The sequence below is a fragment of the Muscardinus avellanarius genome (genome assembly GCF_963383645.1).
Source record: "Muscardinus avellanarius genome assembly, chromosome: 13".
Classification (NCBI taxonomy): Eukaryota; Metazoa; Chordata; class Mammalia; order Rodentia; family Gliridae; genus Muscardinus; species Muscardinus avellanarius.
Window position 1 is genome coordinate 39,958,683 of NC_137799.1, and position 70,827 is coordinate 40,029,509.

The following is a 70,827-nucleotide window of genomic DNA, read 5'->3' on the forward strand; positions in this document are numbered from 1 at the left end:
AATCGACAGGGTTCACTTCAGAATTTTGTTGGAATAGGTCAGGATCGGGGGGCAGGGGCCCTAAGAGTTTTCACGTGTTAGAAAGGTGGCTGTGAGGGACTTGGGAGGTCATGGGGGTCCTGAAGCTCTGGTAGGGTTGTTGTTGGGATGGGGCTCTGATGGGGTGACATCTTACCTTCTCATCATACAGCTCACCCCGCAACACTTCTGGAGCCATCCAGTACGGGGACCCCACCACGGCCAACGGCTCCTTCCTCGCCCCCTCCCTGCAGGGCCGGGGCAGGGTGGTCAGTCATGGGCCACTTGAGCATCTTCCCCAGGAGAAAAGGGGAGCAGGAGGCCCCTCCCTACCCCAGGGGAATATCCTTGGGGGTTTCACTTAGCATACCTCCGGGAGGTTTGGGGGGAATAGGGATATTCACTTCACCTATACACAGGAATCTTTTCAGCCAGCCCGAAGTCACCCACCACAGCTGTAAGGCCTCGGTCTTCCCGTCGGACCAGACAGTTCTGACCACACACAGAGAGACATCCTCACACACCCATCGCCTTTTGCTCTCTGGTCTCCCAGTGTACACCCCAAAGCCCACCACTCCAGCAGAACCCCGGCCCTCTCTCCCAGTACTCCACTGCATCCCAGTATTGCAACATTACCCAACACTCTAGTGGGGTGGTTCCTCAGTGCACTCCCTGTACCCAAGCACCTAAATATTCTCCAATGGCTTGCCACGCAATATCCTAACATACCCATCATCCACACTCCAGCATCCATGGGCCAGTTACAACCTAACAGTCTCAAACCCTCTTCCATGCCTCCACCCACCTGGCCAGCCTACCTTGGACGTGAGGTCTCGGTGGAATACACCTTTGGCATGCAGGTACCGCAGGCCTCGGGCAATGTCCAGGGCCAGGCGGAGCCGGACTGGCCAGGACAGGGGTTCTGGGGAGCTGAGTAGCTGTTCCAGGGTCCCTCCATTCATATACTGGATACAGAGGTAGGAAAAGGGAAATGAAAGTCAAGGCTTCAGCCCGTATCCTAGGTCTCCCACTTATAAGTCAGGGGACACTCAGGAGGCTCACAAAGGTCAGAAGGGCACATCTGTGCTCTAAGGTCTCCCATTCATGTTCTAAGACTGCCCTATCCCATAAAGTAGCTGCTGCTGGCCATGTGCAACTATTTAAGTTCTTCAAAATTTCTTCTTGTGCTACTGGAGATCGGACCAGGGGCATTCTACCTCCAAGCTTCACTCCTGGCCCTTTTTATTTTTAATTTTTTGAAACAGAGTTTCTTGTTAGTGCTAAGAGTCTTGCTATGATGCTGAGGCTGTCCTCCAACCTGTGATCCTCCCATGTCAGCCTCCTAAGTACTTGGATTACAGGTGTGTGCCACCACACCCAGCACGTTACTCAATTTAAATACAATTAAACACTCATTTCCTCAGTCATACCTGCCACAGTTCCCATGCTCTAGCCTAGCCTCCTGTGTGGCCACTGTACTGGACAGCACAGATACGAAACATCTCCATCACTGCAAAAAGTTCTATGGGACAGGCGTATTCTAGAGGGTACAGCGAATGAGACCATCTGAGGCCTCTTATATGTGGGCTGCCCAATGGGAAGTTCAGGAAGGCTCTCCTGGGTCCTGAGCCTCTTTCTTCTCTGTACATCCACCAAGCTGGCTGACTTCCTTTCCCCCTGGGTGGAGGTGATGCTGCAGGCGTCCCCCCACCCCCACCCCTTCACCTGTCCTTACCTCTGTAAGAGCATGCAGCTGCCCCTGGTGCACACACACCCCCATGAACCTGGAAGAGGATGGGAAGACAGGAGGCTCGGCTCGGAAGAGCCCCAGCGCTCCTCAGTCCCCACTTTCCCCACAGGATCTTCTCCCCTTTCCTCCTGGGATGGCTCACCTTAGGATGTTAGGGTGCCTGAGCCGGTTCATGAGCTGCACCTCCCGCAGCGTGTTGCCCCGGTTACTGGGGAGCCTGTTCATCTTCAGCACCATGACCTGCCCCGACTGTCGGTGCCGAACCTGCGGGCAGGAGGGGTCGGCGCGGGCCGGGGAGCCGAGCCCGGGCCCCCAAGTTCCAGCCTCCGGTGGAAGCTCGGTCCCGCCCCTCTACCCTCTCCGCGGTCCTACCTTGTAGACCTCAGAGAAGAAGCCGGCCCCGATCTTCTCGGCGCAGTGGAAGTCGTCCACCCGCGCCAGGCTGGACACCGCGCTGCGGAGGGCCCGGTAGGAGGAGGGGCGGCCCCGGCCCGGGCCTGCGCTGGCGCCCCCCGGCCCCGGCGGCCCCTCCCCCGGCGGCTCTCCGCGCCCGGGCCCAGGGCCCCGCCGCGGGGGCCGCTCCCCGGCCATGGCCGGGCCCCCAGCCCGGGCCCGCCTCACATGGCAGGGTCCCCGGGGCCCGGGCAGGCCGCGCTCGCCATGGGCGCCGGGACTCCCGCTCCCGCCGGGAGAACGAAGACCCGCGGGCCCCGGCCCGCCCCGCCGCGCCGCTGGCTGGCCCGGGGGGCGCCGCTCCGCTCTGCGCAGGGCCTGGGCCTGGGCTGCGGCGGCGCTCCCGGGCCCGGCGGCGGCGGGCGGGCGGGCGGAGGCGGCGGGCGCGGCTGCTCGCTCGCTCGCTCGCTCGGCTCGGGCTGCGCGGCCTGCGGGGCGGGGCGGGGCCGGGCCTGCGCTTAACTCCTTCCCGCCCGGGCGGCGGCCACGCCCCCGGCCGCTCACGGGCTCGCGGGCGCGAGGTCCCGGCGCGGAGGGCAGCTCAGGGGGCCGGCCGGCTCCCGGGATCGCAGGAAACTAGACCCCTGAGGCCCAGCCGCAGCCGGAGGCGGCCAGCGACCGTCGACCTCCCCGGCCTGCGCCCGCGGCCGCGCCGCCCATTTCCCCACGCCCCAGACCCCCGGGCTCCCTAGCGCCTTGGGTTTCCGCGGGGGTCGAGGCACCCCGGGTCTGCAGGGAGCCCTTGGCCCGACCCTGCCTGGCGTGGCCCCGGCTCCGCCTCATCCATCCCGCCGCCCCCGAAGAAAGTTCAGATTCCAGCGCCTCCGCCCGAGGCCACCAGCCTGGACCTCCCTCTAACTTCTTTGTCCGAATGGCCGACCCTCTTTTAAGGGAGAAGCTTCCACCTGCAGGAAGCCCCTCCTTCCGTGAGAGCCCACCCCTCGGCGAGATCCCGCCCCCTCAAAGACCGCTTTCCCTCGAGAGCCCTCCCCGGGGGGCCCTCCCTCAGGGTGACAGTGCCGCCGTCGGTGTGCAGAGCCCCTCACGGCTGCACCCCTCCTCTGTGTGGACCTCTCAGAGTAACCCCACTATCACCGTGAGCCCTCCTCGCAAGCTGCCGCCTCCCCTCGGTGAGGCCCAGCCCCTAACAGTGTGACCCTTCTCAGCAGGTTCCCCCTTCCCTCCAGCTGGATGGTGTGCCCCCTCAGGCCAGAGGAGGAGCTGCAGCTGCCTGGTTTCAGGTCGGTGGGTGGTTGGCATCCTGAATGCGCAGGCTCAGTCTCGGGACGCTGCACTTGCTTTACCCGACGCTTCCGGTTCGGCGTCTGGCTCCCGGGCCCCCGTTATCTAAGAGACAGCCAATCAGCGCCGGGGCTGGGTGACGTCACAGGATTACCGGCGATGGTTTCCGGCCTCGGTGCCTCTCCTGCCACCTAGCGGCGGAATGGAGGGATGCTGGCGGGTTCCCGAGCGCAGGGTGGCAAACAGCGAGGGAGTAAGGCTTAGTTAGTTCTCTGCAAGATTTTAAAGCATTGCATTTCGGAATGTACGAATATGTAACAACGAATTATGCATAATTATAATGCACCAACAAAAATTTAAGAGCCACTATATTTCTGTTTCTGTTTTTAGCTAAGAAGAAAATGAAGACACGCAGAGTTTGCATCACGTTATGAGAGTTGGAGCAAGAAGTACTTTTCGGTTGTCAAGGGCTAGGGAAAGGAATAAAGGCGGTCCTAAATGACGCCGTGGTGCACTGGGGTCGAGACCGGCCGCATGCGGTCGTGGTGCGCCGTACAAGGGAAGGTATCGCACAGATTTGGAGAGAGAAGAACCGGAGTCATTTAAGTCCTTCTAGGGCCAGTGGAGTGAAGCCAGAGCCGAGAGCAACGTCTGCCTAGGGCATGTTCATTTTTTCAGAGGCATTTGGTCTCGGCAAAGCACGCTTACATTTACAACTATTTGTGAATTTGCTTTCTATAGTTGTGTAAAACTTATAAGTACTAGGAATTTATGCCTCATTTTAAGTAATGCTATCATAGCCAGCTTAATCGACCCCTGGATTCTGATTCTTTATCCGAGTTTGAGAATCACTGTGGTTGGTGAAAGTAATTCCCCAGAAGTGCTTGACCACTGAGTTACATACCCAGCCCTTTTAAAAAATTAATTTATTAGCCAGACGTGGTGGCGCACGCTTGTAATCCCAGCGCTTGGGAGGCTGAGACAGGATTGCACAGGTTCGAAGCCAGCCTCAGCTACTTAGTGAGGCTCTCAGCAACTTAGTGTGACCCTATTTCCAAATAAGTGTAAAATAGGTCTGGGGGTATAGCCCGGAGGTAGAAAAGCCCCTGGGTTATACCCCTAGTACCACCAAAATAAATAAATAAATAAATAAATAAATAAATTTACTGGTATTGAGGATTGAGCCCAGAGGAATTCTATCCCTGATCTACACCCCCAGTCCGATTTTATTTCTTATTTGGAAACAGGGTCTCACTAGGTTGTTGAGAGACCTGAGATCCTCTTGTCTCAGCCTCCCAGGTATTGGGATAGCAATCGTGCACCACCATACCCAGCTCTTTTTATTTATTTATTTGAGGTAGAGTCTTGCTATGTTGCCCAGGCTGACCTCAAATTTTGGATCCAGCCTTAGTCCCCTGAGTTGCTGGGATCGTAGGCGTGCACGACAGCGCCTGGTACCAGGTTAATTTTTAAGTGTCTGACCTAGATACTGGGTCACATCAGCAGAGATTAAAAAAATTTTTTTTTCAGGAGGAGGAAAGGTGGGATGGGTGGGTGGAGGCAGATGACTGTCATAAAAAGCAAGGGGTGAAGGCCAAGGAAACCATGAGGCTGGTGCGCCTTCCACGGAGGGCTATGCAGGGAGAAGAGCAGTACCTGCCTGCTCACACGGGAAAGTACCTGCTTTCTCCTACCTTCGGTGCTGGAGATTCCCCGCAGCCATTCGCAGCCAGTCTTGGCACATCTGTACCGCAGTCTCTCCCACCAGCGGATTATTTGGTGCATATTTTTGACATTGCATCATTTCATCAGTAAAAATTTTTAGTATATTACTCCAAAAGACAAGGATTCTTCTTTGAAATAAACCAGAATATCACTGCCATACTTGTGTTTTTTTTTTTTTTTTTGGTGGTACTGGAGTTCCTGGAAGCCCTTCTACCTCCGGGCTACACTCCCAGACCTATTTTTTAATATAGTTTTTTATTTGGAAACAGTCTCTTAAGCCAGCGCGGCTGACTTCGAACCTGCGCCATCCTCCTGTCTCCGCCTCCCATGGGCAGGGATTACAAGCGTGGGCCACCACGCCTGGCTTAGATCAGAGGTTTTTTGGGTTTTTTTTTTTTTTTTTTTTTGGTACTGGGATGGAACCAAGGGGCTTTCTACCTCTGGGCTATACTCCCAGACCTTTTTTTAAAAAAAATATTTTATTGGAAACAGGGTCTCAGTTTCTGAAAGCCTCATTAAGTAGCTGAGGCTGGCTTCGAAACTGTGCGATCCTCCTGTCTCAGCCTCCCAAGTGCAGGGATTACAAGTGTGTGCCACCACGCCTGACTAGATCAGATTTTTAAAAAATCTTGACACTACTGATATTTTGGGCCAGACATTGTGTGTGTGTGTGTGTGTGTGTGTGTGTGTGTGTGTGTGTGTGTGTGTACTGGGGATTGAACCCAGGGGTGTTCTACTTTGAAGCCACATGCCTAGCCCTATTTTATTTTTTATTTTGGAACTGGATCTCACTAAGTTGTTGAGGGTCTCCCTTAACTGTGGTGGCTGGCCTCAAACTTTTGATCCTCCTGTCTCAACTTCCCAGGGACTGGGATTACAGGTATGTGCCACCACGCCTGGATACTCTCAGCCCTTTTTATTTTTTATTTTGAGACAGAGTCTCACTATAAAGAGGCTGGCATCAAACCTGTGATCCTTCTGTCTCAGCTTCCCAAATACTGAGTTTAAGGGTGTGTACCATGATGCCTGTCTGGGCCAGATAATTCTTTATTGTAGGGAACTGTCCTGTGTCCTGTATGTAGGAGGTTGAGCTGCATTCCTGACCCCCTACCCAGTAGATGCCAGTATCACTTCTCTCTACTGTGACAACCAAAAATGTCTCTAGATACTTGTCTAGATAATTGTCCCTGATTGAGAACCACACAATCAGGTCTAGGTATATTAATATAGGAGTTAGAAGATATATTTCTATTCTGTCATTCATTTTATTTTATTTTATATTTTATTTTATTGGTACTAGGGATTGAAACCAGAGGCATTCTACCTCTGAGCTACATCCCCAGCCCTATTTTATTTTTAATTTTGAAACCCAGTCCCACTAGGTTGCAGAGGGTCTCACTAAGGTGGTGAAGCTGGCTGCGAACCTGTGATCCTCCTGTCTCAGCTTCCCAAGTACTGGGGGTTACAGATGAGCTACCAGGACTGGCTCTATCATTCTTTCTTTGTCAGAATATTTTTATAAAAGCCGGGCATGGTGGCGCACGCTTGTAATCCCAGACTTTGGGAGGCTGAGACAGGAGGATCACACAGGTTTGAAGCCAGCTACTTAGTGAGGCTCTCAGCAACTTAGTGAGACCCTGTTTCCAAATAAAGTATAAAAAAACAGGTCTGGGAGTATACCCTGGAGGTAGAAGGCCCCTGGGTTCTACTCCCAATACCACCTAAAAAAAAAAAAAAAAAAAAAAAAGAATATTTTTATAAAGAGAACGATTTCCATGTTAACTACTTGTTACACAAATATATAGTTTACAGCTGGTGAATATTCGTTTCTCTGTTATTTGACCAGCTTTCAAAGCGTGAGTTTTTCGGTTCTCCAGCATCCTCCAAGGTTTTTTTTTTTTTGTACCACTATGAATTCACAACTTAGTGCATATGTTATATGCTCAATTGTTGGCAGCCATTATCATTTTCGGTGCTTAAATTTTCCTATTTAGGCCAGTGGAAACTCACTCAAGTTGGCTCCTAAATCTAAATCTTATGTGTGTGTGTTTTACTAGGGATTGAACCCAGGGGCATTTTACTTCCCATCTACACCCCAGCTCTTTTTCTTTTTCTTTTTTCTTTTTTCTTTTTTTTTTTTTTTTTTTTTTGCGGGTGTGGGGATGGAACCCAGGAGCATTTGATCTCCGAGCTACACCCCCTGCCCTGTTTTTTATTCTTTATTTTGAAACAGGGTTTCACTGAGTTGCAGAGGGCCTCACTAAGTAGCTGAGGCTGTCCACGAACCGCGATTCTCCGGTCTCAGCCTCGCGAATGCTGGGATTACAAACCTGCGCCACCACGCCCAGTTTCCCCCAGCTCTTTTTTTTTTTGTTGTTTTGACACGGGGTTTCTCTAGGTTGCTGAGAGTCTATGTTGCTGAAGCTGTCATCAAACCTGAGATCCTTGGCTGGGCGTGGTGGTGCACGCTTGTAATCCCTGCGCTTGGGAGGCGGAGACAGGAGGATGGCACAGGTTTGAAGCCAGCCTCACTGGCTTAAGAGACCCTGTTTCCAAATCTAAAAAAAATATAAAAATAGGTCTGGGAGGGTAGCCCGAAGGTAGAAGGGTTTCCAGGAACCCCAGTACCACCAAAAACAAACAAACAAACAAACAAAAAACAACTGAGATCCTTTTGTTTCGGCACGCCTGGCTTCACAGGTGTTCACTGCCATGCCCAGCTTTCTATCTTTTTGACATAATTCTTGCTATGATCAGGTCCCCTTCAAAACACATGTTGAAAAAAATTTTTTGTGCATGATGCTGGAGACTGAACCCAGGTTGCAGTCTACCTCTAAGCCACACCTCAGCCCTATTTTATTTTTTATTTTGAAGTAAGGTCTTGCTAAATGGCTGAGGTTAGCCTCGGACTTGTGACCCTCCTGTCTCGGCCTCCCAAGTACTGGGATTATGGGCCTGAGCCATCGTGCCCAGCTCCTTGTTGAAATTTGTCATTTTACCAGTGCAAAGAGGTGAAACCTTTAAGAGATGATTAGGTCACAAGGGCTCCGCCTCCACAGTGGACTGTGCTGTTAGTGCAGGAGCGAGTTAGTTATCCTCTAAATAAAAGGATGAGTTCAGCTTCGTTTCCTCCCTGTTCTCTGCTTGCGTGCCTTCCACACGATGAGGTGGCAGGAAGGCTCCGGTCAGATGCGGGCGGCATGTTCTTGGACTTCTTACCCTCCACTACTGGGAGCCAGATAAACTTCTTTACAAATTACCCAGCCTGTGATATTCTGTGACAGCAGAAAATGGATTAGGAAAACCCTCCAAGTTTTTGGCTACTTTCTGTGATAAAATATTCCAGGTTCATTTTGTACATATCTAGTCCAGAGCTGGTATAAGCTATTTTTCCCATGATTCATGATTTTAGTGGGAAATAGAATTTAGACAACAAAATCTGGGTGCTATTGAAACGGGGTTTCTTGAGAAGAAACCCGACATTTCCTTAAGATGAAATGGAGTTTCTTGAGAAGAAACTCGACGTCTCCTTACTGGGTTCTTGTCTACAGTGAGTGAAAAATGACACCCGCAGATCGCAGGAAGGGGAGTAAAAAGGTTTATTGGAAGCAGCAGGGAATAGGGAAAAGTGGCCGAATACCCCTAAGGGCTGTCGGAACTTTTGATGTCCAGCAGCTACCTTCAGGTCACTACCCGAGTGTATCCCAGGCCAAGTGCCTTCAGTTGCAAACTGCTTTCTCCCAAAGTCCACGCGATCTGCCAGAAAGGAAGTGCAGGTCACCCCTAGGGGCCCTGGTTGGCCTTGATGTCCAGCAGAGGCCTTCAGGTCACTATCCAAGTGTAGCCTGGACTAAGTGCCTTCAATTGCACTCCACCTTCTCTCAAAGCTAATGCGACCTGGAAGAGAGAGAGAAGCTCCCCAATGGGGAGGGGTTCCCAGAGTGGGTAACTGCCCTGGTGACTGCGCTAGGGGTTTATATATATCTGCATGTCCTCTGTTGGTTGGAGTTTGGGAAGCAACTCTCAAAATTTACATAGGGTATTTGCATGTCCTTTGAAGGGTCTCCTTTCAGTAGGAGTGTCAGACTTGCTCCAGCGATGTCTCCTGGGTTTGTTGATTAGTAAACAGATGGTTTTGTGAAGCTTTGGTTGTTCTTATCTCTGAACCTTGGAAGAGCTGATATTCGTGGCCCCTCAGGAAATTTTTTTCTTCCCTGTCTATTTCCTTTCTACCTCCTCACTATGGATATACAGTTATTTGGCCTTAGGAAGAACAGTTTAAGTAAATGCAGTCAATTACCCATTCATTCTTCTCAAAAGTCTCCCCCAAGTCTAGTGTGGTGGCACAAGCTTGTAATCTCAGTGCTTGGGAGGCTGAGACAGGAGGATCACACAGGTTCAAAGCTAGCCTCAGCTATTTAGTGAGGCTCTCAACAACTTAGTGAGACCCTGTTTCCAAATAAAGTGTAAAAGGTCTGGGAGTATAGCCCGGAGGTAGAAAAGCCCCTGGGTTCCACCCTCAGTACCACAAGAAAAAGTCTCCCCCAATTTTTTTCTTCCTTTCTTTTCTTTTTCTTCTTCCTCCCTTCTCCTCCTCCCCCTCCCCTTCCTCTTCTCCCCAGTACCACAAAAAAAGAAAGAAAGAAAGAAAGAAAGAAAGAAAGAAAAAAGAAAATAAGTTGCAGGCATTATGATGCTTTATCCCAAAATTGTCAGCATTATCTCCTGAGGTCATTTTCTATGCAACCATAAAGCTATATTCTTTTTTTTTTTTTTTTTTTTTTTTTGTATGTGGTACTAGAGATTGAGCCCAGGGGTGTTATACCTCTGAGCTATACCCAAATCCTATTATATTTTATTTTTGTTGTTGTATAGGGGATTGAACCCAGGGACATTCTACATCCAGGTTACAACCCAGGCCTTTTTACTTTTTGTTTTGAAACAGAATCTCACTAGGTTGCTGAGCACCTTGCTAAATTGCTGAGCCTGTTCTCAAACTTGCAATTGCAATCCTCCTCTTTTAGCCTCTTCAGTACTGGAATTACAGGCATGTGCAACCACACTGGGCTTATTTTTAATTTTTTTGAAACAGGGTCTTGCTAAATTACAGTGCACTGCTGGCCTGGAATCTGTGATCCTCCTGTATCAGCTTCTCAAGTACTGGGATTACTGTACCCTCACTCCCAGCTCAGAGTATTCTTTTTTTTTTTTTTTTTTTTTTTTTTAGTACTGGTGATTGAATCCAGAGGCATTCTATCGCCAAGTTACATCCTCAGCTTATTTTATTTTTTATTTTGAAACAGGGTTTCATTAAGTTGCCAAGTGCCTATGTACTGGTGATTGAATCCAGAGGCATTCTATCGCCAAGTGCCTATGTGTCGGAGGAGGCTGGCCTTGAATGTGTGATCCTCCTATCTACCTCCTAGCCACACCCCTAGCCCAGCCCCCGCCCCCTTTGGTGTGGTACTGGGAGTGGAACCCAGGGGCCTTCTACCTCTGGGCTCTACTCCCAGTCCTATTTTTTTTTTTTTTTTTTTTTAATTTGGAAACAGGGTCTTGCTAAGGTGCTCAGAGCCTCACTAGGTTGCTGAGGCTGAATTTGAACCTGTGATCTTCCTATCTCAGTCTCCCAAGTACTGCAATTATAGGCATCACCACCACACCCAGCTAGCTCCCCTTTTATAAAAAAATTATTTTTGAAACAGGGTCTCATTAGGTTGCTGAATGTCTTGCTAAATTGCTGAGGCTGGTCTTGAACCTGTGATCCTCTTTTCAGCCTCCTAAGTACTGAGATTACAGGTGTGCACCACTATATCTGGCTGGAAGTTAATGTTCTACAACTTTGAGCCAGGCATAGTGGCGCACGCTTGTAATCCCCGTGTTTGGGAGGCGGAGACAGGAGGATCACACAGGTTCGAAGCCATCTGCGGTGGCTTAAGAGACCCTGTTTCCAAATTTAAAAAAGTATAAAATAGGTCTGGGAGTGTAGCCCAGAGGTAAAAGGGCTTCCAGGAACCCCAGTACCACCAAAACAAAACAAAACAAAACAAACCCAAAAATAACAAAAAACCCCACAACAACAAAAACAAAAAACATTATCTTCTGTGAGATGTTTGTGATGACCTACACCTTATATATCTGATTGTTTTATAGAATCCTGTGAACACATATTCTGCCATAATGCAGGATACAGAATGTGTCATCTAACTGGTAATTCTGGCTAATAAAGCTATTTTTAATGTAACTGCCATATATATATATATATATGTGTGTGTGTGTGTGTGTATAAATATGTACATATATATGTGTATATGTATATATATATATATATATATTTTTTTTTCAGTACTGGGGATAGAACCCAGGGACATTCTACCTCTAAGCTACACACCCAGCCCTATGTTTTTTTTTGTGTGTGTGTGGTGGTACTGGGGGTGGAACCCAGGGGCTTTCTACCTCCAGGCTGTACTCCCAGACCTATTTTTTATTTAGAAACAGGGTCTCACTAAGTTGCTGAGAACCTCACTCAGTAGCTGAGACTGGCTTCGAACCTGTGCGATCCTCCTGTCTCAGCCTCCCAAGTGCAGGGATTATAAGCGTGAGCCACCACACCCGGCACCCAGCCCTATTTTTTATTCTTTATTTTGAAACAGGGTCTCACTGAGTTGCAGAGGGCCTCACTAAGTAGCTGAGGCTAGCTGCGAATCTGTGATCCTCCTGTTTCAGCCTCCCAAGCATTGTATAAGTGTGCACCACCTTGCCGGGCTTTGTATATATACATTTAAAAATTTTTTTTCTTTTGGTACTGGAGATTGACTCCAGGGTTATTCTACCTCTGAGGTATACCCCAGGCCTATTTTATTTTTATTTTGAAACAGGGTCTTACTAAGTTGCTGAGACTGGTCCTGTGATCCTCTTCTCAGCCTTCCAAGTACTGGGATTACAGGTATACATTACCATGCTGGGCTTGCCACACATATTTTAATAAATTAGTAGGCTGAACAAATTAATGTTGATCCTTGTAGATGTTAGAAGGTTAAAAAGGGCAGAATATATGGTATCATTTCCTTTCCTTTGCTATGTTGAAATGCCACTGTTTTTTTTTTTTTTCTCTCTTTTCTTTTTTTGCGGGTCTAGGGATGGGACCCAGGGGCATTCTACTTCCAAGAGACACCCCCAGCCCTATTTTTTATTCTTTCTTTCTTTATTTCTTTCTTTATTTATTTTGTGATGCTGGGGGTGGAACCCAGAGGCTTTCTCCTTCCAGGCTATACTCCCAGACCCATTTTATATTTTATTTGGAAACAGGGTCTCACTAAGTTGCTGAGAGCCTCACTAAGTAGCTGAGGCTGGCTTCGAACCTGTGTGATCCTCCTGACTCAGCCTCCCAAGCGCGGGGATTACAAGTGTGCGCCACCACGCCCGGCCTATTATTCTTTATTTTGAAACAGGGCCTCACTGAGTTGCAAAGGGCCTCACTAAGTAGCTGAAGCTGTCCATGAACTGTGATCCTCCTGTCTCAGTCTCCTGCATGCTGGGATTACAAGCCTGTGCCACCATGCCTGGCTTCTACTGCCTCTTTCACTCTCTCTCTTTTTTTTTTTTTTTTTTTTTGGTACTGGGGGTGGAACCCAGAGGACTTCTACTTCTGGGCTATACTCCCAGACCCATTTTATATTTTATTTGGAAACAGGGTTTCACTAAGTTGCTGAGAGCCTCACTAAGTAGCTGAGGCTGGCTTCGAACCTGTGCGATCCTCCTGTCTCAGCCTCCCAAGTGCGGAGATTATAAGCGTGTGCCACCACATCCGGCTCCCCTTTCACCCTTTTTATAGGTTAGAACTAAGACATGTTCTTCACACCCCTGGGAATAATAGTGGCACTACGCTACTCCAAAATTGGAACAGGCTTTTTCATAAACCATAAATCTAAGATGAATCCTAATCTATTTCCTGTATTTTTACTTTAACTTGTTTCTAACTGCCATAGTCTTTTCTGCAGAAAAATCTCGTTCTAGTCTTTACATCCCAATATATCCTACAACTTTATTTATTTATTTATTTATTTATTTATTTATTTATTTTGCAGTACTGGGAATTGAATCCAAGGGCATTCTACCTCCAAGCTACATCCCCAGGTCAATTTTTTTTTTTTTTTTTTTTGGTGGTACTGGGGTTCCTGGAAGCCCTTCTACCTCCGGGCTACATTCCCAGACCTATTTTTACATTTTTATTTGGAAACAGGGTCTCCTAAGCCAGCGTGCGCGGCTGGCTTCGAACCTGTGTGATCCTCCTGTCTCTGCTTCCCAAGCGTGGGGATTATAAGCGTGTGCCACCACGCCCGGCTATTTTATTTTTTATTTAATTTTTTTTGCGGCACTGGGAATTACACCCAGGGACATTCTACCTCTGAGCTACACCCCCCCCCCCGCTTTATTTTTGGGGGTCTGAGGATGGAACCCAGGGGCCTTTAACCTCCGAGCTACATCCCCTGCCCTGTTTTTTATTCTTTCTTTCTTTTATTTATTTATTTATTCTGGTGGTACTGGGGTTCCTGGAAACCCTTCTACCTCCGGGGTACACTCCCAGACCTATTTTTATACTTTTTTTTTTTTTAATTTGGAAACAGGATCTCTTAAGCCAGCGCAGCTGGCTTCGAACCTGTGTGATCCTCCTGTCTCCGCCTCCCGAGCACGGGGATTACAAGCGTGGGCCACCCCACTTGGCTCAACTTCAAATTCTAACCTTTCCATTTTTTAATTTCAGACTCTCTTTCCACCAAACCTCCCACATCTGCACTGTCCTTCACTCTTTTCCTCTCTCCCATTCCCTTCAGATACTATGAATTACTATTTAGTTAGCAGTTACAATGGACTCTCAGATAATTGCTCATGACACCGCATCTCATCCATTTTATCTATGAGACAGTAACAGTAGTTTCCCCTTTACAGATGAGAAAACTGAGACTCAATGAATTTGGCTAAGATACATGGCTAGTGAAGGTAGAATTTCAGCTGGTCTTTTCCTTTTTCTTCTTCTTCTTTGTGGTACTGGGGATGGAACCCAGGGGCATTCTACCTCTGAGCTACAACCCAACCCTATTTTTATTTTTTATTTTGGAACAGGATCTCACTGAGTTGCGGAAGGCCTCACTAAGTAGCTGAGGCTGGCTGCAAACTTGGGATCCTCCTGTCTCAGCCTCCCAAGTACTGGGATTACAAGTGTGTGCCACCACGCCCAGCTCCCAGGGGCATTCTAACTCCAAGTTAACACCTCCAGTCTAATATTTTTTATATCTTATTTGGAAGCAGGGTGTCACTAGGTTGCTGAATGCCTTGCTAAGTTGCCAAGGCTGGCTTTGAACTTGTGATCCTGTCTCAGCCACCTAAGTACTGGAATTAGAAAGTCTTACTAAATCTTGTGATTTTTTTTTTTTTTTTTTTGTGTGTGTGGTATTGAGGATGAAACCCATGAGCCTTCTACCTCTGGGATAAACTCCCAGATCTATTTTATTTTTTATTTGGAAACAGGGTGTCACTAAGTTGCTGAATCTGGCTGTGAACCTGCAATCCTCCTGTCAGCCTCCCAAGTACTGGGATTACAGCTGTGCACCCACCTGGCTCTTAGCTATCTTTGATACAATCAGCCTTTGTCCCCAGGTTAGCTTTCCACAAGGCTTCAAAATGCCTGTAAATTCCATTATTACACCTACACAGAATGTTAAGAGGCAGAAGTAGACATATTTCTTCTTGTTTATCTCTTCATAAGAACAAAGAAACGTTTTCCAGGTGACTCCCCCTCACATCATCCAGAACGCAGGAAGCCCGTGCCCACTAAGTTGTTAGCAAGTGGGAGAGGCCAGTGTGATGGACCTAGACCAAGCCCCAGACCAATTTCCAGGGCTGCCCTCCAGCCTCCCTGAAGTTCCCAAGTGGTTGCAATAACAAAATTAAGAAGGGAGATGGCAGTAGGGAACAGGAGATCCGCAGAAACTGCAACCAACAGTGTCTCTCAGAATCTTAAGTCTCGGTTGTCACCTTTGACACAACTGCTCTCCTGGGCTCTCCCCGCAGCTCTGCCTCACTCTGGGAGCTTTCCTTAACTGTAGCCAAGGCCCCTACACTCCAAGTGACATACCCCAAGGCCACCCTTGGAGGAACATCAAATGTGTTTCTTGGGGCCCAGGGCTCTTGTGCAATTCCCTTGAGATGTCCGTGACTGGGGGGCCCAGGGTGTCACCACCTGGGTAGAAGGACCCGTGGAGGCTGTGCCTCTGAAAGGTGCCAGCCCACTGGGACTCAGCTCCAGAGCCCAGTTTTAATCATGTTCCTTCTGGTCTATAGTTTTTTATTTCTTGGAATCTAGATCTAGTTGGGTGTGGTGGGCATGCCTGTAATCCCAGTAATTGGAAGGTTAAGACAGGAAGACTGCTGGTTCAAGCCCAGCCTCAGCAAGATTCTGTTTCCAAATAAAACATTAAAAAATGGCTAAGGGTAGATGTAGAGATTGAATGCCCCTGGGTTCATTCCCAAGTACCCTCCCCCCCCCCCAAAAAAAAAAAACAGAATCTGGATCACTTTCTTTCTTTCTTTCTTTCTTTCTTTCTTTCTTTCTTTCTTTCTTTCTTTCTTTCTTTCTTTTTCTTTCTTTCTTCTTTTTTTTTTGTGGTACTGTACTGGGGATTTAACTCAGGGTCATTCTAACTCTGATTTTATTTTTTATTTTGAAACAGAAGGATCACACAGGGTCTCACTAGGTTGATGAGTCTCACTACTTGCTGAAGCTGTCCTCAAACCTGTGATCCTTCTGTCTCAGCCTCCCAGATATTGGGATTACAGGTATATGCCACCACGCCCGGCTTTCTTTACAAATTCTAACTTGTCTTTAGAGCTCCTTCCTCTGTTCTCCAATAAAAAGAATACCCATGCTAGCCAGGAATGGTGGTGCATGCATGTAATCTCTTGAGACAGAATGCAGGTGTGAGGCAACTTCAGCCATGTGGCAAGGCTCTCAGCAACCCAGCAAGACAGTTTCAAAATAAAAAAATAAAATAGGGCTGGAGATGGGGGATAACTGGCAGGTGGAAAACCCCTGGGTTCAATCCCTAGTACCACCAAACCAAACAAAACCACACCAAACAACAACAACAACAAAAAAACCCAGGCTCACTGATTTTATAACCATTCATTGATCTCCAAAGTGCATTAAAAGCTGAGAGAAAACATCATTAGACAATAAGGGACAGTAAGGGGGGAAAGTCAGTTTTGTGTGCTCATCTTCATACATACTGGTTTACCCTTAAGAGTGCCTCGCTAGGTTATTTATTTATTCTGTAGTCTTGGGGATTGAATCCAGAGGCATTCTAACTCCGAGCCCTTTTCATTTTTGTTATGAAACAGAATCTTTTCTTTTTTTTTTTTTTTTTGCAGTATTCAGAATGAAACCCAGGGGCATTCTACATCCGAGCTGTACCCCAGCTCTATTTTTTATTCTTTACTTTGAAACCGCGTCTCAGTGAGTTGCAGAGGGCCTCAATAAGTAGCTGAGGCTCGTGCGCCACCACGGCCGGCTTGAAACAGAATTTTGCAAGGTGCTGATAGTCTCGCTAAGTTGCTGTGGCTGGTCTTGAACCTGTGATCTTCCCATCTCAGCTTCCCAAGTACTGGGATTATAAGCATGCACCATCATGCCCTGTTTGTTTTGGTACTAGAAATTGAACCCAGGGGCATTCTACCTCCAAGCCACACCTCCAGCCCTATTTTTATTTATTTTATTTTTTCCTCAACTGGATATTGAATCCAGGGGCATCTTACCTCCGAGCCAGAAACTCAGCCCTATTTTTTATTCTCTATTTTGAAACTTATTCTTTAAGTTGCAGATGGCCTCACTAAGTAGCTGAGGATGGCCTCGAACCCATGTTCTTCCTGTCTCTGCCTCTCAAGTACTGGGATTACAAGCGTGTGCCACCATACCCGGCTCCAAAAAAAAAAAATATATATATATATAATATATTATATAATATATTATATATAATATATAATATATATTATATATAATATATATTATATATTATATATTATATATATGTGTGTATGTGTGTATATATATATTTGTGTGTGTGTGTATATATATATTTGGTGGTACTGGGGTTCCTGGAAGCCCTTCTACCTCCGGGCTACACTCACAGACCTATTTTTTATATTTTTATTTGGAAACAGGGTCTCTTAAGCCAGTGCAGCTGGCTTCGAACCTACACGATCCTCCTGTCTCCGCCTCCCAAGTGCGGGGATTACAAGCGTGCGCCACCACACACGCCTGGCTCCTACTTACATTTTGAAATAAGGTCTCACTAAATTGATGAGGCTGGCCTTGAGCCTGAGCCTGAGATCCTCTTGTCTCAGCCTCCCAAGTACTAGGATTGCAGGCGTGGGGCACCGTGCCTGGCTAGGGTAAGCTATTCTGACCTTTACATTGTAGTTGAGGAGATTCAGGCTGAGGAGTTGAGTCACCTGCTCCAGGCAGCCAGGTCCACAGGTGGCTACAATGTCACGTGTGTGCTCATCCCTCACATCATCTGCCTCTTGGCTTCCAGAGTTAGAAAACACATTTGTATATACTAGCTTGGGCCTCCCAGTGGGAGTCAGGTGAGTAGCATCCTCTGCATCCGGGAGAACGGCAGGGCTCACAGTTGCCCAAAGGCCGTGGAACGTAGCTTTCTACTTCCACCCAGAGCACATTCTGCCACCCTTGGCCTGCCATTAAGTAGATGATTCAGATGATAGCAGGTGTTCAATAAATAATCTTTGTTAAATATCATTACTGATCAGAGGTCTCCAGGTTCCTCTTTCTGCCCCTCTGGGCTCAGGCTCCCTTCAGACTCTCTTTCCCAAGGAACCCCAGCCCCTTCCCGACTCCCAGGCAGGGCAGCCACACCTCTTCCGGCTTGCTTGGATGCCTGGGAAGGCCTAGAAGAGGAGGTCTTGGGATGGGTCTTTGGTGTCCTGGGGCGGGGAGGCTGCACTCTCAGTCTCTTCCTTGCTCCTGGTGGCGGGATGGCATCTGTCCTGGGGCAGACACACCAGCAGGCCTGGGCTCTCAGCTCTGCTGGCCTTGGCCAGCTGTCATCAGTCATCCTCCTCCCCTCTCCTCCCAGTCCCGCCTCCTCCCTCACTGCCCTGGACACAGTACACACAGCTCAGAGGCTCAGCACCAAGAGAAACAAAAGGAACTGCCTGGCTTTCCATGGCTATGGCCAGGACCTCCCACCCGGGACTCAATCCTCGGAATCCTCATTACATCCCAGGGTACGCTTTCTCCCCAGAGCACTTCCCTGCTGGCTGCTGGGGGCAGGGCTTTAGCCGTAAGGGAGTTGGGTCACCTCGGTCTTGGGGTCAAGTGGGCATACCAGTTTGAGGCCCAAGTATAGGGAATCTGTGGGGCTGAACAGAAAGGGAAAAGCCAGGGTTTACAGAGCTGGCTCTGCCACAGAGCTTTGTGTTGTCTTCTCCATGGAAACAGAGAAAGAGCAGAGGAGGCTGAAAGCCCAGGCAGAGGACTTACAAATGCCTGTTCCTAACAGATACGTAGTTGAGTGCAGAAAGAGAGGGCTTCCGAGGGCTGGCTTCTGTCTCTGGGATGGTGGAGCAGTGCCTTCTGGGGGTGAGTGCGTGGGCTCTGTGCTACAGGTACACTGGACACTGCCCACTACTTCGCTTCAGCATGGGCCAGACCTATGGGCAAGGGACTGGTCAGCTACTTCGAGGCCCTCCTGGCCTAGCCTGGCCCCCTGCCCACCGCATGCTTCTGCCCCCCATTCGGCCTCCGAGATCTGCTGAGCTTCCCAGGAGGAGCCTGCCTCCCAGGCGCGGACAGCAGAGGCTCAGCTCCAGCATGATCCCTGGGTATACAGGTGTGTACACACGTGTGAATAGGTGTTCCCATTCCAAAGCACGTGTCCCAAATGATGACATGTCTTCCTTGCCCCCTGCCCAACAGGTTTTGTACCCCAGGCACAGTTCATCTTTGCCAAGAACTGCAGCCGGGTCTGGGCTGAGGCTCTGACTGATTTTAATCAGTGGCGTGGAGGGCGGGGGAGTCAAGAGCTGCCCAAGGAGGCCAATGGAGAAAAAGACCTGGAGAAGGACCAAGAGCCAAAGTCGGAGTTAGAGCTGGAGGCCGAGAAGGAGCCGGAGCCGGAGGAACAAGTGAGAGCAGGCAAGCGGTGGCGTGGTGTGTGCGTGGCTTCCCTGTGTGGGTCCAGCCGTGGGTGCAGGGCAGGCCCGCTCCAACTCCCTGGAAACCCGTGTTTGAGCACGGGGGCCAAACTTGACAGTGTCCTTTTCATCCAACAACTCTCACAAGGCGTCTCCTTACTCCATGGATGATGCGGACCCTCAGAAGTTCTTCATGTCAGGTGAGGGGGTGGGAATTACCCAAGGCAGAGGATGCTCGGGATGACTTGACTCAGCCTCCCGTCCCCGCAGGCTTCACTGGCTACGTGCCCCGCGCCCGGTTCCTCTTCGGCTCCAGCTTCCCTGTGCTCACCAACCGGGCATTGCAGGAATTTGGGCAGAGGTACTCCCTGGGCAGCACCCGGAAGGCTCCTGCGGCCCTGACCCCCCTTCCCAGGACCTACCTCCAGAACCTGGGTCTTCTCCCTCACTATGGGGGCTACGTGCCAGGTGAGAGGGTTGAGGGAGGCGTGGGGGCCGGGGCTTTGGGAGACTAGAGCATATAGCCACGGGGGAGGGAGCTCCACTTACATGGGTTGGCTTTATCATTAGACAGAAAAGGAAACAGGTAGCTGTGGGGAGTTAGGCCCAGCTTTTGGAGGGTCTAGACTGAGAATTAAATGGCTTTTTCATGCCACGGGCTACACATGACCGACACTCTTGGCCACACAGGGTATAAGTTCCAGTTTGGCCACACGTTTGGACACCTCACCCATGACGCCCTGGGTCTCAGCACCTCCCAGAAGCAGCTCCTGGCTTAGGTGCCTGGATTTCAAGCTCTCTCCTGTCCCGTCCTGTCCCATCCCATCCCATCCCATCCCCACCTTCCTTTTGGAAGGAGTGGGGAGGCAGGAGCACAAGGAAAATGGTTGGAGGCTGAGCACCTTTTTTATTAATAGGTGTAATAAATAAATAAATAAATACATAAACAGAAGCTTGGGCTCCTCCTCTGTCTTCTGCTGACCAGGCACTGGTCACAGCCTATTTACAACTTATGGGGGCGCTTAGGGATCTGGCCCCAATACTGTTATCCATCCTTAGTACCACCTAGCCTAGGGACCCCTACAAACAGCCCTCTGGGTCACCTCCCTCCACACGTACTTGCTTGTCTACACCATGGGAGGGTTGGCCTGGATGGGCCATGGAAAGCCTGGGAGCCCAATGCCGTGCCCTGTCCCTCCTTTCGTGGTGGAGGTCTGGACTCGCTCACTGGGACAGTTACGGGGAATAATTAATACTGAGCACAGGGAGCAGGTGCCAGCACAGGAATATGCGGCCCCCAGCTCTTTGTCTACTTTCTGTAGCCAAGCCAAAGGCTTGGGAGGGCTCTCCGGCTCTGAGTTTGGGGGTTCTGCGGGTCCCCGAGGCCACCAGCATGCACAGGGCCTCAGTTTTGGCTGCTTCCCAGGGTTGGACTTGAAGTTGGGGTCAACGTCACATAGGCCAGAGGCACCACGCCTGTGTCGGGGCCACGGCTGCAGTGCAGCCAGTCTCCTCCAGCCGGACCCAGCACCCGCAGGACATCGCCCTTGTGGAAGCTCAGCTGTCCAGGGCCTGTGGCCCGATGGTGGCACAGCGCCTGTACCTCTCTGGAGATGACAAACAAGTCAGAAGCCCCATCACAGGGCAGCCCGGCTGTCCTCCACTCCCCGCGCAGTATGGGCAGCCCGGCCGTCCTCCATTCCCCGCTCACCTTGGAGGCTTGGCGGCCAGGGCCGGAGAGCGCGGCTCTGGCAGGCTTTCCTTGGGCTCTGGCTCGCGGTGGGCACCCACCGTCTGTGCCACTAGCTGGAACATGGACTTGTCCAGGCTCAGCCAGGCTGAGGGCAGCCTAGGGAGGGAGCAGGCCCTGGCTCTGTCCATGCCCTGGCTCAGGCCAGGCTTCCTGTCCCCTCCATCCCTACCACAGGCGGGCTCGCACCTGTTTGTGGGCCGGGCTTCCCGCTGAACTTTTCGGGAACCAAAGAGGTGTCCCCACTTGATTCCCCCAGGAGAAGGCTCTGAGGTCCCTTCCTCGTTTTCTGCTGGCGGGGCGGCAGGTCCCTCCCTGTCTCGGCTGCGCCTCAGCTCAGCCAGCACTGAGTCAGGGGGGCTTCCCATCCAGAAGGGCCAGCTCCTCTCCCGGCCAGGGGCCTCCTCAGGGGCAGGGCAGGCCTCAGCGCCCTCCACCACGCCCTCTCGGGGAGGTGGGGCCTGGGGAAGCCCTCCAGCTCCTGCCCCTTTCTTTCTCTCACTGCTGCTATTGCTGCTACCTCGAGGGAACCTCGAGCCCTCAGTGGAGCCATCGATGTAGACCTGGGAGCTCTGCATGAGCTGGTACCACCAGCCAGCCTGCCCACTGCGGGCCCACCGGCCATGCGCCGGGCCCCCAGCTGCCTCTGCCACCTCTTCTGCCTCTTCCTCCTCGTCTTCACCACCTTCTGGGGCACCCACACCTTTCACCCGCTCCCCAGGGGCAGCCCTGTCCATGTCTCCAGGGCCTTCCTGGCCCCGGGCCCGGGCCAACTGCAGCGTGGAGTGGGCGGACAGCAGCAGGTCCTGGGACACTCGCAGCAGCTCCTTGTGCTGCCGCTGCTGCTGCCCACTCTGTAGCAGCCGGTGCTGGAACAGCAAGTCGAGGCTGAAGGGCAGCAGGGCCAGGGGCTGTAGCAGCAGCAGCAGCTCTTCAAAGAGACCAGGGCACACGGTGTGAGCCGCACTCAGGAAGCCCCAGGGCTGGTAGTGGTTCTGGATGATATCTAGGGGAAAGAGAGGGAGTGAACTACACAGAGAAGCAGAGGCAGCCCGGGAGGTTCTGAGGCACATACTCTGTACTATGCTACGGCGCATGGCATGACCGTGAGGCTGCACAGTGCGTGCACTCCACCGCCTGATGTGAAGGATCTGAGTTTGGAGAAGTGTTGGGACTCTGACCACCCTGACTTCCAAACTGCCAGAATCTCCTGCTACCTGCAAGGTTCTGACTCAAATAGAAACTGGGGAAGGACTTGGGCAGAAGTCTGAAGCTCTATGAAAGAATGGAAGAAAGCCTGTGTGCCTCCCTCCCCACCTCTAGCATCTGCAAAGACAGTGTCTCCTCCCTCTTCTGAGCCTCCGAGGCCCACTTGTAAGCAAGGCAGGTCCTAGGCATTACCTTCATGGTTATAGAGGTGATTAAACCAGAACTCCAGGGACCGGATGCTGTGGGGAGATAGGTGAAAAGAGTTGAGTCTTGGGTGGATACAGCCAGGCAAGGACACAGATAAGGGGGTCGGAAACAGGGCAGAAGTATAGGCGAGCATCTCCTCTCCATGGCAGAGATGCTTCCTGGTTCACATCACATAATATAATTCTGGAAAGTCAGGGGGGATGTGGGGAAAGTATGTGATTCAAAGCCAGTCACTTCCCCTAGAAGAGTCAGCTGGCACAAGACCCAACAAGTGGAGGACAGGTGGGCAGGGCCCAGCGGGTAAAGGGCAGCAGGCTGGCCCCTGGGGCCTGGAGCCTGTGCTTGAGAGAGAATACTACCACCATGTGGCTTCCAAGGTGGGATTAAGGTTCAAGCAGAATTTGGAAGCAGAGCTAAAGTTGAGAGAATCAGAGGCTATAAAATTCAGAGAAAAACACTGATTTCCAAATAAGCCGGTTATGGGTTTGTAAAAGCCACATTGGTGATGAGCATCAGAGGTCCTGGGTGCCATGGGAGCAGCGCCTGCTCGAGGCCGCAGCCAGGTGGGAGGGATCTCGCCCTCCTGCCTCAGTGAGGAGCTGGAGGGAGCTGCCCCTACGCAGAGCAGCCGGGGGCGCTGGATGCCTCACTGTCCCACACACTCACTTGAGCAGGCCGAGGATGAAGGCGTCGAAGCGCATGGTGTGGCTGGTGAGCTCGGGGAACTGGCTGACTTTGTTGTAGAGGCCATGCAGGACCTTGGTGGATGGGCCTGGAGGGAGACAGGGTTGGAGGTCACATGGCTGATTTCTGTAGCTACAAATTCAATTTTGGACCCCATCTCGCCACCCAGCACTTACCTAGCTGTGTGGAAGCCTCAACCACACTCCAGGGCATGTTCTTACGCTGCCCGATGATGACGTCTAGCACAAAGGCCTTGAGTCCGTCCTCCAGGATGGCGCGGACCGCAGGGCACAAGTACTTCAGAACCAGGTGGCCTACATTGGGGCTCACAGAGCTGTTTCCCAGCTTTGCCTGCAGATGCGGTAGGGGAGTTCAGGAAATCACGTGGAACCCGACCCAGCTTCTCTCTCGTAGGCCCTCATGTCCCCCCTTGCCATGCTCCTCCCCGAGCAACAGCTCTGGGCTCTAGACCCAGGAGAGTAGGCGAAGCTGGCGGCAGACAACAGGTGGGGTCTGCAGGGCAGAGCTCGGCTCCACACGTTTCCTTACCTACCTTTACCCCAGGATCCCGGCTTGTGCCAAAATGGGCCACAATGAGGTCCACAGCAGTGTTGACAGCTTTTATCAGCCCTGCAAGGAAGAGTGATGTGCTGGGCCCCCAACCAGCCCTCAGCCAGCCTGCTGAACGGCCCTCGCTGGGCATGGGAGCGCCCCCTCCCTCCCTTGCAGCCTCTCACTGGCCCCTTCCTGTCTGTGCAGTGTCAGGGCCCTCCTGTCTTTACCTCCCTGCCCAACTCTACCTCAGTGCTCAACATCAAGACTCTCCGTTTCCTCACTCCCTAGGCCTCTTATTCCCATTCTGGATCAATCCAACTTCTTCTCCACAATGAGAAAGCAGGCCACTGACTGCGTGAGAGGGAGCCAGGTCCCTCACGCTGGTGCCAGACCAGGGCGATCAGGCCCCCTGCTCAGCCCTCCAGCTGCTGTGCCAAATCTCCCTGCTTTTCTTGAGCTCTTGGTCCTACTTCCCGAGGACACTGGCTACGCTTCCTTCTACTCACCTCTCCCTCCAAACATACAATACACTGCGCCCCGTCCTCTCTCGCCTCTCATCCTGGAGGCAGGGGATGCTGCCTTCTTGCCGGTGTTCTTCCTTTTCCCTGGCTTTGAACCTCACTGACTCCGCAAGGAACTTCAGCTTCAGTGTCTTCCCCTCTCACAGGCTCCTGCCCACTAGCTAGCTGCTACTCCTACTTTCCCCACTGTCTCCCTGACGCTGCTCTTTTCATTCAATGGTCACTTGCCAGGCAGAGTGGTTCTTGGCAGACCTCATGGCAGGACATCACCAGCATGCTGCGAGGCTGCGAGGCCCGGCTTCCTTCGGTCGTCCACTAGAGCAAGCGTTTAGGCTGCTCTAGTTTAGGTCACACGGCGTCTCCCTCACTGAAGGGAGGGCCGAAGCCTGATTCTTAAGCATCTGGTGAATGACACTCACATGGTACACAGAGTTCTACCTCCTTTTGTCCCAGTGCTCGCCAGCGCCTTCCCAGCACGTGGAGCAGTAAGACAGGGGGCACTGTGGGCTAGACAGCAAGGCAACGGCACGACCGGCAGTGACAGTGCAGCCCTGGCCGGAGCAGGGGGTTATATGCACCTTTTTTCTGAAGCAGGTCAATGGAAATGGCCTCTGAGCTTCCATCTGGGGACAGGCAGAACTCAGCTGGGGGCTTTTCCGTCAAAGAAAAGGGGTCTTGGAAGTCAGGGCAGGTCAGTGGCAACGGCTTCACTACTTGACCTGGAAAGAAAAAACAAGTCAATCTCAAAGTATCATTCTCACACACATACACTCTCTCTCTCATTTTCTCTCTCTCTCATTTTCTCTCTCTCTCTCTCTCTCTCTCTCTCTCTCTCTCTCTCTCTCTCTCTCACTCGCAGTACTGGAGATGGAAACCAGGGGCATTCTACCTCTGAGCTATATCCCCAGCCCTACTTTTTTATTCTTTATTTTGAAACAGGGTATCACTGAGTTGCAAAGAGCCTAACTAAGTACTTGAGGCTAGCCAAGAACCCTGATCTTGCTATCTCAGCCTCCCAAATGCTGGGATTACAAGTGTGCACCACCACGCCTGGCTCCAAACTCTCTTTCCAGAGTTCCAGCTTGGTTCAGTGGCTCATACCCAAGACATGTTCCCATGGGATGGACCCCTTTCCAGCCCTTCCCACCTATGGCAGAGCTGCCCTGGGTGTAGCGGGGACCCTGCCACACACCATTTGGCCGGCAGTTCAGATGGCCAGCAGCACTGAAGGAACCAGGGAACTCAAAGATGGGGTTCCTGCGGGCCAGCCGAGCTTCCTGTGGCCTTCGGTCTAGGCTCCCTGACAAACCAGGTGGCCCTAGTGGGTTCTTCCTCCTGTATTCCCGCCACTTGAGGGCTTGAGGGGATAGGTGGTTGGCTAGAAGCAGAACAGATTACAAGAGACAGAGGCAAGAGTTAGAAGGAGATAGCATTTCATGTTCACCTCGTGGGCCCACGCAAAGCACTAGGTCAGCCGGGTGTGGTGGCGCACACCTGTAATCCTAGTACTTGGGAGGCTGAGACAGGAGGATCGCAGGTTCTAGGACAACCTCAGCACGTAGGGAGACTCTGTCAACCTAGTGAGATCCTGTTTCCAAATAAGAAATAAATTTGGGCTAGGATGTACCTCGAAGGTAGAATGCCTCTGTGTTCAATCCCTTATGCCACCAAAAAAAAAAAAAAAAAAAAAAAAAAAAAAAAAAAAAAAGCACTAGGCATAGGATATTATCCACAGATGTTGGGGAAAGAGATGCAATCACTTTAACTTCTGACCTCCAGCTAGAGAATAAGAAACCATTCAAAGGAGAGGTGGAATCGTTTTGAGTTGGGGATGAAGCTCGTACCGTTACTAGGTCTGGAGGCCATGCTGCCCTCACCACCACCTCGGGCCAGGCTCTCTGCCCGGCTAAAGCCAGACCTCCAAGAGCCCAGAGGTGGCAAGCTTCCCATCCCATGGAGTCGGTACTCCCCCAAGGTCAGCATCTTCTGCTCCTCTTTCTGTGGCTGCTGGGAGGGGGCAGGCTGGATGGCAGAACAGGAGTGGCTCCATGGTGGTAGGCTTGCTGCAGCTGTGGCCTGCTCTGGAGGAGGGGAGCAGGAAGCAGAAGCAGAGGAGTCAGTGCTGGGACCAAAGGGGCCGCCACTCCGGATGGGGGAGTAGCTGCCCAGGGGTGACGGTCGTGAGGTCTCTGGCTCAGGCCCAGCTTTCTTGGCACCTCTCCCAGTGGTTCGGGGTGTGGATGCCTGGGGCTCCCCTGAGGGAGCTGGGGCTGGGCCCTGCGCAGCAGGGGCAGCTGGTGGGGCAGGCTGCTGTGCACGGCTGCAGCCTGAGAGGCCGTAGAGCTGGGAAAGGCTGTGGAGGGCCCGGGCCTTGGCCAACTGCTTGGGGAAGTGGTGCTGGAACACGAAGGGCTGGATGGGCAGCGTGGTCGGCCTCTGCTCCTTGCTGTAGCGAAGGACCGGTCGGCTCTCAGCACCACCCCCTGTAGCAACAGGGATGGAGAGGGATTAGATGTACAGACACTGACACTCACATGAAGGAGATACAGAAAGAGACAGAAGATGATACCTACTGGGAAGATGGGCAGCACCTGAGCTGAGTGAACTGATGGGGGCAGGAGTAAGCCAAGTTTATGGGATGAGACACTGCCCCCCCCCCCCCCCCCCCCCCCCCCCCCCGCTCTTCAGCCAGTCCCTCTTCACATTCTGAATTCCAAAGGTGGGTGTATCTTAAGTCTCAATTCTTTTTTTTTTTTGTGTGTGTGTGTGTGTGTGTGTGTGTGTGTGTGTGTGTGTGTGTGATATTAGGGATTGAACCCAGGGGCATCCTGCCTCCCTAGCCCTTTTTATTTTTTTATTTTTTTGCGGGTCTGGGGATGGAACCCAGGGGCATTTGACCTCTGAGCTACACACCCTGCCCTACTTTCTATTCTTTATTTTGAAACCGGGTCTCACTGAGTTGCAGAGGGCCTAAGTAGCTGAGGCTGTCCGCGAACCGCGATCCTCCGGTCTCAGCCACCCGAATGCTGGGATTACAAGCATGCGCCACCACGCCCAGCTTCCTCAGCCCTTTTCAGTCTTTCTTCTGAGAATTACTAAGCACGTGCTGGCCTTGAGCCTGAGATTCCATTCTTCACCTCACTTTACATGTTCACCATCACACAGGGCAGCTTAAGTTCATACTTTCACACGGACTCCCCAAACCACAGCATTAGCCTTGACCTTCCTTTTGATCTCCAGATCATTCTGCTGTGGGATTCTGTTTCACTTAAAATTTGCTATTTTAAAACAGCTCACCCATGACTACCATTTTTGTTAATGGCAGAAACACCATTTCTTTGTTTCCAAGGCCTGGAGTGTTATGAGTGAAGAGCCCCAGATTCTCAGTGTCAAGATGTGACTGCCTTGGAGTTCCTACCTCTGGTCTTCTCACACCAGGAAGTTTCATTCTCAAGCAAATCTAACCATAATAAAAGCTTGTGTGTGTGTGTGTGTGTGTGTGTGTGTGTGTATTACTGGAGATTGAATCCAGGACTTGTCACATGCTAGGCAAATGCTTTACCACTGAGCTACATCTCTAGCCCTTTTTGAAATTTTTACTTTGAGAAAGGGTCTTGCTAAGTTTCCAGGATAGCCTTGAACTTGTGATCCTCCTGCCTCAGCCTCCCGAGTAGCTAGAATTACAGGGCATGCACCACTGTGCTTAGTAAAATACTTTTTCATCTGCAGCCAGAACCGGCCTTCCTGTTACCCCTATCAATCCCTACTCCCACTCTTCCAAGACTCAGGCATTGAAACAGCGTCCACACCTGCCCCCTGCACACAGCTGCATTCTCCAAGGCTGGGCCTCTCTTGTTCTTTCAGCCAGTCTCCAGGTCAGTTTCTCTCAATACACGGGGCACAGAATTAAACACAGAACTCCAGGACATAGCAAGGTACAGTGGTGTTTTGGGTCCAGACTGCCTGCTAATAAAGCACAGCTCCTGCTGTGAGTGAACCTCTGATGAACACAAGGTGGCGCCACAGGCACTTAGAGTGGGTTTAAAGCCCTGGGTGTGGCTCAAGACTCTGCGGCAGAAATTAATTTTCTTGCTTGATAGATCAGGAACTTTTGCTCAAGTTAACACAGTTGGGAAGCGCTGGAGTCTGACTTTGGGGCCAGTGTTCTCTGCGGCCTTACTACACACGAGGGCATGCTTGCCAGGCGTGAGCCCTGAGGGATGGGAACGGCAGCTTGTCATTAGGGGTGTTTCAGAACCATGCCCTCCGGTCACTTTTAAACTGCACCCTCGCGCTGTCATTCCTGCACCTGTCCTTCATCACACCCGTCATTAACATCACTCAGGCGGCAAGGGAACACCGTCCTCCCAGGAAGGCCTCTCTACCCCGGCTTCCTAGCAAGTTGCTCTCTCTCTCTCTCCCTTACTACCAGGTTTCATTTTCACTTTGGCATTTTCCATTATCAGAAATTATTTTTGTTGGGGTGAGCCCTCAGCTCAGGAACTCAGGGACTGCAGGGTCCTTGGCTAACGTGACGGAAAAGAATTTCAGCACGTGCCAGTCAGAGACATGGACAGAGGTTTATTTGGGGAAAGGGGAGGAAGTACACATTCAAGAGAGAATGCGGGCCACCTCAAGATGAGGAAGGCATTTCGGGGAGTTCAGGGTTCTCTTCTCATAGGGGACTTTCATGAGGCATGGGCTAGAGAAGGCATGTGAGGGTGAGCTCAGTCCGGTACTCCCAAGGCTGGTGGGCAGGTGGTCTGGACAGTCTTAGGGTAGATGAGCTCAGGTTGGTTGGGGTCTTCATTAGCTGACTGACGGATAAGCTGTTATCAATGTGTGGGGCAATTATGGTTTCTTTTGGTTAACTCTAGGATCTACAGGTTCCCCAGGAATTTTGGGGAGAAAAAATCTCTAGGAAAATCTTAGAAAATCTTTCCCTAGGAAAGAGATCTGGTTTGTGGACTAGAAGCTGAAGCACTTCAGCTCCAGGTTCTTATATTAAAGTTATATTTTAGCCAGGCGTGGTGGCACACACTGGTAATCCCAGCACTTGGGAGGCTGAAACAGGAGGATGGCACAGGTTCAAAGCCAGCCTCAGCTACTTAGTGAGGCTCTCAGCAACTTAGTGAGACCCTGTTTCCAAATAAAGTATAAAAGAGGCCTGGGAGTATAGCTCGGAGGTAGAAAAGCCCCTGGGTTCCACCTCTGGTACCACCAAAAAAAAAAAAAAAAAGTTATATTTTACTTTTCCTTCTTGTCTGTCTCCTTCCTTCCTTCCTTCCTTCCTTCCTTCCTTCCTTTCTTTTTTTTGCAGTATTGTGGAATACCCAGGGGCATTCTACCTCCGAGCTCCACCCCCATCCCTATTTTTTATTCTTATTTTGAAACAGGGCCTCACTAAGTAGCTGAGGCTGTACGCGAACCTGGGTCCTCCTGTCTCGGCCTCCCAAATGCTGGGATTACAAGCATGCACCACCATACCCAGCTTGTCTGTCTCCATTTTACCTACGTATTTCTTCTATCTTATATCAAGTTTTATGTGTTTATTACTTTCAAAAGCACTCTAGAAAAGTACGAATTTTATACGGTTAATTGCTGTATCCCCAGTGCCTGCCACAGGCATGGTACATAGTAGATACCAGATAGTTAAGTGAATGAATCCCCCACTCTTGAGTCTGGCCAGTTTCACTGCATCCAGAATCGTCCTACGTAAAGCAGCTAGCTTCTTAAGACAGAAATCTATTTCCTATGGTCCCTACTGCCCACAGAATACAGTCTAATGACCATAGGTGAGTAGGTGACTCACCTGCTGCTCTCCCCTCAAATTTCCAAACCTGCTGTCCCACTTAATGCTATACTTAACCACCCCACTCTTGAGGTACTGGAGGTTAAAGTCAGGGCCTCATGTGTGCTAGGCAAGTGTTCTACCACTGAGCTACACCTCTTCCCTTTTTATTTTGAGACCATTTTACTAAATTACTGAGACTGGCCTTGAACTTGAGGTCCTCCTCTCTCAGCCTCCAGACTAGCTGGGATTATGTGTATACCATGGTACCAGGTTCCTTTATTTATTTATTTATCTATTTATTAATTGATTGGTTATTTATTTTGTGGTACTACTAGGAATTGACCCCAGAGCTGTTCTCTGAGCTCTACCCCATCCCCATTTTACTTTTTATTTTTAAACAGGGTATTGCTAAATTGCTGAGGCTGTCCTTGAACCTGTAATTCTATCTTAGCTTCCCAAGTACTAGGATTACACATGTGCACCATTTCTCATTTTAAAGCACAATATTTTTCCTACTGGGAGCATCTTTTTTTCTACTTATTTAATGACATTTCAAGGCTGAGCTAACCTGGCTATAAGATTAGTTCCTTTTAACCCTAATTTACCACCTATACAAACATGTCCAAATTAAATATTTCTATTCTTTAAAAAATCATCCTTGTTAAGTTGCCAGGATAAGATGAATAAGACCAGGCAGAGAGGGAGGCCCACTTCGGGAAATGTGTCTTAGTTCTACCCACACAGAATATGGAGTTTTTTCACTTTTTTTAATGTGACTGCCCTGAAGAAAACTGGAGACAGAGCCCACACTCACCTGAGTGAGTCTGCTCCTCCCTGGGTGAACAAGGCCCTCGCCCCAGTCCCTTTTTAAAACGTGGTGCCAGAACTCCATGCACTACCAGCGAGGATGAGGAGGAGGACTTGCTGGGCCAGAGGGACACTGCCAGCTGGTTACTCCTGGAGTCCATGAAAAAATCTGCCATTTAACCTTTCTGGAAGACCTCCAAACAAACTGCTGACTCATCCTGAGTTTGCAATCAATGAAACATCCCATCAACTCCAGTATGGTTTACACATCAGACTTCACACTGGTCCCTGCTTTATTATCCAGCTGGGTGTGGCGGTGCATGTCTGTAATCCCAAAATGTGGGAGGCTAAGGCAGGAGGATCACGAATTTAAAGCCAGCCTCAGCAACTTAGAGAGAACTTATTTCAAACAAAAGAATTAAAAACAGGGCTTCTCAGCCAGGCGTGGTGGTGCAAGCTTGTAATCCCAGCATTTGGGAGGCTGAGACAGGAGGATTGTGGTTCATGGCCAGCCTCAGCTACTTAGTGAGGCCCTTTGCAACTCAGTGAGACCCTGTTTCAAAATAAAGAAAAAAAAAATAGGGCTGGGGGTGTAGCTCAGAAGTAGAATGCCCCTGGGTTCCATCTCCAGTACTGCAAAATTAAAAAAAAAAAAAAAGAAAAAGAAAAAAAAAGGCTGCTCAGAGGTAGAAGCCCCCCCTTACCACCTATATAAACATGCCCAAATTAATATTTGCGTTCTTCAAAAAAAAAAAAAAAAAAAAAAAACCACCCTAGGAGCCAGGCATGGTGGTGCACGCTTGTAATCCCAGCACTTGGGAGGCTGAGACAGGAGGATTGCACAGGTTGGAAGCCAGCCTCAGCTACGGAGTAAGGCTCTCAGAAACTTAGTGATACTTTGTTTTCAAATAAAGTATAAAATATAAAATAGATCTGGGAGTATAGCCCAGAGATAGAAAAGCCTCTGGGTTCTACCCCCAGTACCACAACCCCCCCCAAAAAAAACCCCCAAACCATCCCTGTTAAATTGCCAGGATAAAATGAATAAGACCAGGTACAGAGGGAGGCTTACTTTGGGAAATGTGTCTTAGTTCTACCCACACAGAATCTGGAGAAATTTTTTCACATTTTTTATGTGGCTGTCCTGAAAAAACCGGAAACAGGGACCTTATCATTGTTTTGGTACTAGAGTCTCTGGTACCAACGATTCATATTTGGCAAGATCCTTTGGTTCTCCATTCCACTGCTTAGGATCTCAGAGCCTTCTTCTCTGCTTCTTCCCAGATGGGAACAGCCTTTTCTTTTTTTTTTGGAGGGGGGTTACTCAGGAGCATTCTACTTTTGAGCTCTATGTACTAGCTCCTTTATTTACATATTTATTTTTGTGGTGAAATAAAGTCTCTCATGTGTAGAGACTCATGGAACAGAACAGCATCTTGAAATAAAAAGTCCTGTTTAATAGAAAATACACTGTTAATGACTCTCCTTTCTCTGACCAAATTCTTGCCCCCCAAATTCCAGCCATAACACCCCACTGGAGATGTCCACTGGACACTGCAGTCTAAGAAGAAAGCGGGGTCCATTTTTTTTTTTTTTTGGTGGTACTGGAGATGGAACCCAGGGGCCTTCCAACCTCCAGGGTACACTCCCAGGCCTATTTTATATTTTTATTTGGAAGCAGGGTCTCTTAAGCCAGCTGAGGCTGACTTCGAACCTCTGTGATCCTCCTGTTTCAGTCTCCCAAGTGCGGGGATTACGAGCGTGCCCAGCCAGAAAGCGGGGTCCAAAGGGCTCTGGCCAGTCCCTAAACCTGCTCTTCCCTCCAGTTCTCGCCAACTGCCCCAGGGACAGCTTCTTGGCGTGTGTTCAAGAGGAGTATGGAGCCTTCTGAGTGGCTGTAATCCCCACAGCACGGACACCATTTATGGTATTTAAATCCCTTTCCTTTTTTTTTTTTTTGCGGGTCTGGGGGTGGAACCCAGGGGCATTCGACCTCCGAGCTACACCCCCTGCCCTATTTTTCATTCTTTATTTTGAAACCGGGTCTGAGTTGCAGAGGGCCTCGCTAAGTAGCTGAGGCTGTCCGCGAAGCGCGATCCTCCGGTCTCAGCCTCCCAAATGCTGGGATTACAAGAGTGCGCCACCACGCCGGATCTAAATCCCTTTCCTTTGAGAAGCCAGCAGACCCTAGCCGAGGCCACAGCACAGCTTGGGGGGCTTGCTGCCCCTGCTCCATCTCTCCTTCCTTCCCAGGCCCCTGAGACCTGGCTTCTACCCTCAGGACCCCCAGATGTTGCCCTCGGGATCTGTCAGCATCATCAGTGGTTGAAGCTTTTTTCTCTCCTCCTCCTTTGGTTCCTGTGATTTCACTCTCTTCTGGGCTCACTTCTGTTTTTCTGGCTAACTCATCTTAGCCCTTTTGCTCCGTCCGTCATCCCTTACATCAGTTCCCCAGAGCTCTGTCCTTGTTGGCTTTGGAACTGCACGTGTGTGTGTGTGTGTGTGTGTGTGTGTGTGTGTGTGTGTGTGTGGTACTGGGGATGGAACCCAGGGGGCATTCTACCTCTGAGCAACACCCCCAGCCCTAGTTTTTATTCTTTATTTTGAAACAGGGTCTCACTGAGTTGTAAAAGGCCTCACTAAGTAGCTGAGGCTGGCTGCGAACCATGATCCTTCCTGTCTCAGCCTCCCAACTGCTGGGATTACAAGTGTGCACTACCACGCCCGGTTTGGAACTGCACATTCTTCCTGCATGCTCTCATCTACTCACATAGCTTCAACTATTGCATTTATCCCATCAACTTTCCAGTCTCAACCCATCTTCCACCCAAACCGTCAGTGATCTTTCTAAAATGCAAGTCAGAATATAGCAATGAGGCGCCGGGCTTGGTGGCGCACGCTTGTAATCCCCACGCGCTTGGGAGGGAGGCGGAGACAGGAGGATTGTGCTAGTTCGGAGCCAGCCTCTCTGGCTTAAGAGACCCTGTTTCCAAATTTTAAAAAATATATAAAGTAGGTCTGGGAGTATAGCCCGGAGGTAGAAGGGCTTCCAGGAACCCCAGTACCACCAAAAAAAAAAAAAAAAAAAAAAAAAAAAAAAAAAAAGAATATAGTAATGAGCAAACAAAAAACCAAACCAAACAGCAGGAACAGCAAAGCTAGCTCCCTGATTAAAACCCTTCAATGGCTCCATCCCCACCCCACAATGGCTACCCCAAAGTACTCTGCTTGCAATCCCAGAAAGCATCAAGCAATTTGTGTCTTTGTAGTTTGGACAGCCTATTCTATGACTCTAGAACATTCTTACAAGCCTCCACAAAGCTTATTCCAAATCATCTTTCTAGACCCTGCTTAAATGTAAACCAAGTTAGCGGTCCTCCTGACATTTCAGCCTAATTTAAATATTCCTCTCATGGGCCAGTGCCATACACTGCCATTTCTGTATTTTAATGACCTGTTCCCTTTACTGTTTTCATCCTTAGTTGGAATTCCTTGAGGGCAGATATCATCCCTCTTATCATCTCTGTGTCTCTAGCACCATGTTAATACAGGGGCTGGTGTAAAATATTTACTTACAACCTAATAGAATTAATAGGGAAAGGGCTGGCCTAGAGAGGCCCGGTCACAGGTGCTTTCTTTTTATATCTGCAGAAACAGGGTCTAGCTATGTTGCCCAGGCTGGCCTTGAACGCCTAGGCTCAAGTGATCCTCCTGCCTCGGCCCCAAGTAGCAGGGACTACAGGCTCTCTGTCCCAGGCTCTTTAGAGTTGCTATAATCCCTGACCAAAGAATGAACTCCACTGAGATTCAGTGTGGGTTTCCTGTTGAACATAGGGCATGGTTGTCCCTTATGCAATATAAATTCCTAAATGTCCAGAACTGAGCACATGCCTGTGTCCTTCTTTTAGTAAATCTACTTTTGTGTTTATAGTTCCTATTCATGGTACCATTATCTTTCCAGTCATCCAGGCCCAGAATCACAAGTCACAATCTTCTGAGTACTTCATTTCCACATCCATTAGTCTCTAAGTTCTGTGGATTTGATCAGTGTGTTTTTTAAGCCTCCCTCCTCTTCCCCCTGCTGCCACCCCAGGACAGTAGGACATGCCCTGCACTGGAAAGATGAGAGCTCCAGGCTAAGGAAGCCCTAGTAGTAGGGAGGGGGTGGTTGTTGGGGACCCAGCAGCAAGAAGGCCCTGCGAAACTCCTGGTCCCCTCCAGCCTCCTAGCTCCTTACCGTCAGCTCTAGCTCTTGCGTCCCTCTGGGAAAGGCTGTTGGCTGGGCTCCCTGGAAGAGCAGGCACTGGATCCATCAGTTGGGCCAGGGGGCCTTGGCCAGCAGCTCTGAGACTAGCAGGTGGCGTCTCACTGGACTGGGGGCCCTGACAGACCTGGGTGGACCAGGGCTCTGGGCCAAGCAGGTCTAGGCCTGGCCCCAAGGGCATGGGCGGCAGGCTATGGCTACAGCGAGTGCCCTCGTCCAGTGGGTCCACCCTGTCTCTCTGGGCTTCTTGGATGGGTGAGAACTCCTGGGAGGAGTCCCCGACGCTCACCCGAAGTGGGGGGGAGCCAGAGCCTGCAGTTTTCTTCCGGCCCTTGGCCAGTTCAGCAAAGGAGGTGACTCTCCTGGGTGGGGAGCTGGGCCCAGGCAGGGCCGCAGGGCCCTCACTCAAGCGTACTGGGCAGCTCAGCATGCGTTCCAGAGAGCCCAAGCGGACGGGAGGGCTGCGCTCCAGGCTGCGGTCGTAGCTGCGAGAGCGCTGGCGTCCGGTGCTGAGGTTGGGAGGTGAAGTATTCGTGTACACTTGCCCTTCGAGTGCAGTGGGGCCCCCGGCAACTGCTGCTTCTCTCGAGGAGCCCACTGTTTCTTGCTCTTCTGGTTGTACTTCTGGCTTCTGGAAGAGGTAATACTCAGAGGGCTGGCTGGGGCCTGGGTCTGGGCCAGGGCCCGGTGGGGAACTTATCTTGGTGTGTTCTTCAGAGCAGCTAGTGATGGAAGAGCCAGCTGGGCTTGGGGATGACTGGGAGGAGAGGTCACAGGTGACAAGCTTATAGTAGTTTTGTGTGGCCACAACAAGACGGGCTTGGCTCTGGAAGCAGGCTGTGAGGTCGGCCACGGCTGGGCAGGGCTCACAGTGTGGGCGGTAGGAGTTGCAGTTGGCGTCCAGCTCGGGGGAGGAAGCATGGGGACAGCCATAGCTCCCCTCCCTTCCTCCACTCTCAGGGTGGTGGGACTCGCAAGACATCTTCGACTCAGCGGGGGAGGGCTGCAGGTCCAGGTAGAAGGCGCCAGGGTCTGAGTGGCTGCAGAAGGAAGAGTCGCTGCAGGACTGTGGGGCGGAGTTGAGGTTGGCCCGAGAGCTGCCGTGCATCTTGTTGTAGAGGGTGCTGAAGGTGACCAGCACGCCATCGGAGCTGTTGCAGGAGGAGTCGCTGACATAGCCCATGGACTGGTCGGCTGCCTCGGACTGGCTGGATGTACTACTGCAGTGGCAGTGCTGAGCGCCCGAGCTGGAGCGCCCGGGGTTCCTGGGGGATTCGTCTGAACTGAGTTTCCATTCCTGGTCAAAGGAGAAGCCTGAGGTGTCGCTGGCTCCCCCTCCACTGCCACTCCCACCGGGTCCCCCGCACTCGTCCAGCTCCATGGTCTCTGCCTCCAGCTCTGGCCGGCAGCAGTGGCTGGTGCCGCACCGCGGGGCACCCAAGGCCGCCATGGGCTCCTGCTCCTGCCCCTCCACCACTCCAGCCCGACTGCGTGAGGCCCCCCACGGCCTGCCTACTCCGGGGCCAGATGGTGGCAACTGGAAAGAAGACAGATGGAAGGTGGGCTGGCCAGTGCTGTGCAGGTGGAAGGACTGCTGGGTGGCATTGTCACCAATGCTATCAGCATACGGGTCAAGTCCTGGCTCAGCCACATTGTCCTGTAGCAGGAAGGGGTTGTGTCGCTTGGGGGCCCCAGCGCCTCTTCCATCCCGTCCCCTGCTCTTTGTGCTCTCTGCTGGCCGCGTAGACACCCCTGGAGCAGAGTTCAGACTGCTGTACAGCAGGGAGTCGGCTTGGCCCAAGTCCTGGTCGGGCGGGGCGGCGCCCAGCTCAGGTGGGCAGAAGGGGTTGGGCCTCGTGCTCCCACCACCAGCACTCGCCGCTCCACAGCACTGCCTGTCGGGGACCTGACAGTGCACCAGGGGGATGTGATGGACGATAAGTGTCTCTCCAGTCAGCTTTGGGGGACTATCCATTCTGGAAAGTTCGAACAAGGGCATCAACAGCACCAGACACTGCCCCTGGAGCCCAGTGGGCCAGAAGACATTTCATCAGGAGAGCTTGGCACCTGGAAAGAGAGGGAAAGAAAGGGAACCTAATGTCACCTCCCTGGAGTCAGGGCCATGCCCTTCCCCACAGTGCTTTCAGATGGAGACGAGTCTAGGAGGAGAAAGGCTCTTGGTCATGATGGAGCCTCACAGCACAGCCCGAGAGGGCAAGTGGCGGCCACCACACGTCCTGCTTTGCACAGGACCGGGTCCTGAGGCACTACTTTTTTTAAATCCCTATGGGACAAGGGATCAAACCCAGGGGCATTTTACCTCCAAGCTACACCCCCAGCATGCCCTATACTTTATTCTTTCTTTCTTTCTTTCTTTCTTCCTTTCTTTGCGGGTCTGGGGATGGAACCCAGGGGCATTTGACCTCCGAGCTACACCTCCTGCCCTATTTTTTATTTTTTATTTTGAAACCAGGTCTCATTGAGTTGCAGAGGGCCTCACTAAGTAGCTGAGGCTGTCCGCGAACCGTGATCCTCTAGTCTCGGCCTCCCAAATGCTGGAATTACAAGCGTGCACCACCACGCCGGCTTTATTCTTTATTTTGAAACAGGGTCTCACTAAGTTGCAGAGGGCCTCACTAAGTAGCTGCGGCTGGCCTCAAGCCCGTGATCCTCCTGTCCTAGCCTCTCAAGTACTGGGATTACAAGCACGCACCCCACACCTGGCACACGTGCTGCCACGCCTGGCACACCTCTTCATCTTAAGTTTACCGTGCATCCATCTGTGATGAGAGGCCAGGTCCCTTTCATGTCATATGTAAAGGCCTGGGGAACTCAGGAACAGCACTTTCCCCTTCTCTTTTAAAGGACCTTGTCCTTAGCAGTAAACAATGACTAATTCTAAGTACAAACCAGTTTAAATAGTGACATAACTAAAAAAAAATTTAGAATATCTGAAAGGGTCCAAGGCATGCCATATATATATATATATATATATATATATATTACTTCAGCACTCAAGTTTACAGACAAAGGGAACAATCATGACTATTATATTATATACTCATAGAAATAAACTATAACTTTGTAAGAAATGTATTTTTGTTTTGTTTTCTTCAGTACTGGGGATTGAACCCACACGAGGGTTTACACATGCTAGGAAAACATGTAGCTACATCCCTAGCCCTTTTTATTTTATTTTGAGACAGTTGCCCAGGCTAGCCTTAAATTTACAATCCTTCTGCCTCAGCCCCCCAGTTTATTTTTAATTTAATTTAATTTTCTGTGGTGCTGATAATCAAACCCAGGGCGCAGTGCGTGCTTGGCAAGGCTCTACCACTGAGCCTCACCCTAGCTCCCAGTGACTGCCACCCCTGACTCCCTTTCTCCTGCTAGTTCAGAATACTCCCTCTCTGATGACTATGGGCTGTCTTCTTACTCTCCCCACGACTGGGCTGGAGCTTCTTGAATGCAGGCTGAGTCGGGCATCAGGGTGACTGCAAGTTTGGCTGGTGTCAAGTCTCCTCTCTCACATCGGGGACAGTTTATGTCTTGCGTCTCTCCCTATTGTACAATTACATAAGGCCCGGGAAACACGAGAGGCTGGGCAGTTTTGGGGATTGAAACCAGGGTGTTCTGCCACTGAGCTACATCCCAATTCTTTTTATTTGTTTTGATACAGGGTCTTGCTAAATTTGCCCAGGTTGGCCTTGAACTTGGAATCTTCCTGCCTTTGCCTCCGGGTAGCTGGACTTATAGGTAGGTATATATTACTAGGTCTGGCCCTATGTGTATGGGAGGATACCAGGGATTGAACCCAGAGGCACTCTACCACTAAGTTACAGCCCCAGCCTTATTTATTTTGAAACAGGGTCTTGCTAGGTTGCAGAGGCTGGTCTGGTTTGGAACTTGCAATCCCCCTGTCTTAGCCTCATAGGTACTGAGCTTACAGGCACAAGGAATGGCACCCAGCTGGCCCTAACACACACACACACACACACACACACACACACACACACTCACACACACATTACACACACATTTGTTTTATGTGTTTGTGGTACTGGAGACTGAACCCAGGGGCATTTTACTTTGAGCTACATACTCAGTCTTATTCCATTTATTTATTTATTTATTTACTTATTTATTTTTGCGGGTCTGGGGATAGAACCCAAGGGCATTCGACCTCCAAGCTATACCCCCTGCCCTATATTTTATTCTTTATTTTCAAACAGGGTCTCACTAAGTTGCAGAGGGCCTCACTAAGTAGCTGAGGCTGTCCCTGAACGGAGATCCTCTGGTCTCAGCCTCCCGAATGCTGGGATTACAACCATGTGCCACCATGCCCAGCTTCTATTTTAATTTTTATTTTGAAACAGGATCTCACTAATTTGTGGAGGGCCTCACTAAATTGCTGAGGCTGACAGGGAACCTGCGATCCTCCCGTCTCAGCTTCCTAGATACGGTGATTACAGAAATGAGCCACTTCACCTGTATTGATACATTTTTACTATTTGTCCAATTCAGGGTACAGATTTCCCGAGGTGCCCAAATTCTGCCCACAGTACTGGGATCCCCTAGATAGTCTTTTCTTTCTGAGTCCTACCTCTGATCGGCTGAAGTTCTCTCTTTTCAAAGGCTGCCCAGCCCTGAGCTTCTTTGGTCTCCGGCCAGCCTCCTCCAGAGTGGCCCCTGTGCTTCCAAGTCAGGTCCCAGCAATCTTCACTCCCATGGGCTCCTCACGTCTAATCTTTAATTCATTCCTCCCCTTTCCCTGTTTATTCCTATCATTTTTCTTTTACCCATTCTGAGTCTAAATCCCCTATTTCCTTTCTCTTATTTACCATTTAACTGCACCTTGGATGTCACCAATTTCTAAAAAATTAATTCATTTAGGCCATAGACTAAAGTTTTTCAAGTTACATATGTTCCAGGACATTAGCAGGTCTCCACTAAAGAAAAAAGTACAAAACAGCTAATAATACATGTGTGAAAGATCATAATATTAAAAATAAATTACGTTAAAATTCAGAAGTATTTAGAGTCTTGCCAGGCATGGCGGCGCACACTTATAATCCCCGTGCTTGGGAGGCGGAGACCGGAGGATCGCGCTGGTTCAAAGCCAGCCTTGCTGGCTTAAGAGACCCTGTTTCCAATTAAAAAATATAAAATGGGTCTGGGAGTATGGTCCAGAGGTAGAAGGGTTTCCAGGAACCCCAGTACCTCCAAAAAAAAAAAAAAAGATAGAGTCTTTCTTCCTCCTCTCTTTCTTTCTTTCTTTCTTTCTATGCTGGGGATTAAACCAGGAGTATTCTACTTCCAAGCTACACCCCCAGCCCTAACTTATTTTTATTTTGAAACAGGGTCTGAGTTTCTGAGGGCCTTGCTAATTTGCTGAGGCTGGTCTCAAACCTGCCATCCTCCTGTCTCAGCCTCCCAAGTACTGGGATTATAAGTGTTCACCACCACACTCGGCTTTTTCCTTATTTTTCTGAGAGGAAGTCTCCTTTGTTTGGACCAGGGTAATGGGTAGACATATAGAAAGGCAGAAACTAGTAAAATTATACTGAGCTGCAAGATTAAGAATCAGATAAGAAAAGAATAAATATTTGTTATCTTGGACTAGGTGATGCTTTCTTAGATAGAATACCAAAAGCACAAGGGACAGAAGAAAAAACAGATAAATTGGACTCCATAAAAATTAAATACTTTTGTGCTTCAAAGGATATCAGAAAGTCAAAAGTCAGTCTGTAGCATGGGAGAAAATATTTGCAAATCACGTATCTAATAAGAAACTTCTAGTCAGTATAGATAAGGAACTCATAGCTCAATGATGAGAAGATAAGTAACTTGGCTGGGCCTGGTGGCACAGGCTTGCAATCCCAGGACTTGGGAGGCTGAGACAGGAGGATTGCAGTTTGAGACCAGCCTCAGCAAATTAGCAAGGCCCTCAGAAACTCAGTGTGACCCTGTTTCAAGATAAAAATAGTTCTGAGGTAGAGCTCAGAGGTGGAATGCCCCTGGGTTCAATCCCGTCTGTCTGTCTGTCTGTCTGTCTGTCTCTCATACACAGAGATAAATAACTCAAATAATAATTGGTCAAAATATGAATAGATACTTTTCTAAAGACTTACAGTGGCTAAAAAGCATTTGAAAAGATGCACAACGTCATCAGTCAATAAAGAAATCAAAACCACAATGAAATACCACATCACTTCTACTAGGAAAAACCCCCCACAGAAAGAGTGTTGATGATGGGGTGGAGACACTGGGACCCTTACACATTGCTGGAGACACTGTAAAATGGTATGGCCAATTTGGAAACATGGTCTGACAGTCCCTCAAAATGTTAAATAAGACCCAACAATTCTACTTCTAGGTATACATCCAAGAAAAATGAAAATATGTTCAAATAAAAGCATGTATACGGACATTCAAAGCAGCATCATTCATAGTAGACAAAAAAGCCAGAAAAGGCCAGACATGGTGGCGCACGCTTGTAATCCCCGCGCTTGGGAGGCTGAGACAGGAGGATCGCACAGGTTTGAAGCCAGCCTCAGCTACTCAGTGAGGCTCTCAGCAACTTAGTGAGACCCTGTTTCCAAATAAAGTATAAAAATAGGTCTGGGAGTACAGCCCAGAGGTAGAAAGTCTCGTGGGTTCCACCCCCAGTACCACCAAAAAAAAAAAAAAAAAAAAAAAAAAGAGAGAGAGAGAGAGAGAGAGAGAGAGAGAGAATGAATAACAGAAAGTCAAATTGGAAATATGACGATCCCAATAATAAGCAATTAAAAAGTACAGAATAGGGTATCATTAAAATAATGTGCTAGCTGGGCAGGGTGGCGCATGCTTGTAATCCCAGCATTCGGGAAGCTGAGACTGGAGGACTGCAGTTCACGGACAGGCTCAGCTACTTAGTGAGGCCCTCTGCAACTCAGTGAGATCCTGTTTCAAAATAAAGAATAAAAAATAGGGCTGGGGTGTAGCTCGGAGGTCAAATTTTTGGTTCCATCCCCAGACCCGCAAAAACAAAGCAAAACATCATAATAATAACGCGCTAATTAGCTGGGCACATATCTATAGTTCTAGCTACTTGGGAAGTGGGGGCAGGAGATTCACTGGAACCAAGAAATTCAAGGTCAGCCTGAGCAACATAGGAAGACCCTATCTCAAATAAGGAACAACCAACCAATCAAACAATAATGTTGTGTTAGTATGATTGACTGGGAAAGATGTTCACAAAATATCGAGTGAAAATAGCAGATTATAAATAGCAAGTATAGCCGGGTGTGGTGGCGCACGCTTGCAATCCCTGCGCTTGGGAGGCTGAGACAGGAGGATCGCACGGGTTTGAAGCCAGCCTTAGCTACTTAGTGAGGCTCTCGGCAACCTAGTGAGACCCTGTTTCCAAATAAAATATAAAAAAGGTCTGGGAGTATAGCCCGGAGGTAGAAAGCCTCTGGGTTTCACCCCCAGTACCATGAAAAAAAAAAAAAAAAAAAAAAAGCAAGTATAGTAATAGCTGGGTGTGGTGGCATATGCTTGTAATCCCAGCATTCAGGAGGCTGAGACAGGAGGATTGCAGTTTGAGACCAGCCTTGAACTACTTAGTGAGGCCCTTTACAACTTAGTGAGACTCTGTTTCAAAATAAAGAATAAAAAATAGTGCTGGGGGTATAGCTCAGAGATAGAATGCCCCTGGGTTCCATCCCCAGTACTGCAAAAAAAAAAAAAAAAAAAAAAGCAAGTATAACATTTTTGAAAATAAGTATATATACATGCATAAAAGAAAATATGAAACAAAGGCACAACAAAATAATAACCATATGATCTCTGTTGAGTGACTTTGGATAATTTTAAATTCTTTTTGGTTCATCTGTATATTCTAATTGGTGTATATTAAGTACTCATTAAGTACATTTTTTTTTTTTTTTTGGTGATACTGGGGCTGGAACCCTTCTACCCCTAGGCTACACTCCCAGACCTAATTTTTTTTTTTTATATTTTATTTGGAAACAGGGTCTTAGCTTCAAACCTGCATGATCCTCCTGTCTCCACCTCCCAAACGCGGGGATTACAAGTGTGTACCACCACGCCCGGCTTTATGTACACAATTTAAACATTTTTTTTTTTGGTGGTACTGGGGTCTCTGGAAGATCTTCTACCTTCAGGCTACACTCCCAGATATATATATATATATATATATATATATATAAATTTTTTTTTTTTTTTAAACAGGGTCTCTTAAGCCAGCAAGGCTGCTTCAAACCTGTGTGATCGCCGGGCGTGGTGGTGCACACTTGTAATCCCCGCACTTGGGAGGCAGAGACAGGAGGATCGTCTCAGTCTTCCAAGTACTGGGATTACAGGCATGCACCACCATGCCAGGCTTCATTTTTTTAAAGAACTGAGTTGTGGGCATGGTGGCATACACTTGTAATCCCAGTACATGGAAGGCTGAGACAGGAAGGATCAAAGGTTTGCAGCCAGTCTCAGCTACAGAGTGAGGCCCTCTGCAACTTAATGAGACCCTGTTTCAAAATAAAAAACAGGGCTGGGGGTGTAGCTCAGAGATGGAATGCCTCTGGGTTCAATCCCTATAACCCCTAAATAAATAAATAAATAAATAAATATTGAGTTGCTTTTTATTATTGAGTTGTAGGAATTTTAATATTTATTCTGGATGCAAGTCCCTTGTAACATTTATGTCTTGTGAATACTTTCTTTCAGCCTGTGGCTTGCCTGTTTGTGTTTCCTCTACCATGCCTATCAGTCTTTTCAGTCTTGGGTTCCACAGCCCACCAACAAAAAGCAGGAAGGCACCTCTGCCTTGTATCTGTAATGAAAGTTTGCTATTAGTGGTATTTTTGATTAACTTAAGTATTTAATTTTATGAATTTCTATTTATCAGGGTTTTTTTTTGTTTAGGGTTAAAATTTTCTATATCCTAAAGAAATCTGTACCTATTCCAATATCAACAAAGAAAATTTCCTTTCTTTACATCTGTATAGTTTTGGTTTTTACATTTAAGTTATGATGAATCTCATTTTAAATATTCAGGCCTTTTACTGACTAGTTTCAGTGTGTGTGTGTGTGTGTGTGTGTGTGTGTGTGTATGTGTGTGTGTGTTTAAATATATATATATTTTTGTGGCACTGGGGTTCCTGGAAGCCCTTCTACCTCCGGGCTACACTCCCAGACCTATTTTTACATTTTTTATTTGGAAACAGGGTTTTCTAAGCCAGCGTGCGCGGCTGGCTTCGAACGTGCGCCATCCTCCTGTCTCCGCCTCCCAAGCGCGGGGATTACAAGCGTGCGCCACCACGCCCGGCTGTGTGTAAATATTTTTAAGAACTGGGGATTACACCCAGGGGACATTCTACCTCTGAGCTATACCCCCAGCCCTGTTCTATTTTTTACTTGGAAACAGGGTCTCTCTAAATTGTGGAGGACTTGCTAAATTGCTGAGGCTGGCTGTGAACCTGTAATACTCCTGTAATACTGCCTCCCAAGTACAGGGATTACAAATGTTCACCATCACACCCAGCTTATCTTATATTTTTGTATGTCAAAGAATGTCTTATTCCTTCCAGATCTCCAGGTCAGGGACAACACCCTCCAATAGTTCCTTCAGGGACAATTCGCACTCAGCCAACTACAGGGAAGTGCTGTAGCAGCTCATGAGATTTTGTATTCACGCCTTGCCCCACCCCTTCACATTTTTTTTACAAAGCACTTTTTACGTCACATCATACCAAAGTGGGCAGGTTTTAAGAAACGAGGAAAGTGACATCCAGGAAAATGGAATGACTTGCGCAGGATCACTCAGTGACTGAGGAGAATTAAGATGGGCTCAGGAACCCCAACTTCCAAATGTTTTTCTTGACCAGTTAAGAACGTAATGAGAGAACACCGTACACTTGACTTGATTTCAAACACTGCAGCATTTACTGAGAGGTCTAAACATGTGCAACTAACGTCTAAGATGTCTCTCCTAGGAGTGACCTGCCCTGTATTAAGGTTGATACTGTGGCTCACGGCTCTGAAAAGGTGAAAGCACTGAGGGGCAAAGCTCACTCCAGACTCTAAACCCTGATTAAATGGGGACACATGGAAGACGAGGCTGGGGAGGAAAGAGAGGTCCCAGAATAAGAAGAAAGTGGAAGGAAGCTCCCTCGGGGAAGATGAGCCCCTCCAGCTAGGCCCCTCGGGCAGGCAGTGCAGAGGTGGGCTCAGCCAGCATGAAGTTGCAAAGTTTAGCTTCCCAGATGCAGGGAAAGCTTTCTCTAAGAGCCCTTTTCCTGGCCCTGTTCTCAAATGGTTGTCTCTTAGTCTATCATAATAATGCTATTGAGAGCTATATCATTTCTTTTTTTTTTTTTTTTTTTGCAGGTCTGGGGCATTTGACCTCTGAGCTACAACCCCTGTCCTATTTTTTATTCTTTATTTTGGAACCAGGTCTCACTGAGTTGCAGAGGGCCTCACTAAGTAGCTGAGGCTGTCCGCAAACTGTGATCCTCAGGTCTCAGCCTCCCGAATGCTGGGATTACAAGCGTGCACCACCACGCCCGGCTTAGAGATATCATTCCTAATGCTAGTATAATACTTCTAAGTAGGTGTAATCATTTTACAGGAGAGAAAAATCAAAGCTGGGAGGGTATAAGTAATAGGCCCCAAATTACACAAGCTGGGATCAGACTGAGCACCCCCTTATTTTGGTAGAACCTAATATTGAACCCAGGATTTTACCTCTGAGCTAACCTCCCATCACAGCTCTTGTTATTTTTTATTTTGAAACAGGGTCAGGGTCTCGCTAAGTTGCTAAGGGTCTAAGTTGCTGAGGCTGTAATGTACCTGTAATCTTCCCGTCTTCACCTCTAAGTACTGGAACTACAGACATGTACCATCACACCTGGCTCAACCATTTCATTATAACTGCCTCTCCTAAAGGTAATGATCAGGGCTACACCCTCTTCCTAAATTGCAATTAAAAGTCTGCTCCTTTTTGAGTAGGCCTACATCACAGCCTGCTTCTGTAAGTTATATCTACCTGCCTCTCTTCTCTGAACACACAGTCCCTTTCATATTATTGTTCCCAAGTCCTCATAATACTTGTCAACCCTGCCTCCTGCCCCTCCTTTCCAAGTTTCCAGCCCTTATCTCCCCACCCCATTCATCATCTCCAAACCCTTTCCCAATCGGAGGTGCACATTCCTAGATACTTCCTGGGAACTAACATACTCCCACAACTTTCCAGTGGCTCCCCCAACCACATATTTGCACCCTGCAACACTTTCTCCTATTATGTTTTTGGATTCTCCATCAAGGTGGCTGATGGAGCTGGGAATTTCAGGGACTCTTTGTACCTGCTCCCCTGTCTTTGGTCATCAACGTCCTTCCGCTAGTCACAGAACCATGCAACCCAGTCCCTGTTCTCTAGCACTCTGACCTTGACTTAAGGTCCTGATGAGGAGCCTGGGGGAGCTGCTAGCCTCTTCCTCACTGGGTCTCCCCTAGTGCAGGGCTGAAGGAGAGGGGATGTGGGAGTGTTAGTTTAGGTATGCTTAGGTCTCTTCCTGTTAGAAAATGAAGGCTGCACAAGGCTGATTTTAACAGGCCAGGTGCGCCCCCTGCCCCCAGTATACAGAGCATCTTGGTCAACATTCATTCTTTCTTCATCCTAACCTGGAGCCTGGTGGCTCCCGCAGCATGGGACACATGGGTGTGTTTATGTGTATGCATGGATCCGTGAACATGGAGGGAAAGACTGCCAAGCCCTCTTAGAAGCAGTGTGGATCCCTGCATGTTCTCCATCATAAACTTACAGTAGCTTTAAGGCTGTCTCCTCCCATTATGCCTTTGTTTCTAGATCTGATCCCCTCTCCCCTGACTACAGCAGCTGCAGCAGCTTCAGAAGCGGTGCCAAGAAAGGAAGCATAGGATCTTCTGCTTCCTGACAAAAACGGCATAGGAGCATCAGTCCAACCCGCTGCATCCTTGCACGGTAGCCAAATGTATGCACGGATGAGCTTGCTCGAGGCTTGGGCATGCTCTCTCCCCTTTTCAGGAAGACAAAGCCAGTCCTCAGAAGCCGGGGCCCAGAAGCTGGTGGGAGATCCCGGCTCCCCCCACCCCCCCAAGCGCGCCTCGGAGCCATACCTCTGCACGGGAGCCTGGAGCCAACCCGAGACTTCAGCTCCTTCGCACTCCCACCAAGTTCTACCTTGGCAGTTACAGCTGGGGTGGGCTCCACAGGACCACACAGGGAACCGGGCCGATTTCCTAAGATCTGATTTCTGCTAATACAATGGCATCCTAGCTAATGCAGGGAGGCTGCGCAGTCCCTGCCGTCTCCTGCCGCGGCCGCGGGTGCTGCGGTGACGTTGCTGCTAAGGGAAGGGGGAAGGGAGAGGACAGGCGTGTCCGCGGAGCAGCCTCGGCTCCTCGCTCGCGGTCCCCACGGCCGCGGCGGAGTCAGCCGCAGAGGGAGGTCGGTGCTGGGAGGTGGAAGCTGTCGCGGAAGCGAAGGAAAAATCGGAAAAACGGGGAGAGCGGAGCTGTTTCTCCTGTCCTTGGTGTCCGGGAAGAAGTCTGGGCAGAGCCGGGCGCTTCCTTCCTTCTTCCCTTAGGCCTCCCCTTTTAAATCTCAGCCAGAAACCTCTCCCTCTTTTTGCCCACTCCAAATGACTCCTTGTTTTCCAGTTTTCTCCGCTCATTAGGGATCCAGACTAGCCTCAGGGTGGAGCCGGCAGCCTGGGAGGCTCAGTCTGCATTCTGCCGGCGGAATGCAAGCTCAGTCCTCCGACATGCCCAGCCAGTCCCAGCGCCAGGTTTCCTAGGGCGCCCCTCGGGGGGGGGGGGGGGAAGGTGGGACTGTCTAGAGAGGAGATGGACGCAGGCGGCTTCTGCAATCCAGGCTCGGGCCCCTCCTAACACACAGGATCCAGTTCCCCCCGGGCTTCAGAGGGTCTGCTAGATGGCTGAGGCAGAACTGGCTCACGGCTTGTGTGGAGGCAGAATCTTTCAGCAGGCTGAGAGGCCAGGAAGCCCATCTTCCCGGGGAAAGGAAGGCCAAGGAAAGGGAGCCGTCTCTCTTAGGATAGCGGAATGTCTCAGTTTTGTCTGAACCCCCCCCCCCCCCCCCCAGTCCTCCATCCCTTTGCTGCTCAGGGTCTGGGCCAATTCTGTGGGGATAATAAACCACAGCAAGAGCCAGCAGCATGGTCCTTCCCAAGGCACCCTCATAGCCATCCCTGCATGTCTGTGTGTGTGTGAGGTGGTAGTGGTGGTTCCAGGATCCCTGTGGATAGTAAAAGCTGCAAATGCTAAGTCCCTTCTATAAAATAGCATAGTAAACTGGGCGTGGTGAAGCACACTTGTAATCCCAGGACTTGGGAGGCTGAGGCAGGAGGATAGCAGGTTCAAGGACAGCCTCAGCACACAGTGAGACTCTCATCAACCTAGCAAAACTCTGTTTCAAATTTAAAAATAAAATAGGGCTGGGGGTCAGGCACAGTGGTACAGGCTTATAATCCCAGCATTTGAGAGGCTGAGAAAGGGGGATCATGGTTTGTGGAAAGCCTTCCCTACTTAGTGAAGTCCTTTGCAACTCACTGAGACAGTTTCAAAATAAAGAATAAAAATAGGGCTGGGGGTGTAGCTTGGAAGTAGAATGCCTCTGGGTTCCATCCCCAGCACCACCACCAAAAAAACAACAACAAAAAAAAAAAAACAAAAAAAAAACAAGGCTGAGAGTGTAGCTTGGAAGTAAAATCCTCCTGGGTTCAATTCCCAGAACCACACACACACACACAAAAAAATGTACTATTTGTATCTAACTCATAAAATCCTCCCACATAATTTAAATAATCTCTTGGAGCTGGGCATGGTGTCACATGCCTGTAATCCCAGTACTTGGGAAGCTGAGACAGAAGGATCACAGGTTCAAAGACAGCCTCAGCAAATAGTGAGATTCATTTAACCTACTGAGACCTTGTTTCAAAATAAAAATAAAATAGGACTGGGGTCCTATTGATTCAATCTCCAATACCACAAAAACTAAAATCATCTCTAGATTATATATAATACCTAATACAATGTAAATGTTGTATAAATAATTGTTATACTGAATAGAGGAAAATAACAAGAAAAAAAGTACAGACACAATTTCCCCCTTGAATATGTCTGATCTGTAGCTGGTTGAATCTGTGGAAGCAGCAGAGCCGGCGGGTACAGAGTGTGTATGCTCTCTGGGTTCAACGGTGAAGCCTTTGGATTTCAGGTCCTTATTAAGGAGATTTCAGAGAAGCCAGGCTAGGACCATAGCAGCAACCTCTCAGGATCTAGAATAGACGTAGTTTTCTTTCTCTTCCTTGCCCCTTCTACTCCCCCCGAGATAGGTTCGTACCCCATGCGAAGCTAAGGTGAATTATAGAGAGAGGAATGAAAGTGTCTGAAGGCCTTGGCTTGTTTGGGGGGCTCTGGCTCACAGGTCCCACAAAGCAGGACACTGAGGAAGGGAAGGCGAGGCAAGCTGCTGATCATAGCATGAGGCGATGCCCCGTGTCCTCCTCTCAGGGAGGCTGAGAGGAGCAGAGCTGGTGTCAAGCTCTTGGCGTCTCCCAGGAAGACACAGACCACCGAGGAGGTGAGTAAACAGCTGTGATTAGGCAACACCACCCGGCCTCCAGACCAAGCGCCTGCAGTTGTAGCTGCTCAGCCTGGGAGCTCTGAGCCCTCTGTCCCTGGAATCTCTGTGAGGCTAAAGCAAGCACTACAGTGGATCACCAATGCGTGGGAAAGGTTTCCAGTTGTCTATGGGCGTGACAGCTCTCTTATTTTCACTGACCAAACCACAGACCTAGCAAAACCCTGTTTCCAAATAAAAAACAAAATAGAGCTGGGCCAGGCATGGTGTTGTACACTTGTAATCCCAGCACCTGGGAGGCTGAGACTAGAGGACTGCAGTTTCAAAGCCAGCCTCGGCAACTTAGTGAGGCTCTCAGCAACCTAGTGAAGCTCTGTTTCCAAGTGAGAAATGAAATCAGGCTGGGGGTATAACCTGGAGGTAGAATGCCTCTGGATTCAATGCCTAGTACCAAAAAAAAAAAAAAAAAAAAAAAGAAAAAGAAAAAGAAAAAGAAAAAGAAAAAAAGGGTCTATATGGCTTTTTGATGAAAGACCTTTGGTGTAAACAAAATACAAATACTGGGCGAGGCGTGGTGGTGCACGTTTGTAATCGCAGCATTTGGGAGGCTGAAACAGGAGGATCGTGGTTCGAGGACAGCCTCAGCTACTTAGTGAGGCTCTCTGCAACTTAGTAAGACCCTGTTTCAAAAATAAAGAATAAAAAATAGGGCAGGGGGTGTAGCTTGGAAGTCGAATGCCCCTGGGTTCCATCCCTACACCCCCCCCCCCAATACAATTACTGTCACACTATAAATTTCAGCTGCCTCCTAACTTGTCTCCCACCTGCAATTTCTTTTGCGGCACTCCCAGCTCATCTCCCTAAAGCATCCTCTTTCTTCAATGTGTCATTCTTCTTGTCCCTTTTAATGGTTTCTCATCCTCTACAGAATCAAGCTGAAGCTTCTCATTTTGGTCTGTGGGGTCTTTTGTTTTGGTTCTGAGGTCTCTTTCTACCCAACTTTACATCCTATGCCCCAGCATGTAGCCCTTCAAACCTGTCTCATAGGCTCAGTTCCACTCTACTGCCTTCATTCATTCAGATTTATACCTGGTCATGCTCAGATTTACATAAAACCTGCAAGACTCAGAGCAACTCCCCCACAAAGTCTGTACTTATAACCCCAGAGCCAATGAAAAATCCCTCTGTTCTCTGAACCAGTGGTTGCAGGTTGATTTTAAAGAAAAAATCCCATTAAAACTACAGGATTGCCAATTTCTTAAACTGCCCAGTATTATTTAAAAAAAATCAAAACCAGGCACAGTGGTGTATGCATGAATCCCAGCAGTTGGGAGGCTGAGACAGGAGGATCACAGTTTTGAGGTCAACCTTAGCCCCTTCATAAGATGCTGTGTTAAAATATAAAACAAGTTGGGTGTGCTGGCGCACTCTTGTAATCCTCGAGCTTGGGAGGCAGAGACAGGAGGATCGCGCAGGTTTGAAGCCTCGCTGGTATCAGAGACTCTGTTTCCAAATAAAAAAATGAAATGAAATAAAAGAAAATAAAACAAAACAAGCTGGGCATGGTGGTGCATGCTTGTTATCCCAGCATTTGAGAGGCTGAGACAGGAGAACCCAGGTTTGCAGACAGCCTGAGCTGTTGCCCTTTGCAACTTAATGAGACCCTGTTTCAAAATAAAGAATATAAAAATAGGGCTGGGGTGTCGCTCAGAGGTAGAATGCCCCTGGGTTCCATCCCCAGCACTGCAAAACAAACAAACAAACAAACAAACAAATAAATAAATAACAAACAAAAAGCCCTGAGGGTAATAGCTGAGAGGCAGAACTTTCTGGGTTCAATCCATAGTACAAAAATAAAATTAAAAAAAATAATTAGAGCTGTGCATGGTGGCATAGGCTTGTAATTCCAGTACTTGGGAGGCGGACACAAGAGGATCGCAGGTTTGCGGCCACTCTCAGCTACTTAGTGAGGCATTCTGCAGTTTAGTGAGATACAATTTCAAAATAAAGAATTAAAAATAGGGCTGGGGGTGTAGCTCAGAGGTAGAATGCCCTGGGTTCAATCCCAGACCCCGCCCCCCACAAAAGATGGCTCACGCTTGTAATCCTCAGTAGCAAAACAAAACAAAACAAGTGAAAAGAGACAAAGTAGATAAAGTAGATAAATTGGATTTCCTCCCTCTCTTTCTCTCTCTCCCCTTCTTTCCTTCCTTCCTTCCTTCCTTCCTTCCTTCCTTCCTTCTTCCTTCTTTCTTGGCACTGGGAATTGAACCCAGGGGCATTCTACCTCTGAGCTAAACCCCCAGCCCTATTTTATTTCTTATTTGAAAACAAGGTCTCACTAAGTTGCAGAGGGCCTCACTAAGTTGTTGAGGCTGGCTTTGAACCTGTGATCCTACTGTCTCAACCCCCCCAAGTACTGGGATTATAAGCATGGGTCACCACACCCGGCTTTAAATTGGATTTCTTAGCGGGGCATGGTGGCACACGCTTGTAATCCCAGCATTCGGGAGGCTAAGACCTGGAGGATCGCGGTTTGCGGACAGCCTCAGCTACTTAGTGAGGCCCTCTGCAACTTAGTGAGACCCGGTTTCAAAATAAAGAATAAAAAATACGGCAGGGGGTGTAGCTCGGAGGTAGAATGCCCCTGGGTTCCATCCCCAGACCTGTAAAAATAAATAAATAAGTGAATTGGATTTCTTAATCAAATTCACAATCGAGATAGTAAAATGATAACACGCGGAGTGGGAGAAATTTTACAAATCAAGTATCTAATAAGGGAATTTTACTCAGAATATATAACAAACTCCTATAACTCAGTAATAAAAAGACAAATGATCAATTACAAATGGACAAAAGATTGGAACAGACATTCCCTAAAGAAGACACACAAATAGTCAACATGCACATAAAATGATGCTCAATAGCCAGGCATGGTGGTGCACGCTTGTAATCCCCGCGCTTGGGAGGCTGAGACAGGAGGATCACACAGGTTCGAAGCCAGCCTCAGCTACTTAGTGAGGCGCTCAGCAACTTAGTGAGACCCTGTTTCCAAATAAAGTATAAAACAGGTACTGGGAGTATAGCCCGGAGGTAGAAAAGCCCCTGGGTTCCACCCCCAGTACCACACACACACACACACACACACACACACACACACACAAAAGAAAGACGCTCAATATTATGAAGTCACTGGGAGTGCAAATCAAAAGTAAAATGAAAGCCGGGTGTGGTGGCGCACCCTTGTAATCCTGGAGCTCGGGAGGCGGAGACAGGAGGATCAGGTCTGGGAGTGTAGCCCAGAGGTAGAAGGCCCCTGGGTTCCATACCCAGTACCACCAAAATAATAATAATAATTAATAATAATAATAATAATAATGATACCATTATCTCCGCTAGAATGGAGTAAAAAAAACTAAAATAAAAATATCAGGGTTAGTGCTAATGATGATGTGAGAAGCTGTAGCCCTCAGAAACTGCTGGGGCAGCTCACAATGTTAAACATAGTTACTGTATGACCAGGTAATTCTGTTCCTGGGTCTGCCCAAGAGAAATACAATATAGTCACACAAAAGCTTGTGTACTAATGTTTATACCACATTATTCCTAATAGTTAAGAAGTGGAAACAACCGACATGTTCAACAAATGAATGCATAAACAAAGTATGGGATATCCACAAAGCAGAATATTATTCACCAATAAAAGGAATAAACTACTAATACACTCTACAACATAGATGAACCCTGAAAACATCGTGCTTTGTGAAAGAAGCCAAACACATGACAAAAGGTCACTTTTTATTAATTTACATAAAATGATTGGACCGGGCATATGTACAGATCAGTGGCAGCCAGAGGCCAGACAGAGGGAGAAATGGGGAATAAATACTAATGGATATGGGGTTTCCTTTGGGGATGAGAAAATGTTCTAAAATTAGATTCTGGTCACAGTGAACAAGTGACCTGTATACTTTAAATGGTGGATTTTATGTGTACTGTATCTCAATAAAGCCGCTGCGCTGCAGTCTCAGCAGCTTGCTCAGCCCAGAGGCAGAAGTCTCGGCCCTGTGACGGGACAGGGCACCTCAGGTGAGCCAGAAAGCAGGGATCTCGCTGGCATGTGAACCCAGAGACCCAGACAATTCCCTCTTTCTTCTGCTTTTTCAACACAAAAACTCTTAGAATGAACTATGTTAACTCTCTACTTTCTCCTTTACCCTTTCTTAACCACCAGAAATCTGCCTTCTTATATTTGAACTGTGTGAAGCAGTTATAATTTTTTAGCTTATAATATTTTGATTGTCTGACATGATTAAAATCCTTTCCTACTCTTAATATCTTCCCTACTCCAGCACTCTTTTCCCTTTGGCTTTTGTAACACCACTCCTGCTAGCCCCCCCACCCCCCCACCCCCCGTTTTGTGGTCCTGGGGATTGAACCCAGGGGCATTCCACCTCTGAGCTACAACCCCAGCCCCCCCCCCCTTTTTTATTTGGAAACAGGGTCTTGCTAAGTTGCTGAGGCTGGTCTGTAGTCTGTGATCCTCCTATCCCAGCCTCCCAAGTACTGGGATTACAACACTTTTAAAAGTACACGCTAGCCGGGCGTGGTGGCGCATGCTTGTAATCCCCGCACTTGGGAGGCGGAGACAGGAGGATCGCACTGGTTCGAAGCCAGCTGCGCTGGTTTAAGAGACCCTGTTTCCAAATAAAAAAGTTAAAAAATAGGTCTGGAAGTGTAGCCCGTGGGAGTGTAGCCCAGAGGTAGAAGGGCTTTCAGGAACCCCAGTACCACCAAAAAAAAAAAAGAAAAAAAAAAAGTATATGCTATAGGTGACCATGGTGGTGCAAGCCTGAAATTTTAGTATTTGGGAGGCTGATATAGAAGGATCACAAATTTGAGGCCAGCCTCAGCAATTTAATGAAAAAATGTTTAAAAAAATAGGGCTGCAGGGATTTCGTTCGAAGCATCCCCTCTTGGGTAACATGAGGCTGTAACTGTCTTCTGTATTTCTATCTTTTTAATAAACTTCTTTAAAAAAATAGGGCTGACAGTGTAGCTCGTAGAGAGAAAAATAAATAAAAGCACATCAGGGCTCACAGTAAGTAGGAGAAGCCTTCGAAGGCATTTCCCCCAACCCTAAAAGGGGGAAATTGTAGATAGAAGTTCCTTGTGGGCCAGCACTCAAAGCATCCACGCTGTTAAAATGGCAAGCCTTGGGCCAGGGGAGAGGTAAGGAGGGAGGCTGACCGGGGCTCCCGCACAGGGCTGGGGCCTCGGAGAAAGCTCAGGTTATACGAGTTTAGTGACGCCCCACAGCTTTGGCAGAAGTAGACATGAATCTTCTCTGAAGGAAAATATCTCCCAACTTAAGTCCGCAAGATTCTCAGAATTAAAGACCAAGCAAAAATTAGTTTAGAACCAGTGATCATAAGTACACAAGGGGGCAAAACACCGTGAGTGAAAAAGCAAACAATAAAATAATAGATTTTTGGCCGGCCGTGGTGGCGCACGCTTGTAATCCCTGCGCTTGGGAGGCAGAGACAGGAGGACTGCGCAGGTTCAAAGCCAGCCGCATTTGCTGGCTTAAGAGACCCTGTTTCCAAATAAAAATATAATATAGGTCTGGGAGAGAGCCCGGAGGTAGAAGGGTTTCCAGGAACCCCAGTACCACAAAATAAATAAATAAATAAGTAAATAAATAAGGAAGTAAAATAAATTACTGAAAACTATGAAAGTGCTCTATAAACTACACATCTAACAGAAACGTAAAGAATTATTACTCTTTTTTTTTTGCAGTACTGGGGATGGAACACTGGGGCATTCTATCTCCAAGCTATACTTCCAGCCCTACTTTTTATTCAAATATTTGAAACAGGGTCTCATTGAGTTGCAAAGGGCTAAGTAGCCGAGGCTGGTTGTGAATCTGTGATCCTCCTGTCTGAGCATCCCTAGTACTGGGATTACAAGTGTGTGCCACAACGCAAGGCTTGCTATTTCTCCTTTAAAATGCTTGAGCTGAGCCGGGTGTGGTGGCACACGTTTGTAATCCTAGCACGTTGGGAGGCTGAGACAGGAGGAGCCCACAGGTTCGAAGCCAGCCTCAGCTACAGTAGGCTCTCAGCAACTCAGTGAGACCCTGTTTCCAAATAAAATATAGAATAGGCCTGGGAGTATAGCCTGGAGGTAGAAAGCCCCTGGGTTCCACCCCCAGTACCACCAAAAAAAAAAAAAAAAAAAAAAAGTTTGGGGCACTCCTTTCTAGAGTTATACATCTTTTGTAAATTAGGAGAGGAGAAAATCTGCTTGGAACTTGAGTAAACCGCCACGGCAACTGAACCCGAATCTTGCATACATCCCAGGAGTGGTGGCGCATGTATGTAATCCCAGCATTTGGGAGGCTGAGATGGGAGGATCGCGGTTCGCCGACAGCCTCAGCTACAACTTAGTGAAGCTCTTTGGAATTCATTGAGACCCTGTTTCAAAATAAAGAATAAAAAACAGGGCTGGGGGTATACCTCAGAGGCCCAATGCCCCTGGGTTCCACCCCCAGTACTCCAAAAAAAAGAAAGAAAGAAAGAAAGGAAGAAAGAAAGAAAGAAAGGAAGGAAGGAAAAAAGAAAGAAAAGAAAGAAGAATCTTACATGCAAAACCTCAAAGAAAAGATAGGAGACCTGCCCTAGCAATTTAGTGAAACACTGTTTCAAAATAAAAAATAAAATAGGCTGGGGGTGCAGCTCAGAGGTAGAATGCCCCTGGGTTCAATTCCTAGCACCACCAAAGCCAGCTTGCTACAAATGCCCACCGCACAAGTCTGCCAGGTGAATGCTATGTCCTCTCACCGAATTTCCAATCTGGGCTGCTGCTGCTTCTTTTATTTCTGTGATACTGAAGGCTGCTGAATCCAGAGGTGTCCTACCACTGAGCTATGTCCTTTGTGCTTTCTATTTTGAAACAAGGTCTCACTAAGTCACTGTGCATGCTGGCTTTAAACCTGTAAACCTCCTGTCCCAGCCTCCCAAATATCAGGATTCCAGATGCATCTGCACCTGGCCCCAAATCAAGGTTTTTAAAAAATTGTTTTTGGTACTGGATATTGAACCAAAGGACATTCTACCTCCAACCTTAGGCCTTTAAATTTTTTTGTGGGGTGGTACTGGGGTTCCTGGAAGCCGGGCTACACTCCCAGAGACCGATTTTATACTTTTTATTTGGAAACAGGGTCTCTTAAAGCCAGCGTGGCTGGCTTCGAACCTGCATGATCCTTCTGTCTCCGCCTGCGTGATCCTTCTGTCTCTGCCTCCCAACCGCAGGGATTACAAGTGTGCGCCACCATGCCCGGCTTTTTTTTTTTTTTTTTAAAGAGGGCTTTGCTAAACTGCTGAGGCTAGGCTTGAATCTGTGATCCTCTTGTCTCAGCCTACAGGCATGTGCCACCATGTCTGGCTCCAATCAGGTTTAAATGCTTTATTCTTAAATATGAATCAGTAAGCAAGGATTACAGGACTTTTAAGGATATCCTCTAACACAAAGAAGAAAAGGTAGAACAAAAAGAGAAAACAGAGGAGTCTGGGAGAAACAGACACAATGCAGAGAAAGAAAAAACAAAACAAAAGCCAACATATGAGATCACTTTATCACTTTACCCATGATGCTAACTTTGAATCTCTGATTAGGACAGTGTCTGCCAGGCTCCCCTTTGTTTAATAAACAATCTATGGGAGATTAGACTATATTAAATATCCTGTTCCCCAGCTAATTTTCATCGCGCGCGCGGGTGTGTGTGTGTGTGTGTGTGTGTGTGTGTGTGTGACTGGGCATTGAACAGGGTTGGGGAGGTTTCTACCTCTGAGTAGCTCTATCCTATTATTAAATTTTTTTTTTTTTGGTGGTACTGGGGTTCCTGGAAGCCCTTCTACCTCGGGGCTACACTCCCAGACCTATTTTTACATTTTCATTTTGGAAACAGGGTCTCCTAAGCCAGCACGCGGCTGGCTTCAAACCTGCGCGATCCTCCTGTCTCCGCCTCCCAAGCGCGGGGATTACAAGCGTGCGCCACCACGCCCGGCTTTATTATTAAATTTTGAAACAGGGTCTTGCTCAGTTCCTGAGGCTGGCCTCATACCCTTGATCCTCCTGTCTCAACCTCCCAAGTATTGGGATTATAGGCATGTATCACCTTATCTTGCTTTCATCCAATCTTTTTTAACATCCATTGACAATTCTTGTCTGAATTAGTTATTTGCTATAATGATTGAAAAATGGAAAATTTCTATTATTCCTTCAACATTTGTTAGTTGGCTAGTTTATTATTTTATTTTTGGTGTGGTACTAGGGGAATGAACCCTATAAGATTTTACCTCTAAACTACATCCCCAGTCTTAGTTTATTTATTTTTTATTTATTTTTATTTATTTATTTTTGGTGGTACTGGGGTTCCTGGAAGCCCTTCTACCTCCGGGCTACACTCCCAGACCTATTTTTACATTTATTTGGAAACAGGGTCTCCTAAGCCAGCGCGCGCGGCTGGCTTCGAACCTGCGCGATCCTCCTGTCTGCCTCCCAAGCGCGGGGATTACAAGCGTGCGCCACCACGCCCGGCCTTAGTTTATTTTTTATTTTGAAACAAGGTCTCTCTAGGTTGCTAAGGGCCTCACTAAATTATTGAGGCTGGCTTCAAACCTGTGATTCTCCCAAGTACTGGGATTATAGGCATCCACTACCATGCCCACCTAGTTGGCGTGTGTGTGTGTGTGTGTGTGTTACTGGGTATTGAACCAAGGGACATTCTACCTCTGAGCTATAATCCTAGCCTTTTTTTATTCTTTATTTTTGAAACAGGGTCTCATTAAGTTGTGGAGGGCCTCACTCAATAGCTGGGGATGGCCGTGAACCTGCCATTTTGTCTCCGTCTCCCAAGTACTGGATTACAAGTGTGTGACACTATGCCTGGCTAGCTGGCATTTTCTGTGTGTATGTGGTACTGGGGATGGAATCCAGGGGCCTTCTACCTCCAGGCTATACCCCAGCTCTATCTTATTTATTTTTAGAAACAGGGTCTTGTTAAGTTGCTGACAGCCTCACTAAGTTGCTGAGACCAGCTGAACCTGCAATCCTCCTGTCTTTGCCTCCCAAGTACTAGGATTACAGGTGTGCATCACCATGCCTGGCCTAGTTGGCATTTTAATAAGATTTTCCTTTTCCTTTCTTTCTTCGTCTATTTATCTTGTATAAATACGAATTTTAAAAAATCAATGGGTCATAACAGATTGATGCCCAAATGGTCTCAGACTTAGTACTATTTGGCTTTTTCTCATTGTCAAGACCTTTATTGCTATTCATCTATTTGGGAACAATTTTAGTTTACAGAATAAAATAGCAAAGGTAGGTCAGAATTTCTATGTCTCTCCCTAACCCATGCTTTTTTTTGGTGCTGTGGGTTGAACTCTGGGGAGCTCTACCACTGAGATACATCCCTAGCTCCTTCTCTTTTATTTATTTATGTATTTTTTGTGGTACTGGGGATGGAATCCAGGGGCATCCTACCTCCAAGCTATTTTGACACAGGGTCTCAATGAGTTGCAAAGGGCCTCACTAGTAGCTGAGGCTGTCCTCGAACCATGATCCTCCTGTCTCAGCCTCCCAAATGCTGGGATTACAAACATGCACCACCACGCCCAGCTCTCTTTTATTTTGAAACAGGGTCTTACTATTTGCCCAGGCTGGCCTCAAACTTGCAAACCTCCTACCTCAGCCTCCCAAGCAAGTGGGATTACATGTGTGTGCTACTGTGCCTGGCTTCTGTATACTCTTCAATTCCCCTAATTTTAGCACCCTACATAATAAGGGCACATTTGTTAAAACAAAGAAATTAACACTGAGTTCATTTCTATTAAATAAACTTACAGACTTTATTTGAATGTGACCAAGTTTGCCACTAATGTCCTTTTCCTGTTATTTAGGTTTATGAAAAATTGAATACATAGCTGGGTGTGGTAGCACACACCTATCATTCTAGTACTTGGAAGGCTGAGAAAGGAGGGTTATAGGTTTGAGACCAGCTTCAGCAATTCAATGAGCTTCCCAACAATTGAGTGTTTCAAAACAAAAAATAAGCTGGGCGTGGTGGCGCATGTTTGTAATCCCAGCATTTGAGAGGCTGAGACAGGAGGATCGTGGTTTACAGATGGCCTCAGCTACTTAATGAAGCCCTTTGCAACTCAGTGAGACCCTGTTTCAAAATAAAGAATAAAAAATAGGGCTGTGGGTGTAGCTCAGAGGTAGAATGCCCCTGGGTTCCATCCCCAGTACTGCAAAAAATAAATAAATAAATAAATAAATAAATAAATAAAAAAAAAGGTGGGCTGGAAGTGTAGCTTTAGAGGTTGAATGTTCTGGCTTCAATCCCCAGAAATGCGTGCGTGTGTGTGCACATGCACGCGTACACACACACACACACACACACACACACACACACACCTCTTAATATGTTATAACTTTTTTTTTTTGTGGTACTGGAGTTCCTGGAAACCCTTCTACCTCTGGGCTACACTCCCAGACACCTATTTTTTATATTTTTATTTGGAAACAGGGTCTCTTAAGCCAGCAAGGCTGGCTTCAAACCTGTGCGATCCTCCTGTCTCCGCCTCCCAAGAGCAGGGATTACAAGCGTGCGCCACCATGCCCAGCAATATAACTTTCACAAAACATATTAGTTAAAATAAAAATATAGCCAACCCCCTCCTCACCATGTAGATGTGTAGAGGAGGCTTTGGATAAACAACTTAGATGCTAATAGTTTTGGAAACTCCAGGCAGGTGATTCATAGCAAAAACAAGCACTGCTTTAAAAAATAGATAATAGTATATCTCTATCCCTGGTCTTTCCCAATAATCACTCGGCCAACCTTTCACCTCAAGACAATACCTTGGAAATTACAGGACGTACTTTTCTGGGTGGAACTAGTCAAGTATCCTCTATATCAGGACAATTCATAGTAGCAAAAGATCAGAAATGTTCAAACCATAAGAAATAAAAATGTGTTATGATAAATTATACACTTCTGATCTAATACATCCTGTGGCAATTAATATAATTTGTGTGGCAACTATCAATCAAGCCACCAGCATAGCCATTGTGTTCTTGCTGTATGTAAGGCATTGGTCAGATGTCCAATTTGAGGGACTCAAAATTTTGTTAAAGTCATGGTCAATATGCCTCTGTAGGGGGCCAGGACAGCAAGAAGGGTGTATCAGGGGTGAGACAAAGGTTAGAACAGTGGTTTCAAAGAGTTTTTTTAGCTGGGCATGGTTGTGCATGCTTGTAATCCCAGAATTTGTGAGGCTGAGACAGGAGGATCTCAGTTCATGGACAGCCTCAGTTACTTAGTGAGGTCCTTTGCAACTTGATGAGATCCTGTTTCAAAATAAAGAATAAAAAATAGGTCCGGGGGAGGTAGAAAGCCCCTGGGTTCCATCCTCAGTCAAAAAAAAAAAAATTAGCCCTAAAGGCACTACCAAAAAACCATGGGGCTTAGAGAAAGAAATTCTGAAATTCTCTGGGCAAGGACAGAACTGGGCATGGTTTGTTGGGATTTAGATACAGAGGATGAAATAAATGATTTACTGATAGAAATAACCTCTTCTTTCTCTTTATGGCTCTTAAATCAAGTGTTTATTCAATGATGCCAATCAACCTCATTAATAGCAGACTTAACTTCTCAGAACATAAACTTTGTGCTGAACAGAAACTCAGCAAAGTCAGCCTCAATAACTACCCTCTACTCATCAGGGTTCTGTGTCTTTATTGTTGTTTTTTCTCTTCCTTCCTTCCTTCCTTCCTTTTTTTTTTTTTTTTTTTCCAGCACTGGGGATGGGACCCAGGGGCATTCTACCTCTGAGCTATACCCCCAGCCCTATTTTTATTCTTTATTTTGAAACAGGGTCTCACTGAGTTGTGAAGGGCCTCCCTAAATAGCAGCTGATGGTGTCTCAAATCATGATTCTCCTGTCTCAGTCTGCCAAATGCTGGCATTACAAGCGTTCACCACCACGCCCGGCCAGGGTTCTGTGTCTTTAGAGGCCACGAGATTAGCAGGAGTCTCTGAGTTTCCTACAGGCCAAGTACTTCTCTCTGAAATATGTAAGAGAAGCCGAAAGAATTTGGCAATTTGGAAACGGGCAACAACAGTGATTTCTGTGGGTATCTGGGGCTGAGTTGCAAAGAGAATAAATAAGCTGAGAGAGGCCTGCGTGTACCCGGCTGTGGTGGTGTGTGTGGGGAGTCTGCTTCGGCATGCCAAAGCCCAGGAGGTCATCTGCCTTTCCTCCATGTAGGGTGTGGCAGCTCTAGCTCAGGCTACTGTTGGTGACTACTTTCATGTTATTTTGGACTCCAAGCAAGGCTGGGAGGCGCTGGAAGGGGCCCAGTCTGAAGGGCTGCTCCAGACACACCAGCGGGTTCCTCGTTAGGGCTCCCTAATATAGTGTCCTTTTTTTTTTGGCTGTACTGGGGATGGGACTCAGGGACATTCTACCTCCAAGCTACACACCCAGCCTCATTTTTTATTCTTTATTTTGAAACAAGGTCTCACTAAGTTGCAAAGAGCCTCACTAAGTAGCTGAGGCTGGTGGCGAACCTATGATCCTCCTGTTTCAGCCTCCCAAGGACTGGCTCACCACCATACCCAGCTTTAGTGTCCTCTTTTGAAGCACAGAAGTTGCTTTGCTTTTGGCTTCTTAAATATGTTGTAGAAAAGTTCACCTAAAGGTTCACTCCTAAAGGTCAAATACAAGCACTCTGAAAAAAGCCCTGTTCTGAAGCAGACTGGGCTATTTCCCAGGACCACCTGGTGTGGGCGTACCTTCTTTTCCTCAAGTCTACCTTTTCCCTCATGAATTGGAAATATGCAGGCCCCTTTAAAAAATATTACCGACAAAATAGCTTGGGCAGACCCTTGACAAGTTCTAAGCCTTTATCATATTAAGCTCCGCAGTGCTGCAAGCTCCCAAAGCCCCGATTCAATGAATGGAGACTGCAGCGGGGGAACGCAAGCCAGGAAAAGAACAAGCACCCTCACTGTGCTTTTGAAAGGGCTGCTTTCCTCTATTCCAGAAAAATCTGATAATGACAAGTCTAGCTTTGTTTCAGGGTCTCTTTCTGTTCATAAGAGATTATATCTAGAAAAATTCCTCTTTTCCACTGATTCATCCACTAAGTGTGCACCTTTCTCCCTTAAGCTAACTACTTGATTTCCTCTTTAGCTCAACTTGTCGTACCTGTCTGGAGGCAGAGGGCTCACTCAGGTGACCTTTTAAGGTACCTTTCAGGTCTAATTATAAACTAAGTCAAATTAAAACCTGAAGCCCCAGGGAAGGTTTCTAAACAAGGTGCTAATAAATGCCCTCCCGCTCAGCTTCCTGCGTTCCAGTATGAATGTGCAGACACACACACCCACCTACACTCCCAGGCACCTGGCTTCTAATGGTTCCAGTTGTAAGTCTCCAGAGACAGAATTTGCTGTAAACCTTAGTTATTTTGAGGCTGTAGGTCAGGGCGGGAGAGGGCTACAGGAAATGAGTAAAGACTTAGTTCCTACCTTGACAGACTGAGCACTGCAGATGAGGGGATGGAGAGCCACAGGACGAAGCATGCTGAGGCAGGTGCAGGTGAGCAGCAAGAGCAGGAGGCCACCAGACTAGACAGTGCCCCCGAGCCCAGCAGGGCCTGCTTCAGCTGGAGGACAGCTCTCGAGTGTGCACCTGCAGGCCGGAGTCAGCTGGAACAGAGTGGACCCCTGCTCTGCTTCTTGACTGCACCTTGCGGCGTTCCTTTCAGCTCCTGGGCTCTAGGAAGCAAAGCCAGAGTGTCCCCAGCTCCCCTGCCCCCAGACACTGGACTGCAGCCTGCAGGCTAGTGAGCTGCTGTCCAATCAGTTTGTCCAAAGCTGTAAATACAAGGGCACATATGCACAGAGAAGTGGGCTATGACAAGAATCTGGATTGAATTACAGCAGCCAGTTGCAGGGACAGGGTGGAGGAGGTAAGGGCCAGGGGGAGGGAAGCCTAGCTGCCTTTCAAGGAAATCTTCTCACATAAGCACACCCCTCCCCTAGCATGACTCCTTGGAGCCATCAAAGCCTTGTCCCCTAGGCACCAGGTTCTGATCTGGCCGCGCTCTCCGGGTAGTGGGCTATGCTTCCTGAGACTCCTCTGCCAGAGTCAAAGTGATTTCCTGGAGGCGCCTTATGTTCCAGTAGACTTTAGTCTCTAGAGTCTGGCACAAAGACCGTCTTGCTACCAGGCAGCAGCAGAGACCATTTCTATGTACCAACAACTGTATCTGCTTTACTTTTAAAACTAAAGCAAATACAAATTTAATTTATTTATTTATTTTGTGGTACTGGAGATGGAGCCCAGGGGCATTCTACCTTTGAGCTACACCCTCAGACCTATTTTTTATTCTTTATTTTTGAAACAAGGTCTTACTGAGTTGTGGAGGGCCTCACTAAGTAGCTGAGGCTGGCCGCAAACCACGATCCTCTTGTCTCAGCCTCCTGAATGCTAGGATTACAAACGTGTGCCATCACGCCAGGCTTTTTATTTTCTTTATTTATTTTTGTGGTACTGGGGACGGAATCCAGGGGCATTCTACCTCTGAGCTACACCCAGCCCTATTTTTTATTCTTTATTTAGAAACAGTCTCACTAAGTTGCAGAAGGCCTCATTAAACAGCCGAGGCTGCCCGCGAACTATGATCCTCCTGTCTCAGCCTCCCAAGTACTGAGATTATAAGCGTGCACTACGTGCATAGCTACAAATGTATTATATACAAATTTGAGCCAGGTGTTGTGGCCCATGCTTGTAATCCTAGTATACTTGAGAGATTGAGATAGGAAGATCACAGGTTCAAAACCAGTTTCAGTGATTTAGTGAGGCTATCAGCAATTTAGCGTAACTGTTTCCAAATAATAAAATTAAAAAGGAGGGTGGGCATGGTGGCGCACGCTTGTAATCCCAGTATTCGGGAGGCAGAGACAAGAGGATCGCCATTTGCAGGCAGCCTCAGCAATTTAGCGAGGCCCTTCGCAACTCAGTGAGACCCTGTTTCAAAAATAAAAGGACTAAAAACTAGGGCTGGGGGTGTTGCTCAGAGGTTGAATGTTCCTGGGTTCCATCCCAGTACTTAAAAAAAAAAAAGGGCTGTGGATGTAGCTTGGAAATAGAATGTCCATGGGTTTAATCCCTCGTACCATGAACAAAACAAAACAAAAAACAAATTTAGTGGGGTTTTCCCCAGACCTCTTTTATTTTTTATTTTGTTGTTGTTGTTATTATTATTATTATTACTATTATTATTATCATCATCATTATTTTTGTTTCAATACTGAGGATTGAACCCAGGGGCATCCTACCTCAGACCCATACCCCTATCCCTATTTTTTATTCTTTATTTTGAAACAGTTTCTCACTAAGTTGCAGAGGGCTTAAAGTAGCTGAGGCCGGCTGGGAACCTGTGATCCTCCTGTCTTCACCTCCCAAGTAACTGGGACTACAAGCATCCATATTTGGTTTATTTTTTATTTTGAAACAGGGTCGCACTAGTTTTCTGAGGGTCTTGTCAGGTTGCTGAGGCTGGCCCTGAACCTACAGTCCTCCTATCTCAGTCTCCCAAGTGCTGTTAATTTAGTTTTAAGTCTAAAGTGAGTGTAATTTTTTTGTTTACACCCCCAACACACACACACACACACACACACACACACACACACACACACACACACACACACATGGTACTGGGGATCCATTCTACCACTGAGCTTCATTGCCAGCCTTAATTTTTAGGGAACCTTTTATTGGTGCATTGTAGTTATACCTCTCAATGGGATAGAAGATGGCAGAGGCACACATGCACACATGACTCATTTAGCCCTTCCCCAGTTCTCTCCTCATTCCCTCCCCCTCTCTGCTTCTCATGTTTGGCTTGCTCATTGAGTTCGATATGTTTATGGGCGTATGTCATGGACATTGGGGCTTAATCTTCATTTTAAAATTTTGAGACAGGATCTTGCTAATTGCCAAGGTTTGCCTTGAACTTGTGATCTTTCTCCCTCAGCCTTGCAAGTAGCTGGGATTACGTGCATGATCCATCAGGCCCAGCTTGTTTTTGTTTATTTAAAGTATTTTTTAAAAGCTGGGCGTGGTGGCGCACACTTGTAATCCCTGAGCTTGGGAGGCTGAGACAGGAGGATCGCACAGGCTTGAAGCCAGCCTTGGCTACTTAGTGAGACCCTGTTTTCAAATAAAATATAAAATAGGTCTGGGAGTATAGCCCGGAGGTAGAAAGCCTCTGGGTTCCACCCCTAGTACCACCAAAAAAAAAAAAAAAAGTATTTAAAAAGCAAGTAGCGGGTTTTCGGCCTGGTCCCAAAGCTGCAGGAGCCTTGGTTCTGTAATGTTCAGAGCACGGACTTGGTGTGAAGATGGGATGGGCCCGAGCTCAACCCTGACAAACAACTTGCCAGCTACGGAACTGAGAAATCAGTCACCCTCCCCAAACTTCAGGTTCCTCAGTTGTAAAACTCCTGTTTTCCCTCAAGGAATTGAGGGAAAATTAAATATTATGTGTTACTGGGCACAGTGGCACATGCCTGTAATCACAGTACTTGAGAGACTGAGACAAGAAGATAACAGGTTCATGGCCAGCCTCAGCAACTTAGTGAGACCCTGTTTCAAAATAAAATAGGGTTGCCGGCATGGTGGCTCACGCTTATAATCCCTGCACTGGCTTAAGAGACCCTGTTTCCAAAAAAAAAAAAAAAAAAAAAAAAAGTATAAAATAGGTCTGGGAGTGTAGCCCAGACGTAGAAGGGTTTCCAGGAACCCCAGTACCACAAAAATAAATAAAGTAAAATAAAATAAAATAGGGTTGAGGATCTGGGCATGGTGGCGCACGCTTGTAATCCCTGCGCTTGGGAGGCAGAGACAGGAGGATCGTGCAGGTTTGAAGCCGGCCGTGCTGGCTTAAGAGACCCTGTTTCCAAATAAAAAAATATAAAATAGGAGTCTGGGAGTGTAGGCCGAAGGTAGAAGGCCCCTGGGTTCCATCCCCAGTACCACCAAATAAAAAAAAAATAGGGTTGAGGGTGCAACTCAGAGGTTGCACCCTCCCTGGGTTCAATTCCTGGTACCCTGGATTCCTGAATTCCTGAATCCCTGGGTTTAATTCCTGGTACTACAAAAATAAATGAAGAAAATATTATATGTAATATATCTGACACATGTAAGTGCTCAGTGGTAAATCACCATTGTTAGAGTGTCCTGGCAGATGTCCAATGGAGTCCTTTCCCAGTTTCCAGAAAGCCTAAAGGCTGTAGGTCCAGGGACTCTGCAGGCAAGATCTGTTTGAGAGACTCAGATGAATGGAAAGAGTCATGGTCCATGTTCCCCCCCTGTGCTTGCTCTGAGTAGCCATTCTGTGTCCATTACACTCCAGAGTGACAGCTGGCCCTACGAGCCTCAAGCTCTCCCAGACCAAAGACACTACTCCACCTCTTGTATTACCTGTGGTAGGGCATGCTCCCAGACTGCTGCTGCTTCTCCTGGGGCCCAGATCACATCCCAGCAGGTGAAGGGGAGGAACAGTCTGATCCCAAGATGGCAGGGTAGGTCTGTCCAGGCCGCTGTCTGCCCACCACAGCTGCCTGTGAGGCCTACTGACTATTAATAGCAATTCTGATGCCAATGGATTAAGACAGAACCGTAGGAGGTGTTTATTTTTACACTCTGGCGTCAGTATCAAGTTCTGCTGGTTACTGTCCAAATGTAGGGCAGCTTCCTGCTATAGGAGTGGCCTCAGGCTTCTCCAGGTTGCTGTGCTGGATCCTGGAGGAAGCCAGCTTTATTGAAAACAGTTTGGCATTATCAAGGACAGGAAATGGGTGAAGAAGCAAAGCTTTCGCATGTCCATGTGTCTTGTCCCAAGTCTCTGGGACAGATGGTCTTCAAACTGAAAGCCATCGCTCAACAGCATTTTCCTGAGTCAGACAGGTCTGTACAAAAGATCTAACATTTTGCTGTGGTCAGGGAGTGCGCGCCCATGTGTGCACGTGCGCGTACACACACATACACACACACACACACACACATACACACACACACACACACACACACACACACACACACACTCACAACTTGTTTGCACAGAGATGATCTGGATAAAATCAAGGAAAAACTGCTGCTCAAGGAGCCAGAGGCTCAGCCGTCACAAGTCCCAGACAAGCACAGTAAATGCTGCCGTGGCTGTGAAAAGGAGAGGGCCTCCTCTATGTGAGACAAAGGATGGGGTAGGCTGGTTCTCAGCTCATTAGCATAGTTTTCTGAGGGAACAGCAAATTCCTTGAAAATTTGTGTCACTAGAGCTTCTTTCCCAGACATGACATAATAGCATAGAGCCACCAAACCCTCATCTGGCCAGGAGCCAGTGCCCAGATAATTCCTCCTGAAAGCTTTATCCCCTAAGGCCTAGAGATCTGGATCCTAGGAAATTTACACTTTGACCACAACATCTAGAACTCTATGGGTATTCCAATTATCTCCCTGAAAGGCAGCTCCTGACACAGGCTTCTACTTGCTCCACAGGGCAGGCAGGAGGGAGAGGGGCCAGCAGCTGGACAGCTGATACAAACAGATGCAGACTGGCCCACAACACTGTGGAATGACAAGAATGTACTGCGGCCAGGTAGGAATGAGGAGGTGCAAGAACGCAGGAACAGGGACTGCGTCATCCTCCTGCCGTGGCTGACTCAGCATGACACGCCAACCCTGTCAGAGCAAGGGTGCTGCAGGGGCAGGCCAGGAACCTCATTCAGTTCATTCTTTCCTGCCATTAAGGCTTATCTACCTGGTCATCAGAACAACAATGCAGCCCCAGAAACACCCAGATCTGATCACAGTGACAGAGGAGTTTGATGTCAGCGCCACCTGGAAGCTGCCCGGGCCGAGGCTGGTGGCGGGGTGCTGGGACGGGAACACTGCTTACATTTTTGGCTTTTTCCTGGCTCGCCAGGTCATTTGGGGCAGGGCACCTAACCTCTCAAGCTCTGGGTTCCCCACTCAGAAAGGATAGGTGTACATCTTCTGGTGTTGTGGTAAGGAAAACCACTTGAAAAATAAAAATAGAGAAAATATAAATACCATCAAGTCCTTAAAGTATTTCAGAAATATAACTGTCATCCATGCATCCAGGTGAGCCCTGGCCTTCTGTTTTTTGTCCCCTCTTCTAGGTTACAGTGGCTGCGCTGGGAAGTGGGCCTGGTCTGTCCACAGAGGTTTAGTGCCCTTATCTTAGGCCTATGATCCCATCTCTGGTTTGAGGAACATGTAAACTAGGAATATGCTTACTTAGACATACGGTACTAATTCCCATTCATGTATAACAGAGAAGGCAGAAACATGCAAGCAAAAAGAAATGTCTTCCTCACCCCCGTGCTCTACCCAGGAGTCACGAACCTAATTCTCCCACACGCAGGGCCCGGGACACTGACTTGAGGATGTCGCCCATTGTACAGCACTCTGCAACAGGACGTACTGGACTCAGCCTGAAAGGCTCCAGGGAGCAAATTAATGAAGGGATGCCCACCACCGCTCAGGCAGGACAAAAGCGATACTGCAATCCTCAAGCAAGTCTTCCCTCTTTCTAGCTTGGCAATTTCTCAGTATGGGGTTAGTTGGACAGGTCCCTAGAACTCTTAAGAGAGGAGAAATAGAAATCTGTTTTTTATGGATGCTGACACCTCTTCTCTCCCGCCAGGGCCTATCCCGGCAGTCAAAACAGATACCTGGGGTGTATTCATTTCGAGTCACCCCTCATGCCATTTTGGCATGGGGCTGTATTTCTATTTTCTGTATTTCTATCTGTCTAATAAACTTCTCTAAATCTTCACACACACACACACAAAAAAAAAACCAGATACCTGAACCGCGCATGGTGGCACATGCCTATTATCCCAGTACTCGGGAGGCTGAGAAAGGAGGATTACAAGTTTGATATCAGACTCAGCAACTTAGCATGACCCCATTTCAAAACAAAAAGGATGGAGAGTGTTGAAATAGTTTGGAGGTAGAATGCCCCTGGGTTCAAGCCCTAATACCCTCCACCCACACGAAAAATTAAAACAGATACCTGAAACTTCTGTAGGCTTTCGTGAGACACACCTTCTTTTAGAGGAGAGGCCTCTGGATCAGGAATCAGCAAACTCTCTGTAAAGGATTAGATAATAGATACTTAGGTTTTGAGGACCACATAGTTATGCCATATATTATTTTCTTGTATTTTATTATAAATTGACAACTTAAAATTGTATACATTTTTTTGGTACTAGGGATAGAACTCAGAGGCATCCTACCTCCAGGCTACACCCACAGACCAATTTTATTTTTTATTTGGGAACAGGGTCTCACTAGGTTAATTGCATACATTTATGGGTCACAAAGTGATGCTATAATTTATGAATGCAAAGTAGAACAATAAAATCAGTCTAACATATTCATCATCTCAACTGCTCACTATTTTTTTTTGTGGTAAGAACATTTGAAATTTACTCTGAACAATTTGGAATATACAATATACTTTCCACTCCTTACTTTTTACAATCCAAAAACTGTTAAACTGGATGTAGAGGTACATGCCTGTAATCCCAGTACTTGGGAGGCTGTGGTAGGAGAATCACAGATTCGAGGACAGCCTCAGGAAACTGTGAGACTCTCATCAATCTAGCAAGACCTTGTTTCAAAATAAAACTAAGGGACTTCCGGGAAGATGGCGACGAGAAAAGCGGGGCTTAAGAGCTCCGCTAACAACAAATATCCATTACCACAAAATCAGCGCCTTTCATAGCCAGAAAACACCATCACCAGTGAAACAAAAAATCACCAGGCTCCAGAGAGAAAGCGGACTGAGAACAGAGCCACAGAGGAGATACACCGGCCTCGCGCCCG

The 70,827-nt window shown here is 48.1% G+C and overlaps 3 protein-coding genes across 4 annotated transcripts in view; 1 reads left to right on the plus strand and 2 right to left on the minus strand.

The window, feature by feature from the left end:
* TESK1 (testis associated actin remodelling kinase 1) overlaps positions 1-2,359 on the minus strand; it is a gene marked incomplete at both ends in the record, with an annotated part of 4,150 nt that extends 1,791 nt beyond the window's left edge. The window contains 6 exons of one of the 2 annotated variants that reach the window (XM_080709379.1): positions 176-266; positions 428-510; positions 837-983; positions 1,754-1,802; positions 1,911-2,032; positions 2,141-2,359. In XM_080709379.1, coding sequence (XP_080565505.1) covers positions 176-266; positions 428-510; positions 837-983; positions 1,754-1,802; positions 1,911-2,032; positions 2,141-2,359 — 711 coding nt within the window. Of the gene's footprint in view, positions 1-175; positions 267-427; positions 511-836; positions 984-1,753; positions 1,803-1,910; positions 2,033-2,140 lie in introns of those variants that run through there. The other variant, XM_080709380.1, reaches the window with a different exon arrangement.
* Positions 2,360-18,428: 16,069 nt separating this feature from the next.
* CIMIP2B (ciliary microtubule inner protein 2B) lies at positions 18,429-20,178 on the plus strand (the record flags this gene model as incomplete). The annotated part of the gene is made up of 6 exons (XM_080708581.1): positions 18,429-18,490; positions 18,872-19,095; positions 19,182-19,390; positions 19,548-19,599; positions 19,670-19,867; positions 20,090-20,178. The coding sequence occupies 6 exons, from the start codon at positions 18,429-18,431 to the stop codon at positions 20,176-20,178; spliced, it is 834 nt and encodes a 277-aa protein (XP_080564707.1).
* Positions 20,179-20,804: 626 nt separating this feature from the next.
* On the minus strand, positions 20,805-37,189 carry RUSC2 (RUN and SH3 domain containing 2; the record flags this gene model as incomplete). Its single annotated transcript, XM_080708820.1, has 11 exons — positions 20,805-21,006; positions 21,111-21,248; positions 21,339-22,155; positions 22,551-22,597; positions 23,232-23,337; positions 23,426-23,600; positions 23,803-23,879; positions 24,904-25,044; positions 25,518-25,703; positions 26,170-26,808; positions 35,164-37,189. The coding sequence occupies 11 exons, from the start codon at positions 37,187-37,189 to the stop codon at positions 20,805-20,807; spliced, it is 4,554 nt and encodes a 1,517-aa protein (XP_080564946.1).
* Positions 37,190-70,827: the final 33,638 nt, after the last annotated feature.